This window comes from Sciurus vulgaris, assembly GCF_902686455.1.
Source record: "Sciurus vulgaris genome assembly, chromosome: 2".
In the NCBI taxonomy this organism is placed as follows: Eukaryota; Metazoa; Chordata; class Mammalia; order Rodentia; family Sciuridae; genus Sciurus; species Sciurus vulgaris.
In genome coordinates this window covers 72,807,343-72,879,431 of record NC_136462.1, presented here as the reverse complement: position 1 = coordinate 72,879,431, position 72,089 = coordinate 72,807,343, and positions in this window count along the sequence as shown.

Below are 72,089 nucleotides of genomic sequence, written 5' to 3'. Positions count from 1 at the left end.
TTCCTCTGAAATTTAATGACCTGATCATTGTTGTTTGAAGTTAAATTATCTGTTAAATTAGACCTAAACAATAACTGATGATATTTTCCTTTTGGGTCTGCTTGCCCCTGAATTCTTGGCCCTAGATGGGAAAGAGTCGTCAAGTAGAATGCTTGGTCATGCACTATGACAAAGATAATCAAATCAATATTTATGTGTGGTGATATTTCTTGGAAAATCACTCTCAAAGTAGAGGAATTTCATAAGTAGGAAATTATTTTAAAGGCTTATTTTCCAGGAGCCTAAACTCAGGCATGAATGTAAATAAGCATCTCTGTTGAAGAAAAAATTTCGAACACTATTTTCATTCTCCAGAACCTAACTAAATACTTAAATTCATCACACACCCATGCTTGCTAATTTAAATCATTTCTGTCCTCCAGGGATAATATTCTCAAAAAGAAAACTTAATTCTTAGCAAATCTGAAACATTGTTTTAGATGTGAATTTCTAGAAATCCAAAGTAGATTTATTTCTTTGAGTCAGCCACTGTTTGGTTTGCAGTCATTATATGAAACAATTTTGAAATAATGCAGATTCCCCCCTTTTATTTTATGTTTGCATGTGGGGAAATAGGTGAGAAAGTTTTTGTGGCATATGAGGAAATGACATCTTTCTCATTCATTTTGACAAAAGGCCCAAAGAATCTCTAAACCTAAAGGTACTACGGTAGCTGAAAACAACCTTTTTTTGAAAATAATGAGCACTATTGTGTATTTTTTCCTATTAAACTGTGCTGAATGAATAATTAGAGGCTGGAATGAAGGTTGAGAATTTTAGAGCAAGAATAAGGTGATAATTTCATTATTTGATACTTTAATAATTTCTATAATTAATGATGTAGTTTTAAAGGCTGGCAAATCTTTCTTAGAAAAAAATAGAGAACTCCTCCCACCCCCATCAAATACTCTAGAAAGATAAAGTAGAATCAGGTAGAACTGGCAGCAAGTATTGTTTATTTATTTATTTATTTTTCCAGTAGTAGTAGTATTAGTGGAGTTGAAAAAATATACTTTTAATTATACATTGCAAGCTCTGATTGCAGGTTGGAAGACTAAAATCGATCATTCCTACATCAATAGTGTTGTCTATTACTACATTGATTTGTGTTTATTTATGCAGAGGCTTTCAGTTATTTACTTACATATTTCTGCATCTGCCTCTTGATTATTATCGCAGGTTGCTTTTAATGAAGGCGCTTATGTGGGAAGCGAAACAACTTGACAGATCCATTTTAAGTAAACCTGATAGTGAATTATAGCAACCCAATGAGTTTACAAAATTACTTATTCATACTTGCTTTTTAGCAATTAGGAATCTGTTTCTGATTAAAACCTCTGCAGCTTGAAAACTTCCACTCTGTTCTCACCCATTGTATGATGTTGTGTCTTGATAAAATAGAAAAAAACATGATTTTATGATATTAGCTATAAAAGAATGAAACTGATGAGTGAGAATTGTCTTTCTCAGTTGGCACTACTAGCTTACCCTCATAACAGTGCGCTGGCCATTGGGTTTACTAATGCTATAAATGAAAAAACAAGGAGCAATCATTTGAACATAGATAGAAGATATTCAATTTAAAATAACTGTTAACTCGAAATCATGCTAGGGGTACTTAACGCCAAACAAGACCATTCTGGAGTTTTTGAGTCTATTGAACGTGTGTATACATTTATATATTCTGTTACTTGGTGCATACATATGGTCATATCTTATGAAAATAGGTATTTCTCTCATATAAATGTTGTTTATCAGACTTATTTGAAGAAAAAGAAAGGAAAAAAAAAAAAAAAGACCATATAGTGTGTGCTTTAGAAGTACAAGGCAATTGTGGGAGATTGAGACACTTTCATGTTTGTGCTTTTCTTATCTTATTGACATTACAAAATATTGAAAGGTTACTTGAAAATTGAAAAATAAAAAACTATCCTAATTTATCTAGGGCTTCGCCTTCTTTAGGACTTTCTCTCAAGGATGAATCCTTCCATGTTAATAGTTTGGAATACATCTACCAAACACTTTAAAAGATTCTATTCTTTTTTTTTTTTTTTTCCCGAAGCCCCTCCTCCTCCCAGTCACTGCAGGAATATAGAAAGAGGGCAATTAACCAAATTCTTTTAAGAACGAGAAGACCTTGGGAGATGGAAAAGGAATTAAACTCCTCACCCTGGCGAGTTTTCCTGAAAGTACTTATCCTCAGCGTCTGCACTGTGAGAGGTGGGGTTGTGTCTGAAGGCTACTGGCAGGTGGGCTAGTCCTGGGACCTAAAGTTTTGCCAAAGGTTGAAAGGAGGAGCAAGAGGCAAGTTTGAGTTTGTTTATTGCTGTATTTTATTTTTTCTGTCCTGTGCCAAGCCCTTGAAGCTCAAATAGCCAAATGGGCCCTGTAGGACCAAGCACTCTTGGCATTCTGTAGAGATTGAGATTCCAGAGCATCAGATGACAGGTCTTATAGCTAAGGCTGCTCACCCGCCCCTCCCTCATCTTTTTTTTTTTTTTTTTTAAACCGCACGCACCAGCTCGTCCTCACGTGCATCGGGGTAGTGGACAGTGTGACTTGAATTGCTCTCCCTCGCTCCAAGGCCTTTCCTGTGAATGAACCCGAAAACACTCGACAGGTCGTGAATAATCGTTTTAATGAGTGTGCAAAGCGTGCGACGGGGTGCACTGAGCTGTCGGGTAAACAAACAACTTGTACCCTGACCAAATCCGATTGTTAAAGTGCAAAGTGATGTCAGTACCATTTCCATTGCCTTTCGAAATCCACAGATCTGACACGCAGGAGTCCAATTTTCCCCATTAAGGAAAAATAACAATATTTTTCAGCCTGTGTGTGTGATCTTCTTTAATATTAATCTGAGCCAAACAAAACCTCATTTGAGAATTAGTCGTGTCTGTCCCAACAAATAGAAAGGAAACACGAGAAAGAAATCAAAACAAATATGAAAAGTCTGAGGAAGAATTTCTTTTTAAGGGCTCACATATCCTTGGTGATCAATATTGTAAAAAATCTTACCTTTATCTATTTGTTTATAGCTTACTAGAGGCAAATCTCTAGTTAATCTATTCTAAACAACTGAGTTGATAATTTATTCCTGTATTGAGGTTGAATCTTCAAACCTGTATATATTAAATTGGACATTAATATTTATATATTAGCCTGTGAAAAAAGTAAGTAATAAATTGGCCCCAAAATTTATGCTTTCAAGGAAACCAGTTTGGAGGAAAGTAATGAGAAAGAACCCTGATGGGCCACCATCTAAACAATAACAAAAATAATGAGTGAGCTCTTAAGGATCACATCCTCCCCCGTTTTTTGCACCACTCCACTGGGGAAATATTTTGTTTCCCACTCAGTAAAAGATCTATTTGAAATCAGTCACATATGCTCCCTTCCTTGTCCATTCTTTTATGTTCTTTCATAATTCCAGACATTAAATATGAAGAGTTAAGAAAGTAAGCTTTCAAAAGAATTGTAAAAAATTTCTTGAAGACATTTCCTCTACAAAAAATTGTGAAATGTGTAAAATGTTTCCCTTGTCATCACCATATATATATATATATATTTTTTTTCACATGTCAAACAAAATGGCTATGATGTTTGGAAATCAATGTATTGGATCCACATATCTAGCTTCTCAGTTCAATAACAACATAGATTAAAGGGTTCTTTATTGGGTTAAATGTTACTTATTTTCTTTATCAAAGACAAAATGTATGTAGTGCATACAATCTGCAAGGCTATTCTCTTAAAATTATAATCAGTTGGGAGAGATGGCATAATAGGTTCATAATACACTTAAATATGGAAGCTCAGAATTTGCTCATTTAACTCCTATTGGACATAGTGTTATCTATATATCTATGTGCCTTTCTGACCATCTATATCACTTATGAATCTGTCTATATATAACTGGTAGCAATTAAGTAATTAATTCACCTAAAACAGAGCTGAGGCAGAGTAAGCAATTTCTATGGAAGTCACTATAGTTTTGCTATCATTGCTGCATCAATTTAGCCTCAATTGGATAAAACAGAAGATGTTGAAATTCTACTTCCATTACAAAAACCTAGAAAAGACCATGAGGGGTTTAGAAGACTGATTTTGACTGTTATCTATTAAATGTCTGTATCAGGCTATCAATTCAGAACATTCCTTATTTTCTAGGAATTTTGATAAAAATGATTATTAAAACTAGAAGTATACATTCTTTAATTTAAAAAAATATTTTCAGACACCCAAAACTGTGCAGTTATTTCCTAAACAGATTTCTCCTGTGGGCTGACTGAGTTGAAGAAATTTTAGGAGTCACTGAAGAGCTGCATCCATTTCTGTTTTAGAAGCACAAATAGCAAAGCTAGAGGGTGCGTCTGTTTTTGTGTGTATATATGTAGTTAAAGAACTACTCTATCAAAACATTAATTATATTTGAAAGAGCAGAGAGCTTGTTGTGGAGAGAATTGCATATTGAATTTATATTCTGTGGAATCTGTCTGAGAGGGATGAAATTGTATACCCTGTCTTATATGATGCACCTTTTCAGAGAGCTGTGCAAAGAGCAAAGAGATGAAGAAGGCCCACTTCGAGGGGAGTGATCTTAGATGCCAGGATGGTCCTGAGCACAGGGAATCCATGTGAAAGTGCAAATACCAGGAAGAACATGTGGGATCTTTGTTCTCTATTAACAAAAAGACATGGAAAAATATTTCCCCCTCTAACAAGCAATCATAGAACGTTCATAGCTGAATTTGGGGGAGGGGAAGCAATTGAGTGACTAAAAAAATTCAGTTACTGTATTTTTGACTTCCCAAGTCATATTTATTTCAACAGCTGCCAAATTTATATCCAAAATTCAGATTTTCTTCTTCCCAATCCTACATTGGTATGAATCATCCCTGATCATTATACTTTTTGGCTTAATTACGAGTTTTCAGCTAAAATTACTAATAAACTAATTAATCTGACTAATCTTTCTAAATTCTGTTGAAAAGTATAATAGCTGCAACAAAAACAAAAATAAAATAACAAAACTGCAGTAATAATGACAAAAAACTTAATAATGCAAATAATAATAGCAGAAACATACGTAAATAATGTCTCTGGCCAGTAGAATGCAGATGGAATCCGTTTCAGTGTGAAATTTCTGTTTCATGGCTGCAGGCAGGCACCCCTCTGATTTCTTGTTGTGATGGTTAAAGACCCCTTCCCATCCCAACTAGTTTCTAATAGAAACTACCTTGGTTAATATGGTAGGTCTTTTTATGGCACTATTTTTGTACCCACCTCGTTCACTGCTATGGACATGGCTCCCTGAAGATGTCATTCCAAAATAAGTCAAGTGGAGCAGATGCAGTGTGTGGAGGGATAGGGGCTTTCTGTCTGGAGCTCTTCTCCTGAATAGCCAAGTGGTCATAGTTGGGAAGCAATGTTTACAAAACTAAGGAGGTTGAGAAAGGCAGAGTAACTGAGGTTCTTGTGAGTACTTAGAGATCACTGATTCCAAAGAACCTAGCCCACAGTGTAAGACACAAAAATGAGAGATCAGGCCCTCTAGGATGAACTCTGAATTCCTTTAGGGATAGAGGGATGTAAAGAAGTCAAGGAAGGAATGGAGTAGGGATGGAGGGGTGACAGTAGGTTAAGATGTTAGTAAACTGGTAGTGCTCTCACAAGTAAGCAAAGCTCCATTTTCCTCAGGAGGATGAGGCATGCTTTTGTGAACTGTAAATCTGCCAAAGTTTATTGTTCTAGGTAAGAGAACACCTCCAGTTTCAAGGACTAGGCTGGAAGAAACTGCTTATAGCCTGTAACCTGCTGTAATCCAACTCTCTTCTCAGTTAAGTGTTCTCCCCATCTCCTGAACCCCCAGGTCTTCTTCTCCACCCCTGAAAAATGGATATGAAAGAAAAGAATGGGTGGGGGACGTTAGATTCATATTTAGCAGACGATGTTAAGGTTAAGCTGGTTGTTTGATAATTGCCTTCATCGTGAGAAGGAAAAAGAAAACTGGTGAGGAGAGGAAGGGACAGTATGGGAGAGGAGAGCAGAGGCTGGGAGAGAAATTCCTTGGCAGCACAGGGACAAGGCCAAGTGGAGGAGGACCTTAGCAATAGAAGGGTAGTTCTGGAAAAGGGAAGGGTAACCATCAATGCTTTGCTTTGCTCATGTTTTCTGCAATGAATGTAGCCCTGAAAATGTACCAGACAGCAAAATTTGTAAACCTTAAACATTACAACATGAAAGGCATCCTCCAGAGAACTTTTTAAAAACTCGATGTTTTCTTCAAACTCACACACACCACACACACACACACCCACACACACACACACAATCTATAATACAAAATCAAACTGTAGTTAAGGAAGAGAGGGGTGGAGGATGCAACTTCCCTGCTTTAGTACCATACTTCCCTCTTCAACTTTCCACTGCAGGGAGGCTGAGCAATCTTTTTTTTTTTTTTTTTTTTTTTTTTTTTTTTTTTTAATTTCTTTCTAGTCTTTTCATTTTAAAAAGTATGAAAAAAAATGCCAGTTCATGAGAACATTATTGCACTAAAGATCAGGACAAACGAGATATCATTTCTGAGGATAAGTTCACTGAAGTGATGTTCAGCCTTATCTTGCCTTTCTAAGTCTGCAGTGGAAGAAAGGCAGCTCTGGCTGCAACTGTGTATCGATCTCCTCTTCAATGGTACCCCAGGCTTTCTCCATGCCTGGGGTTTAATAATGCCTAGCAAATTCACTTCAACTCTCCTGGAAATATAGTTCGGTAACTTGAAATTGAACTGGAGCTTTCCATATACAATTTAATTAAAATTAAAATAACATTTAAAGGGAGAACACTCTCAACATAGTTGTTTCTTATTTGTTTGAATAGTTCCTTTGAGTAAGAAACAAACTTATTTTTCAACAAGAAAATTCAAAGGACTCAACATTGCCAATAGAAGTGACCCTCAATCCTAATTATTACTGCACTCCAAAAGTATGGCTTTGAGAATTTATATTTTAACAATTTGGTTTTAATTATTTATCATGGGGAAACTTCTGAGTCAATACAGAAGATGCAAAACTAAAAGAAACTAAGTTTAGTGCTTCCCTAATGGGAATATTTGACAAAGTAAAGAAACAATGAAAACAGTTATTTCACAAATAGTGAGTCATGCAGACACTCACATGCATGTAGAGTTTATACACCCATTTAACAAAATTAATAGGCTTCTATAGCCCAGTATCTTAATAAATCTTTAGTCAATGTAAAACAGATATTTAAATGCTTATGCATACATAGTATACACACCATGCTGCATATGGTTCAAATATTATGCTTACTTTTAATAGAAATGAAAAACTAAACAGATACTAGCATTTCTAACTTTTTAACAGTAAATTGGGATTCACTTGTAATCTGCTATCATTGGAGGAAAGCCAGAACCACTGCATTCTGCTTAGATTGAATTATGAAGTAAATAGAGGTTTTCTTTCTATATCAGGATGTGTAAGAGCAGGGAATTCAGGGTTGAAGGAATTTAAGATCTGAATGCCTTTTTCAGTAAGCCAAGATGTAGAAATTTTATTTCAAATGTTCACATTCTACTGTTAAATAAGAGTAGACAGCAGAGGTAAGCTCAAATCAAGATACACTATTTCAGAAAAGAAATGTTTTAAAATGATGCTCCCTAACGTTTTCTTCGACGAATAATTTTTCAAAGACAGATACAACCAGCTCCGTTTCACAAGTGGCAAAGCAAAATTTTTTAGTAAGGGGCTGTAACGGGATTTAATGGACTGGCACTCTTTGAATATATGTGAAGAGCAATATTCCTTTGAATAAGGTTATATGATTATAAAGCTCCTTTAAAAAGGGTTTGTTGGGGTGGGGGGACTGGAGTGTGGATATGTGCAAGCATCTTAACTGTTGCTAACGGTGAAAAGATATAACCTGGGTAGCATAGGTTTTTATGACATGCTTGGATCTGCAGAAGTCTATTTGTCTTATCAAATTTATTTTCTTTTATGTACACATTTCCCAAACATACTTTCCACTAGGCTCTCACTTGCAGTCTGTGACGCTTCACAGACAGCAGCTAGCTTGCATTAAAGGGTGGCTCAATGTAGCAGTCCATTATAAAAAGGGAAACAATGGACAGGAAAAAGTTAGTCTTATCAATGAAATTTTCATTGGCAGACTGAGAATAAGGAAAGGGAAGCTCCAAATTAGGGTAGTGGGAGGAGAGTAATACTCTTTAGGTGAGTTTTGGGAAGATGCTAAGTAAAATGCTGTTCAGAGATTGGGATTAATCGAGCAGTTTAAATACAAATCTGCCGGAAATCATGCTCTGTGCGAATGAAAATGAAGGAATTTATGCATATTCTAATTTTCTCTCTTTGGCTGCTATTTTGGAGGAAGAGACTTCTTTTGCTGATGGTGGGACTTTTTTGTTCTGCACAGGAAATGTGTAAATGAACACAAATGTTTTTTTCTTTTCCTTTCCATTTCTCTCCTCAATTCCCTCCTCCCCCTGTCAACAATCCTAAGTTGTTAGGAAACTCAGTTCTGCAGTTACCGATCCAGGGTTTCTTCTCATTCCCAGTGTGGTCGGGGACAGGCATGTAGGACCAGAGTTAGGGATCCTCTGGGACGTCAGACCTTTGGGAATTAAAATGAAGTTTCTATTCCATCTTCGGATCCGCACGGGGATAAAGGATGAGAAAGAGCCATAAAATTTAACAACATGAAAATCATCAGGAAAGCCTTTCCCTCTCACAACCGGATTCTCAGTACGACTAGGCTGCACTTAAGTGATCTTATAAACCATGTTGTGCTAAAGCAGCACCCTCCCACCACCACACACGCCTTGGGAACAAACAGGGACACGCAGGACGGTGAATTTTAATTATGTGAAGACCAGCAAGAAACTGTCTAATTCCATTCTGATGTCAGTCACCTAATGCTGACAAGTGCGGTGGCTCCGTGTGGTCGTTTTGTTTTGTGGACTACGTAAGGGACTCCTGAAATGTGCTAGTGAAGTGTGTGGGATGTAGGTGGGAGCAGGGACGACTCCGTGGGGGACTGGGGTTGGGGGTAGAAAAGGGAAGAGAGAGAAAAAAAAAAAAAAAAGAAAAGGGAAGAGAGAGATTGAAACTGGAAAGCGAGGAGCTCCCTTCTCCGGTTCCCGAATTGCAGGCCAGGCTGAAGAGTTTTAGAATTGGTTGGGGCGGGGCGAGGGAAGACAAGACAGACTCCGAGTTTCTGTCTTCTTTTCTACACCCTGGATAAAAACAAAAACAAACAAGAAAACTTGGAGAAGACCTTATTCTTAATAATTTAATTCGGAACGAGCTCAGGGCTCAGCCTCGGCCCGCAGCAGTCGCTCAAGAAGCGCCGCCCAGCTCCGCGTGCGCGCAGCCGGAGCGGGTCCCGGGCCGGGTTCGCCCGCCCGCCGCGCGACGGGGGGAAGGGGGTCGGTGGGAATAAAGCGCCCCTGCTCACTAACGCCACCGATGCCCGGGTCAGACACATTTTTCATTTTCGGCGCCCCTGCGGGTCGGCCCCATGAGGTCTCGACGGTCCGGCCGGTCCCGCTCTCGCCCCGGCCGCCGCTCACGGTCCGGCCCGCGGGGCGCCCTTCAGGCCTGGGCTCCGCTAGCCTCCCGGTCCGCGCGGCTCGGAGACGCAGATTCGCTGAGAAACGCGGGAGAGCAGTGCGGACCCGACCCTGCAAATCTCAGGTCAAGGTTACCACCACGCTCGGGAGTCTCCGCAAAAGCTCAAAAATCCCTTTTTGCAAGACGCTTGCTGTGAGGTGCTGCGGCGTGGTGGTGGGAGGAACCCCTGCAAGGCCGCGTGGGGCCCGGAGCGCAGAGGCGCGCGCAGCTCAGGGACGTTCCTCCCGCGCACGGGTGGCCCTGCACTTCCGGTCCTCCCCGCAGGCCGCGACCTTCCCTCTCAGCAACCCCACATCCCCCCTGGCCCTGCATTTCCTACCCGGTGCTCACCTGCACTTGCGCCCGGTCACGTGGATCGGGGATGGAGAGCCGCTTCCTGCATCTTCGGGGTGACTGACGGGGTCTTGCTCTCTTCATTTTCAAATTTATTCCATTTATTCAATTCCCTAGATTTGGGAGTTGAGGAGATTAAAGGTGTAGAGAAAAGGCCCATCATAAACGTTTTTTTGTCTTTTTTTAGATCACCTGCTTCTTTCTGAATTCCCCGCACAAATTCACACTAGCAAATGAGGCATGGGTCTCTTTCCTCCCAGGGCCAAGGCCAGCGTCTACCCTTAGTAGGCGTGCAGTAAATATTGAAAGGATTACAGGATAGAAAAGATCTCTTCCTTAGGCTCATGGTGCTTAGGGTTAGTGGGTATCTAATCAGCTGGCTGACTTGTGGTGTTTTGTTGAATTCATTTGAGACATTGATAAATGCTTTTTACAACAAATGATATCAAAGTAATAAATGATAAATAATATCGAAGTAATATTATTTGTTTAGAGACTCTCCCAAACTAGTGTCAGGAATTGTTGAAAATATTTTCTGGAACTTATTACTACTTATGAGATAAAATGCTGTGATTTTTTTGAATTTGGGAGTTAACCTTTCTGTAAGACTTTTCCTTCCCATTTTGTTTTCTTTTAAAACAGTTTTACTTTCCCTGGTAAGAGGTTAAGGCCTTATGAAATGAAGTTAATCTTTATAGCCAATTTAAAGTAGAAGCCAAGAGATTTCTCATTTACTTTCCTGCTGCTATATTACAATTTAACCTTGGTCAACCTTAATTCGTTTCCATATTGTGTCTTCTGCATCATTCAATAGTTCTTGTTTTTAAACACCATAAGAATTTTTTTGTAACCAGGGTTGTGAAATTGTCAGACAGAATTCAGTCAGCCAGCTTATAGTAAATGTATTTTTTACTTAGACTACTTGTGTAGCCCATAGGTATACCCTAGATCATTTTATGTCCCACTTTCATTGATTGTAAAATAGTGAAATTATATAATCAATGAGCCAATAACCATGAAAGTAATTTGAAAGGTTATAATTGCTAATCAAATGTAAAGCATATTTATTAGCATCATTATTAAAAGGTGCCAGAGGGATACAAATAAAACCTGTTCCTATCCTCTGGGAACTTACAATCTAGTTGGGCATAAATAATGAAATGTAAATTGAAAGAAACAGCCACTAAGCAATGTTCAGTGTCTGGCATATTGAAGACATTCAGTAAGTGATTGCCTCACATTAATTTGCAGTCATGTCATTCTTTTAACAGAACTATAATACTGATAAGTAAAGGAAGGATTAATTAAGGAAACTTTCGTGGAGAAAACAAATTTGTCCTTTTTATATCTTTTGTGGAGATTGGAATTTGTAATCGATTTGTGTGTGAAGGATAAAAGTGGTCAAAGTAGAAAATGATAAAGATGTTTGATTAGAAGGAGTTCAATGGTAAATTGTAGGAAACCTTAAAAATCCTGCAGTGGAGTTTGTTTAATAGAAAAAAAATTAAACTATGGCGGCCCTTAGAGCAGAGGATGGTATGATTAAAGTTGAAATTTATTTTTAAAATGATTCTAGTTAGCTACTGGATATAAGGAAAATTGAGGGAAAAGGAGTAGGAAGAAATATTTCAGTGCACTTCTGGAACATGATATTGCTAGAGCAGGGTTATAGTTAGAGCCATCATCGGGCTTCTTCCCTCAATTTGTAGACAATGGAAATGACATTGAAACGATGAACTCAGGAATGAGTGTTGAATGCAACAAGAGCCACAATACCACCAAAATGTTCTTCATTATTGATAGTGATAGGGGATGGTAGATAAAGAGTTTTTTTTTTTTGTATTGAGCTTATCTACCCATATTCAGTTGTAGGAGTTTTCAGCTGGGGGTGATATTGCCCTCCTAATCCACTCTCTATGGACAACTTGGCAACATCTGCAGAAATTTATAGTTACAACAATTCTTGGCCCACTATTGGTATCTAGTAGGTATAAGGCTGGGGATATTGCTAAACACCCTACATTTCACAGACTAGTTCCCTGAAACTTCATATTTTCCTGTCCAACATGTCAATAGGGCTGAGGTTGAAACCCTCTGTTATGAGAATGAAACATAATCTCTAACTCTGGAGAGCTACACACTATGAGTCCCAGGAACTAACTTTTATTATAGGTAACAATTTCAACTGAAAAAAATGTTTTGCTAGTGAGACAAATGTACCTCCAGAGATGGCTAAATCCATGCCTAGCCCTGAGGCCTGAGAAAAGGAAAATCAGAAGGGTACCTGTTTATATTTTCTACTTGTTTTACAGTGGAGTTAGAAATCATTCTTAAGGATTTGTCATCTAAACGTTATTTATTAAATTACTAAAATGTGCCTTTGGAGTTGCTTAGCAACTTATGGAAAGCTTTCTAAAGTTCATTTGTTGTTTAAAATCAGGGTAGGTTGCATATTATTAGCTACATTACATAAATCAACAAAGAAATGTACACTGAAATGGAATAAGATGTTTCAACACATTTTCTGCTCTCCGTGTCTGGCAATTAAAACACTCTAATTGTCTGGTAGAATTGCATCAAGTATTCGACAACATTATTATGTATGAAACTTCAACATAATATTGAGTATGTAAGAGAACCAAAGGGGAAAAATAAGCAGGTTTGTCATAAAGTATATGTTTATCTTAACCTTTCTTCTTCAAAAATCTTATCTACTAAGTACTTTTATCAGACACTAATTATACTCTTTCTGAAAAGAATTTCTCCAACACCCTTCAGTGCCTGCACTCTTTAATCATATCTCATTACATCTACCTAATCCATATCTTTTTCACATTGCCAGGGCTCATTAACAGTTTTAAAAGCCAATCTTGGACATTATCTTTCCTTGTAATCAAAATGAAAATAATGCCAATAATATTTTATTTCTAAAATGTAATGGATTATTTAAATTTTGTTCTGAAGCCATTTCTTCTTTAAGTATTAATGGAAAATCAACTTTCAGACATACATTATGCTAGCAGGACTGGTGAGATGTATCTGAAACCCTTGAAGCACCTTTTGAAGAAGTTATTTTTGTGAGCTGTTTTAACAGTGGATCATCAGTCACTTTGAAGGGAAGTGATCCTTGATTAACAGTTGGCTGATATAGTGCTTCCACAGATGTGTGGCAGCAAGTACAGGTGCTACCTATGAAACAGGACAGGTAATTTTCAAGATCTAAGCATGTTTTTCACATTAAGAATGTAAAAGATTAAATGGACCATCATCTTTGTATTACTGCTACTAAATTGTAGACAAACATTCCACTCAAATAATAAACCACAGGGACTTATCTCCCCTAACCTTAAAAAAAAGATGGTAGATTTATTACTTTCTTCTTTTTGATTTCTGTTGTAGGAAAATGAAACCCTCATCAAATTTTCAGTTACATAACCAAAATTGGGGCTCATGGTAATAACTTGAAAGTCAAATGCTTGTCTCTCAGAATATAACTACATGGGACTAAGAAGGTGTTCTCTAAAACAAAGCTTCTTCTACTATTACAAACAAGTTTTGAGGTGATTTCTTGAAATAATAATTTTAAACTCTAGGAATGTTTAATGATCTACTATTTTATTTATTATGCATGTACCATTGTAGTATTTGAAAAAAAAAAACAAACATGAACCAAAAGTGACTGTCCAAAAGTACAGCTTTTAGACCAGTATCCAGAGCTGTTACTCAGTAGTAGTAGAGACATAAGGACGTTTTTGTTCCTCTTCAATTTTTTCTCCATTCATTCATTCCACTACTTAGTAATTATCTCTTAATTTGGGGATTTTATTAGATATTCTTCCAGTTTTTCCCTTTGGAATATCTAGTTTTTTTTTTTTTCCTTTTAAGATTTTTCTTCATTAATGTGGTTTGGCTTGTTGCTGGTTAGCAGCAACTGTTATTAAGTTAAAATCAAGTGAAACCATACAATAGTTGGTGAGTCTGCTGTGCTATGTCTTATCTTTTGCATTTGCACAACTGCTAAGATTTGAATGGTGTTAAATAATTAAAATTTTAATATCTGTAACATATTTCCACCCAATCACTCTTTTAGCCATTTTTCTTTTTAAATTTCTTTAATTTCTTTAATCATCAGATTTGTGTGTGTGTGTGTGGGGGGGTAAACTTTGCATATGCCCAATTTTGTATATAACAAGTCATTCACGTGTTCTTTTTTGCTTTATTTAATGTAGCTTGAGTATTCAGGTCTTATGAAATTTTTACAGGGACACCATAGCCATTACCTATTTTAGTGGAATTTCCTCATTTGTTATCAATTAAATGAATTCTACTACTAAAAAATAATTTTAAAAATTAGCAATATTATATAGTATTAACTGTGCTTAAAAATTATTTTTGATTTTTGTAATCCCATTGATGTTTTTATCTCTATTTTTATTAAGAAATTTTGCCTCTACTGATTGTCTTTTTTCTTGTTCTTTTCATGTTGTTACTTTCAGACTCTTTTTATTGGTTAGCACAATGAAGGTTGCCATGATCATCTACTTCGCATCCATGGATATCTACTGAAGGGTACGCTGATAGCAAACAGAAGTTTCCAAGCAGAAAATTCATGTTGGAGGAAGAACATTTACCTAGTTCTCATGACATTTTTCAAGAGAAAGTTGCTTCAGCATTTCTTTTTTTTTTTTTTTGGTGGTGGTAGTGGGGATCAAACCTATGGCCTCTTGCATGCCAGGCAAACAATCTAACACTGATCCATATCCCCAGAACTTCCAGCCTTCTTTTAAAAATACTTCCTCCTGTAGTATCCTCCAGACTCTAACTAACAGTTGCTTTCAGTAGCAGGTTGGTGCGGGTCATGGTGGGGACGAGGGACAAGGGGAATAAAACCAGGAGCATTCTACCTCTGAGCTGCATCCCTTTATTTTGAGGCAGTGTCTTGCTCTTTTGCCCAGGCTGGCCTCAAACTTCCAATCCTCTTGCCTCAACCTCCCCAGTAACTGGAATTACAGGTGTTCACTACTGTGTCTGGCCATGCCTATATCCCTGGTCATTTTGCCACCTTCTGGCTCCAAAGATGAAGAAGGAAGAAATAATAAATGAATAAAAATTGTCTGTTCCTGTCTCAGTGAGTCATTCCAGTCTTGAAGCATTAATTAACTTTATTATTACATTTATTATCCCACAGACACTTATTTATGGGAAAGTGCTCCCTTGGACATTTTCCTAGCTGGTGAAAAGAACACTAGGGGTGTAGCACTGGACTTTGCTCTTTCAGTACCTGGTTCTATGGCAGCACAAAGCTTTAACATAACTTAGTTTTTTCACTGATGGGTTGGAAGTGCCACAACACCACCTTTTCCTGATGTTGTATTCTGAATTTTATTTACTCTGCATCACACCTCTTTCCTGAGCAACAGTTCTTGCTTAGTATGGAATTTGGTATTGATATCATTATAAGAGACCTGGTACCTCTTGTAATGGGAAGTTTGAAGAGCTTATCCTAACAATCAACATGGTGTTAGGATGATTAGTTGAATCCTGTGGATATACTGCTTCCATCCCAAGTGAAGAAAATTAAAACATTTCTTTCTATTATTATATATCTTCACTTAATTCTCATAAAGCCAGGACTCTCCAGTGTACATTATCTATCCTGGAATGGATTCTTTCAGTTCTTGTGGACTCTTACAGATTATAAATGAGTATAATGCCAAGGAGAAATTTGAAAGAATGAGCACAAAATGAGAGTGTATTTTGTTAAACTTCAAGATTAACACAAAATAAATCAATAAAAGCATGTGCAAGTTTATCTTTTTTAGAATATTTAGTGCATTTTATAACAATATTTTTATTTTCATTTTCAATTTCTCATATTTCCCCTTCATTTTAATTTAAAAAATTAGTTATATACAATATTAGAATACACCCTGATATAATCACAAAAGCATGCAACACAACCCATTCCAATTCAGTCCCCAGTCCTCTCCACCTGGACGTCCTCCTTCACACTCGTATGTGCATGCTTGGATGTGGCATGGTGGGTTCTGGTATCAGGTGTATCTATAGGACACTAAGTTAAAAAAAAAGCAAAATTATCTTAAGAGAACAGATTAGTTACTCTGTAGTGGAGCTTCATTTAACTATTTGAAGGTATTAACACATAACAGAAAAAATATTAGCCATGAAAACAGATAAAGGAAAGTCAGAAGCAAGTAGAAAAAAAACCTACTCAAATATGGTTCAGAGACGAGGCAGGGAATTCCATTTCACTGGACTTCAGTCCCATTGACAAGGCCAATTGTGCTGTGAATGAATATCAGGCAATTTAAACTGGATGCTACTAATTATTCTAGCCATAAAATATGTTCATTGTGAATTCATCATTTTTTTTCAGGAAATATTCTGATATTATTGAATTTTTTAGAAAACAAACTAATTACAAAAATTTCAAATATGCTATTATATTTGTAGTACCTTTAAGTGAGCAATGTTCCAGGCCTTCCATGAAGTTTTTCATTCACTTAAGTTGTTTGTTAGAAAAAAAATAATTTTATTTTTGGGTCAAAATATTAATGATTTCTTTATTATGTATATTTTTGATGGATAAATTTTTTGGCAAGTCCATAAAAATCAGGATGTAAAGTTTTAGTATGAGCAGATCCAAAATAATGTTGGCCACATTCAGCCCTTCCTGTCAGCTTTTCCTATTACATAAAAATTCACACGCAACTATATGATAGCATTTGCGACAAGAGAGTAGTTGAGGTAAGTTACCATTGCTCAGGCAACAATTTTTTGGGACCAAAGAGTACCCACAATTAAATTGTACATTTAAAGATGAGTATGGAATAAAAAGACCATTTGGAGGCCAAGATTCACTTCTTATTTATTATCTCTGAGATCATTTTAACTTTTATAGGTATTGATTTCTCTGTATATTGAATATATTATTAAAACACCCTTGTAGGAAAATTAAATGAGATATTCACATAAAGTACTTAGCACTATGCCCACAGTATGTGAAGACAGACAAATCAATACCACAATGAGATATCATCTCATCCCAGTTAGAATGGTGATTATCAAAAGACAAATGAAAAAATGCTAGAAAACTAAAAAAAATAACAAATACTAGTAAGGATGCTGAAAAAGGTGAACACTCAAACACTGTTGGTGGAATGTAGACTATTACAACCATTATGGAAAACAGTATGGATAGTCCTCAGAAAAACTGTACCTAGAACTGCCAGCAATCCAGCACCCCACTGCTGGGTATATAGTCAAAATAGTGGAAATCCGTATGTAGAAGAATGGCTCTACTCACATTTCATTGCAGCATTTTTCATGATAGCCAATATATGGAATCAACATAGGCATCCATTGATGGATGAAGAGAGAAAAGAAATGTGATACATATCTATACATAAAACACACACACACACATACGGGAATATTATCCAGTCATGAAAAGAATAAATTCTGCCATTCCAGCAACACAGATAGAAATGGTGGATATTATGTTAAGTAAATAGCACAGGAAGATAATTGCTGCATGTTATAATTTATTTGTGGAATCCAAAAAAGTTGATCTCATAGACATAGAGAGTAGAATATAAGTTATCAGAGCTTGGGAAGGTGTGTGGAAGGGGGAATGGAGAAAGAATAGAAAACAGGTTCAAAGGTGCAATTGGATAAGAGGAGCAACTAGTATTTCCTAGCACCATGAGATAACTATGATTGACAACAATTAATTATATGTTTCAAAATAGCTACTAGAGATGGTTTTGAATGTTTCCAACATAAAGAAATGATAAATTCTGAGGTGATATACCAATTACCCTGATTTGATCATTACATATTGTATACATGTATTGAAATGTCACAGTATACATATCTGTACACTACTATGTGTCAATTAAAAATAAAAAAATATAAAATAAATCAACAGAAAATAATGCCTTAATCATTTACTACTAAGAGTGTATGTAATATTATCCTAAGATGATATAGATTCAGGGTATGATTTGGGAAGCAAAACTTTGACAGGACCAATTGAATATTTGAGATCATAAAGTTTCTAAAAGCTATACCTACTCATATATTCAGTACAATTGCCACTTTTGTTTTCCTATGAAATTCCATATTTTATTTTTATCCCTTATAAATTTTTATTATTCATATTGGAGGAATCAATCAATGAACGAAGAATCTCCTAGCTCCCCCTCAATCTTAGTAGCTTACCACTACCAGTTTGGATGGAGCATGGGGTTGGTGGGTTTTTGCTCCAGTCAGTCCCATTCACTCATTCAGAAACCTAGGAGTGGCTCTGCCTTCTTTTAGGATGTTGGGCTTTTTCACTGCATATTCTGCTTTGGGTAGGGAGGGAACAAAGTTTATTGTGGATCCTGTAAGTTAAACCCTTAATCCAATCAACCCAAAGTTAGTCGCATTTCCCAACTGAACTGCAGAAAAGTCTTGGAAATATTATACAGATGTGTATTTAGGAGGAAAAAGAAATGAATTTGTTTTGCCAAGCAACCAAACACAGCCACTGAGAAAACTAAGTCTTATGAGTCTTGCCTAAGTTCTCATCAACTACGTAAAGATGGTAAGAAAACTTGCTAGAAATTAATTTGCACATTATTTTATACAGCAGTACTTCTTATATTAGAAGGACATTTTTTCACAAGGATTGAAGTTAGGAAGACTTTGTACTACCTTCTGATAAGTTTTGTTCCATAGGAATTCTCTTAGTAACTTTGTGTGAAGCATTTATCCTGCTTCATTTCTACTTACAGCTCATATATGTGAAAGAGATTATATCCTCAAATGAGCATTTTCCTTGCTTTTATCATCATGTGTCATTATCCCAACATTCTTTTATTATAGTTGTTATTGAGAGCATACTTTCAGATTTAGCATGGAGATTAGCTGTAAAATAAGTAAATAGCAAATTGTTTTGTTGGAATGAAGTATAAAAGTCAATGCTTTTAAGGGACTCTTTTCATTGTTAACTGCTATTTCTAAGTGACTACAATCTCAGAAAGAAACAGATTGACAACCTTAGATTGAAGAATTTTTTTTGAAGAATTACTGTGATAGTAAACTTCACGTACAGTGTAAGCTTTGCTATGATACTCCAAAATATGACTTTTCATATAAAAAAAGTCCCACTTCACCAAAGAGATAATTCCCTATACTAGAACACATCCAGTACATGGCTTCTCAGGGTCTCTCCAAATGAAAAATTTTTAATGTTTTCATGATAGTGTTTACTCATTAAGTTTAAGGAACAAAGATTTGAATTTCCTGTTTGGTTTACACTTTACCCAAAAAATTGCAATTAATAACAAATAACATCCCAGACAATACATTTTAGCATACCAATAATCTTAGAGACTGACTGTATAATATAATGGCTTCCTTTCTACTGAATATTTTTATTATATTGATACTATTACATAATGAATCAATATTTCAAATATTTTCTAATGATTAACATGTATATGTGAAAATGGTATTATATTTTGAAATTTTTATTAGAGATCAAACTATCTTTTACCCATTTTTCATTAAAGGAAAGATTTGTGATACTCATTAAGATGCATTTTAAATGACCATTTTAATTATTAAGTTAAAAGTTGATATTCTTTATTAAATAGATGTCAAAAATTAATGTCTATAAGTCCATCAGTTCTATAATTAGAAATACATATTATTTTATTGAGCAATTTTGTGGGAAATGTGTACAGACATACACATTTAAAATAGCAGAAATTAGTGTTTTTAGAGATTATATTTCAAGTATAAGAACGATGGTGAAATTTTTTTGCATTGTACATTATAAGCTCATTCATTTTGCATCTATCATTACATATACTTTTTTATGGGCTATTTTATTTCTATTATGTAAAGGATTCTCTTGATATTTAGAAATAATATTGATGAAGATGCGAATTTTTTCTTATATGTGGAAGCTAGAGAGAGACAAGGAATTCTTTAAAAAGGGGATCTCATAACATATCAGGGCAAAGGGGAGTAGAAGGGAGCGAGAAGGAGAGAAACTGGAATCAAACTGACCAAACTATGCTATGTGCCTTTATGAATATATCATAATGAATTTTGCTTTTATGTATAGCTATCACTAATTAATTAATTAAAAATAAATTAATAGAAGGAAGACCAATACAGTATCAAATGAATCAGGAGGACGGAGGAGAGAAGGGAAGTGGGTAGTACTGGGGATTAAATGGAGTAAATTATGTTATATGCATTTATGAATATGTCAAAAAACCTCGCAATTATGTAAAATTTAATGAACTATTAATAAATAATTTTAAAAACCTAAAAAGCCAATTTGAGTTATTTTACCCCCCCCATTTTTATTTTCTTCTATTGTAGTGAATGAGAACCTGTAAAAGAATTTTAAAGTTTGTAGTCTACTTGGACATACAAGTTACTGAATATTCACATGAGAAATTATTAACTTGAGTGCTGTATATTTTGTATGAGATTTTCACATAATATGTTAAGCATTAAAAGGTTTTAAGTGCTCTAGACAAACTGTTTTATTCCTTTTCTTTCATATCTTAATTGGTATTACAATTTCTACATTTTTACCACTAAGCTTCTATATTCTAGAACATAGACATTTTAGCTTAAGGTTTTATGCGTATTTGGCAAAAATAATTTCAGTCCTATAATTGTTAAGCAGAAATAATTTAGCATTTGAAGTTGAGTGCAATGTAAATGCTAATTAAAATTCATTGGCAAATCATTTAAGATTTTATGTAAGTTGACTTCAAGACATTTTCTTCTAAAACAGTTGTTACATTTCTCCATGTTTCCTGCATGGTGGATTTTGAATTTAGCATCTGACATGTTTTCTCAACTACTGGTTTATAATGAAAACATGTAGGTACTCCAGGGAATGTGTTAAAAGCAAAAATTCTATGATCCTTGAAAGGTAAATGACAGCACTGAGATCGTCACATCTGGATCAGAAGTGTTTCATCTGTTTATCTAACTAAACAAATACAAATAGAGATAATTAGGATGTTAACAATGCACGCTCTAACAAACAACTTATGGCTTTGATTAGGTCAGACCTAATTTTAATTTTTCATTGTTCCTACAAATTAGTAAAATGGGTTGGTCTTCAGCATCAGGCCTTTGAGTGATTACAGAAAATACATTATTTTGCATTTTGAAGTACAAAGATAAAATTAATCCTTGGCTTTCAAACTATCATTCATCCTACATATTTAAATATATATTTTATGCATATACAATCATGGACATTATAGTATGCCTGATTATTTAGTTTGAATTCACCTCACCATTTTTTAAGTGTTATTATAATTGAGCAAACACATTCAGAAGTACTAACCTGTAACTGAAAACTCAGTTCCATAAGCAAAAGTGAAATAAATCCCTGGGTAAAATCACAATTATTATTTATTATTTATATATTATTATTATTTATTATTTAAAATAAGTTTTTAGCATCATTATAAACTAGTTGATTTTTAAATTTAGCTTAGTGAGTAAATCAGTAGGTTGAAGGGGAAATTTTAATGTAAACTATATTTCTATATCACATTAGTTTTAATTCTATTTAAAAATTAAATGTATGAAGATTTGTCATTTTTCAAAATCATGCAAACCAACTATTATGCAGTGAGTGGGCATTGTGAACAATAGATTATAAGGTCATTGGATAATACAAAGCCTCATCAGACATGAACAGCTTTAATTCTTAAAACTATTTTGATATTGTAAAGACAGCTTGAAATATGTTATTTACATTCTAGTCACATGTCTTGATTTTAAATTGGTGTAATTATACTTTCTTGCTGAGTCAAAAGTATTTCCTTTAAATCCTAGTCACATGAATTGCTCTTAATACAGTCACACTCCTGTTCATTTAGAAGTAAAGTAGTTGTTTAATTAAACATGCTATTTGTTACAAGGTATGTTTCAGAAATACTAGTTCAAAAGACAGGAGAATTTATATCAAGCATTTCACCCTGAGAAGTAAATTTCTTCCACCATAAAGAGGGAAGCAGAAAACTGTAGCCGTAATGAAAAGACATTTTTGTATTTTCCAGGGATATGGTATGCACCAGCCTACAAAATATGACCTTTCCCACTTGTAAGATTAAGGCAAAAATTACTACACTAAGCAAAATAAAGAGATCAATCTCAGCTTTTGATATTTGAAATATTTTGTTAAAATTGCCTTTGCATTTGTTGGTCAACTCAGAGAAAGAAAACAATAGCAAGATATCTTTGATATGAAAATCTGAATAAATTGACATTTGTAAACTGTACACATATGAAACATTGCCTCAGTAAATGCTATAATCAAGAATAAAACCAGAACCAACCCTAATATGAAAAAACAAAATTAGGTGGACCATGTACATTTTTTAAATCATTTTTTTAAATTTCATTAAGGAACTTCATTTTAGTTTCTTCTTTACATGGAGTTTTGTAATTGTAGGAAAACATCATAATATTTATATTACAAAAAGGTATTCTCTCAACTTTTAGTTATACTTAGGAAGTGAAGAAAATAGAAATATTAATTATATATGTAAAGTTAAAAATTATATAACATTCAGTTTGCATGGAAGTCTAGGTAATCTAAATTTGATGGAAACTAGAAGACAGGCTTTATATTAAAGTATAATACTTTTTATAGAGAAAATATTTCTGACTTTGATTTTCCCATTGTAATTAAAATATTGTGATGCATTGGAAATATAAAAGATTACGTGAGAACTTATAGATTATCAGAATGAGACAAATTAATGTAACTATGTCCTAAAATACAACCAGACTTTCTGTTGTCAAAGTTCAGCTATTACAGACTTGGTAAACATGTTTCCAATATTGTTGAGATATTGGCCTCTGTGTTCTATGAATTCCAAGGTGGATATAAAACACCTGTTCCTTCAATCTCCAAATAGTTTTGAAAAACTATGATAGGAATATTGATATCAACTGATATTTATTGAGTGATTATTATGTGACAGGCACATTACATTTATTTACTATTTGGATAATTTGGTCAGTTCTCCACAACACCCACCACCCATGCATGAACACACACATGCATACATGCACATTGTCATATTCACAATATACTTGCATTTATTGAGTAAATGAAAATCATATATGAAAAAGAAGGGAGTCTTTTAAAATTGTTTGAGAAAAGGGGTGTGGAAGTATAGTAAAACCAATCTGGTATTATTTTATTTTGGCAGTTATATTTTTTTTCTCCCCTCAGTGAATCACAAGAGAAGAAGATGGGTATGATTTTTACAGGGGCGAAATAGGTTGTCTGTCAGTTGGGGTTAGGCGGACAGTCTGTCTGCAAGCCGTAAGATGATCTGCAGGGCACCAAGGAAAGCAGGCAGGATTCCTGGCTTGCAAGAATAGATATTGATCTACCTTAGCCACCTAAACAATGCCTCACCTGTTGCCTTGTCCATACCTTATTTTACGCAGTCTAATGCTTGTTTTGTTTGACTTTTCTTTTATTTCTCTGGATCTGAGCTTTGATACACTTTGGGGAGTACATAAACACAGTGCTGTACTTGAACACCACCACACTTCTGAGTCCTCTGGTGGTTTAAGGCCACCCCTCCCTCCTGAACAGCTCTGTTATTGAAAATTATGAACCAGAGCTAAATTACTAGGCCACATACAGAAGTGGTTGATCCAGCAGCCTAGTGTCCAATAACACTGAATGTGAGATGCTGCTAATTACTACCCTATGGACCTTGTTTAAAATTTCTTAATTTCAACTAGTAAAAGGCTTTATTATTATTAATTCTTTTCTCCCCAGCAGATAGCTGAAAGATAAGTTACTATAGTATTTAGAATTCTATCCACTTATTTAGAGCACAAATATGTTACTATGTACTGCCTCAAGCACTAATGAAATACAAAACTACATTCAGCTTCCCAGTAAACTATAATATAAATATTTTACCAGCACTTATTATTAGTTTGCCATTTCCTGCTGACAGCTATTCCAACTTTGCCAGCAGGCACTGGGTCTCACAATTGTATTATGTTTTGAACAAATAGCGACAAACAAAAATTCTCACAAAATAAATGAACAGATTTCCTGGGGGAAAAAAAACCCTCTTTCCAATGTTAAATGAATATTTCTTTCAAACTCTGACACATAATATTATTTAATTTGCATATTGCACATTTCACTTTTAGTGGAAAACAATTAAGTTAATGAGGAACTAAATAATGTGCACTCAGGGATAATTTAAACATTAGTTTGTTTGATTTTAAGTTTTTTTTTTCTTTTTAAAAACTTTCTGCTATTCTGAAACAGTGCATATCACAATGTTATTGATAATGGAAGACCCTGATTTCAAATGATATAGTTTGAAGACTGGCAGAGAATGAAAGCATCTTTACTAGAACCGCAAAATGAAAAGGTTCACCTAATTTTTTTTTGTTCTTTCCTGTGTTGTCAAGGTATACCATAAAACTTAGCAGTTGATGAAACTGTCTTGGTTTTAAAATGACACAAGTTTCTAAAGGCCTTCTATCAATCATAAACACTTTCTTGCAAATACCTTCTTCCCACCATCCTCTCCTTTGCGTGACTGTTGCTTCATTAGGCTCAGCTAATAAAGCATAATTAAAGCCTTAACTTAGTCTGCATTTGTCCTCTTGCTTTTGAATGAAGTTGAAGAAAAAATAAATACCAAATAATGCTGACCTCACCTTAAATTTACGTTCCTTTATATTGACTTGCAATCATACTGTATTTTCTAGTTTGTTTGTAAGACTTTGATGATATTTTACAAATTCTCTTGAGGAATCCCCAATACTGCTTTCTCCATGCTTATTCCAAGTTTTTGACTATGATTTCTACTTCAGTAAGAAAACTGGAACAAACAGAAGACATTTACCTTGAACTCCTGCTTTGATATGGATTGGCCGTCCTATATTTATACTTATTAACCTGACTTTTTTTAGTATATTCTAGTTTTGTACTAGATTGCATTCCTCTCCTACCTACTCTAAGATGTGGCCTTAGCAATTCTCTTTTCTTTCTTTCACTATGTATATCCTCTTTCTACTGGGTAGTTCACTTGGCACATAAACATGCTGCTATTGTTTCTAATTCTATAAAATCTTGATTCTGACTCAACTTGCTCTCTGGTCATTCCCTTTTCTCAGCTTTCCTTTCTTTTACAATAAATTTGCTATTTATTTATGCAGTACTGGAGTTTGAATTGGTAGAGGGGTCCTCTACCACAGAACTATATTCCCAATTATTTTTATTTTATTTTGAGACAAGGTCTCCTGAGTTGCCCAGGTTATCCTTGAATGTACCTTAGCCTCCTGAGTTGCTGGAACAACAGGCATTTACCATCATGCCGGGTATAATAAAGTTACTTTAAAAATGATTTTTTTCATTCCTCTTTGTCTCATCCACTGAACTTCTATTTCTCACCTACCCATCTCCTATTGTGTGTTAGCATTCACATATGAGGGAAAACATTTGATCTTAGGTTTTTGGGATTGGTTTATTTCACTTAGCATGATAGTATCCAGATCTGTCCATTTTCTGGCAAATGTTATAAAGTTATTCTTTTTCATGACTGAGTAATATTCTATGGTGTATATATACCACATTTTATCTATTATCTGTCAAAGGGAACAGAGGGGTGGACAGGAATAGGAAAGACAGTGGAATGAATCTGATGTAACTTCCCTATGTACATACATGAATATACCACAGTGAATCTCTACACTACGTACAACCACAAGACTGGGATCCTAATTAGAATAAGATACACTCCATGTTTGTATAAGTATGTCAAAATATACTCTACTGTCATGTATAACTAAAAGAACAAAGAAAAAATAATTTTTCTATGTAATGTTTCCAATTTCTCTCCTCTTTTTCTTTCTTGAATTCATTCCAAACACATTTTCAACACCAGAATGAGACTGAAACTGCTTTTATTTAGGTCATCCATGAACTCTATGTTGCTGAATCCTATTAGACAATGCTCAGTCTTCATTTTACTTGAACTCTCACTAACATTTGATAAAACTGATCAGTATCCCCTTCCTAAAGCATTTTCTTAACTTGGCTTCCAGGACATCAGGCTTACAGTGTTAGTATATTTGTTTGTTTGCTCCATCTCTATTTATTTTTGTTTTTTTTCTTCCAATCTCCTTGGCTTTCCAATATTGCAGTGTCTCTAGGCTCAGCACTGACATCAGTTCTTTCTTCTATCCTTCATACCTATTTTATCATTTGTATGTTCATATAAAATCTAAGTATATACGTGATACAATATGCATACATATAACAATGCAATATAAAAAGTATACTTGTAATAGGATATATAAAATTGATAAACATGTTATTATATGTAAATATATATATAAATATGTCATCAGTTCAGATTTCTTTTCTGAACTTCATCGTATACAACTTTTCTAAGAAAACTTGATATTTTAGTCAACAATTTCTCTGCTGTGACTAAAAGAACTGACAAGAACAATTTTGAGCAGGAACAGTTTATTTGGGGGCTCACAGTGTCAGAGGTCTCAGTCCATAGACAGCTGGCTTCCTTCCTTGGGACTCAAGGTGAGGCAGAACATCAAGGTTGAAGACTAGGAAGGAGTAGCTCACATGATCATGATGATAAGGAAACAGAGAGAGATTTCACTTACCAGATTCAAAATACACACCCCAAACGCATGCCCCCAATGTCCACCTCCTCCAGCCATACCCGACCTGCCTTCAGTTACCCCTTAGTTAATCCATATCAAAGGACTTATTAATTCACTGACAGGGGTAAGGCTGTCATAGCCCAATCATCTCACCCCTAAACCTTCTTGCATTGCCCCACCATTGAGCTTTTGGGGGACACCACACATCCAAACATAACAGAGAGCAAATCTACATCTTAAACTCAACATGTCTAGAATTAATCTTCTGGTATTCTCGACTTTTTCACCAAGTCTTTTCCTTTATGGGGAAAGGCAACTCCATTCTTCCAATTGGACAAACGAAAAATTCTTTAGAATTGTCTTTGGTTGTTATTTGTCTTTCATGTACATTACCCAATTTGTCAATGATTTTGCTGGCAAAATTTTCAAAATATATCAAAAATCAATCCATTTCTTACCACCATTATTGCCATAACCCAGGTCCAAGCCATTCATCACTTACACAAATTATTACAGCAGCCTTTGCTTTTTCCCTTGTCTTTCTTTAGTTTTTCCTCAACCAATTGCAAAGAAATGTTTATGTCTAACTCAGGAGGTCAATTTTTCTGGTACTAATTTTTTATCTTGCTCAGTCTGAAAGTGAAAATCTTTTCAAACATATACAACACCCCCTGTAAGCTGCCCTCTTCCTTACTTTCCTGGTTTTTGTCTTTCTCCAAAAGAAGCAAGCTACTTTTGCTTTCTGTTTTCCTCTTATTTTCTCAGTGATAAATCTCCAGTGCTTCTCCCTTGGCCTAAGATAAGTTAAACAGACTTAGATGAAAGAAATGTGATTTTTCCACGTTGAAAGAAATCATGGTACATCTTTAAGGGGGATAGACAGGGCAAAAGGGAATGGAGAAAAAAAACAAGACAAATCTATATGGGAAAGGTAGTGGGAGAGTGAAATAGATTCGAAAGTGTAATGTAATTCATTTTGTGGAAATTTCTGAGTCTAACGGGGGTCGCGAGAAATGCCGGACTTTCATAACGTTCAAATTGGGGATTATTTGCTCTCCCTGTTTGAGCTAAATCTCTTTGCTCCAAAGTCAAGAACTTACCTCTTTGAAGTTCTTTCATTCTTTCTTCATCTTCATCATCATCATCTTCTTCTTCTTCTTCTTCTTTTTTTTTTTTTTTTTTTTTTGTTTGTTTGTTTAAATAAACGTTTCCTTGCCCCTATTTCATATTAACATTTCCAGTATCCCCCAGAGCTGGCCTTACGTCCCAGCTCTCTGATCTAGGTCAGGCGAGAGTCCCTACGAGATTTAGCCGACCTGCTCCAGGTCGAATACGGCGCCTGATGGGTGTGGGAGATTTCTCTGTCTCTTGGAAAGACTAGGGAAATGAGCACCGTTCTGGGCTTGTCTTCGTCCCTGCTGGGAATATCTCAGTTCCCGGCTTTGGAAATCTCAGGCAAATAATTGATTCTTAATGCGCACTTAGGAGAATGCGAGTATGCTCGAGAGTCTGGCTGTCCCAGAGTGGCTGCGAGCGCGCGCCAGACGCAGGTTGGCTCCGCCCGAAGAGAATTTGGGGACCTTGCTGTGGTGTCCTATTGGCTTTTCCCACGCCTCAGGGATTCCTGGGTGAAGTTGCAGAGGTGACACCATAGAGGGGTTCGAAGTCGTGCGGCAGGAGCTTAGCAGCTTGTTTTCTCGGGTTTTGCACAAATGCAGAGAAGTAACTTAGGCTGCTGAGTTGGGGCCGCGACGCCGGCGCGGCAGCTGGGGAGGACAGGCGATCCCGGGACCCTGCCGCACAGATTCCCGCGGAGGGTGAAGCAGGGCGCTGCGCAGGGAGCAGCAACGCGAGGGCGCTCTTGCCCTGGATAAGTAGAGTTTGAGTTTAGTAGCTCACTTTGCCTGCTGCCAGGAAAATTGACTCCTCCAGAACCTTGCTGGCTCGCGTCCCTACCTTTTTCCTTTCTTCTTAGTCTTCTCTTTTATCTTCCCTTTCTCCCGCTGAAAGTTGTTTCTTTTTGTGCAGTTTCAGATCTCAGCACTTATCTGGTAGTTGATAAAACTGTTTTCTTTACAATAGACGTCTTTTCTCCGTTCCCTCCCTATCACTTTTCTGTCCGTTTTGCTTCTCTGCCCAAGTCTGTGATCCAAGGTGAGGACTCTTACAGAAAAAGGGGGGGTGGGGGTGGGGAGAAGGAGCCAGGGAGGTAGGAATTCCCTTAGCACCAAGAGGACCCGGGTTGGGGAGACATAGGCAGGGGTTCGGGTGGGCAAGATTACCCCTCGTAGGCGGGAGATTCTCAGTGGTCATCTTCAGCCTAGGAAAGGCGATTGGAAGGAAAGGGAGATGCAGAATAGAGCTGGGACACCTCTGTCTTCCCTTTGACTCCCCTCCCTTCGCTGTTTTCTGAGCTTTGACGCCATACACACCCGGACCTCTATCAAAATTTAAGATAATCTGAAATTCTGAAATTAAGCTTACAAAAGTCATTGAAAATTATAACAAGTAACTATCAAAATTATGTTTGCGAAGGTCTTTTTCTCTGTGTTGGCTAATACATATGATCTTTTTCCCTTGGGAAAAGTCATATAGGAGGAAAGCGCACGCAAGGTTTGAGATCCCTGTCAGAATAAAGGGCGTCCTCAAAATACTAGACATGTTCGGATTTTTATAATGTTTTAGTTGGTTTTTTTCTACACTGCTAGCACTTACCGATTTGAAGTCGTCAGTTTTATTCCTTCTCTTCATCTCCTATTGTCCAACTCTTTGAATCAATGCGTTTCAGGAGCGTTTAAGGAGTATCTTCCGGCATAGGTGTTTTTGATTCCGTTGATTGAGCAGGAAGATTAAAAACTGTAATGGGGTTAAGGAGAGTTGTCTCTCAGTTCTTTCATTTTCTCATTCCTCTGAAATTTAATGACCTGATCATTGTTGTTTGAAGTTAAATTATCTGTTAAATTAGACCTAAACAATAACTGATGATATTTTCCTTTTGGGTCTGCTTGCCCCTGAATTCTTGGCCCTAGATGGGAAAGAGTCGTCAAGTAGAATGCTTGGTCATGCACTATGACAAAGATAATCAAAATCAATATTTATGTGTGGTGATATTTCTTGGAAAATCACTCTCAAAGTAGAGGAATTTCATAAGTAGGAAATTATTTTAAAGGCTTATTTTCCAGGAGCCTAAACTCAGGCATGAATGTAAATAAGCATCTCTGTTGAAGAAAAAAATTTCGAACACTATTTTCATTCTCCAGAACCTAACTAAATACTTAAATTCATCACACACCCATGCTTGCTAATTTAAATCATTTCTGTCCTCCAGGGATAAATATTCTCAAAAAGAAAACTTAATTCTTAGCAAATCTGAAACATTGTTTTAGATGTGAATTTCTAGAAATCCAAAGTAGATTTATTTCTTTGAGTCAGCCACTGTTTGTTTTGCAGTCATTATATGAAACAATTTTGAAATAATGCAGATTCCCCCCTTTTATTTTATGTTTGCATGTGGGGAAATAGGTGAGAAAGTTTTTGTGGCATATTGAGGAAATGACATCTTTCTCATTCATTTTGACAAAAGGCCCAAAGAATCTCTAAACCTAAAGGTACTACGGTAGCTGAAAACAACCTTTTTTTGAAAATAATGAGCACTATTGTGTATTTTTTCCTATTAAACTGTGCTGAATGAATAATTAGAGGCTGGAATGAAGGTTGAGAATTTTAGAGCAAGAATAAGGTGATAATTTCATTATTTGATACTTTAATAATTTCTATAATTAATGATGTAGTTTTAAAGGCTGGCAAATCTTTCTTAGAAAAAAATAGAGAACTCCTCCCACCCCATCAAAAATACTCTAGAAAAGATAAAGTAGAATCAGGTAGAACTGGCAGCAAGTATTGTTTATTTATTTATTTATTTTTCCAGTAGTAGTAGTATTAGTGGAGTTGAAAAATATACTTTTAATTATACATTGCAAGCTCTGATTGCAGGTTGGAAGACTAAAATCGATCATTCCTACATCAATAGTGTTGTCTATTACTACATTGATTTGTGTTTATTTATGCAGAGGCTTTCAGTTATTTACTTACATATTTCTGCATCTGCCTCTTGATTATTATCGCAGGTTGCTTTTAATGAAGGCGCTTATGTGGGAAGCGAAACAACTTGACAGATCCATTTTAAGTAAACCTGATAGTGAATTATAGCAACCCAATGAGTTTACAAAATTACTTATTCATACTTGCTTTTTAGCAATTAGGAATCTGTTTCTGATTAAAACCTCTTGCAGCTTGAAAACTTCCACTCTGTTCTTCACCCATTGTATTGATGTTGTGTCTTGATAAAATAGAAAAACATGATTTTATGATATTAGCTATAAAAGAATGAAACTGATGAGTGAGAATTGTCTTTCTCAGTTGGCACTACTAGCTTACCCTCATAACAGTGCGCTGGCCATTGGGTTTACTAATGCTATAAATGAAAAAACAAGGAGCAATCATTTGAACATAGATAGAAGATATTCAATTTAAAATAACTGTTAACTCGAAATCATGCTAGGGGTACTTAACGCCAAACAAGACATTCTGGAGTTTTTGAGTCTATTGAACGTGTGTATACATTTATATATTCTGTTACTTGGTGCATACATATGGTCATATCTTATGAAAATAGGTATTTCTCTCATATAAATGTTGTTTATCAGACTTATTTGAAGAAAAAGAAAGGAAAAAAAAAAAAAAAAAGACCATATAGTGTGTGCTTTAGAAGTACAAGGCAATTGTGGGAGATTGAGACACTTTCATGTTTGTGCTTTTCTTATCTTATTGACATTACAAAATATTGAAAGGTTACTTGAAAATTGAAAAATAAAAAACTATCCTAATTTATCTAGGGCTTCGCCTTCTTTAGGACTTTCTCTCAAGGATGAATCCTTCCATGTTAATAGTTTGGAATACATCTACCAAACACTTTAAAAGATTCTATTCTTTTTTTTTTTTTTTTCCCGAAGCCCCTCCTCCTCCCAGTCACTGCAAGGAATATAGAAAGAGGCAATTAACCAAATTCTTTTTAAGAACGAGAAGACCTTGGGAGATGGAAAAGGAATTAAACTCCTCACCCTGGCGAGTTTTCCTGAAAGTACTTATCCTCAGCGTCTGCACTGTGAGAGGTGGGGTTGTGTCTGAAGGCTACTGGCAGGTGGGCTAGTCCTGGGACCTAAAGTTTTGCCAAAGGTTGAAAGGAGGAGCAGAGGCAAGTTTGAGTTTGTTTATTGCTGTATTTTATTTTTCTGTCCTGTGCCAAGCCCTTGAAGCTCAAATAGCCAAATGGGCCCTGTAGGACCAAGCACTCTTGGCATTCTGTAGAGATTGAGATTCCAGAGCATCAGATGAACAGGTCTTATAGCTAAGGCTGCTCACCCGCCCCTCCCTCATCTTTTTTTTTTTTTTTTTTTAAACCGCACGCACCAGCTCGTCCTCACGTGCATCGGGGTAGTGGACAGTGTTGACTTGAATTGCTCTCCCTCGCTCCAAGCCTTTCCTGTGAATGAACCCGAAAACACTCGACAGGTCGTGAATAATCGTTTTAATGAGTGTGCAAAGCGTGCGACGGGGTGCACTGAGCTGTCGGGTTAAACAAACAACTTGTACCCTGACCAAATCCGATTGTTAAAGTGCAAAGTGATGTCAGTACCATTTCCATTGCCTTTCGGAAATCCACAGATCTGACACGCAGGAGTCCAATTTTCCCCATTAAGGAAAAATAACAATATTTTTCAGCCGTGTGTGTGATCTTCTTTAATATTAATCTGAGCCAAACAAAACCTCATTTGAGAATTAGTCGTGTCTGTCCCAAACAAATAGAAAGGAAACACGAGAAAGAAATCAAAACAAATATGAAAAGTCTGAGGAAGAATTTCTTTTTAAGGGCTCACATATCCTTGGTGATCAATATTGTAAAAAATCTTACCTTTATCTATTTGTTTATAGCTTACTAGAGGCAAATCTCTAGTTATCTATTCTAAACAACTGAGTTGATAATTTATTCCTGTATTGAGGTTGAATCTTCAAACCTGTATATATTAAATTGGACATTTAATATTTATATATTAGCCTGTGAAAAAAGTAAAGTAATAAATTGGCCCCAAATTTATGCTTTCAAGGAAACCAGTTTGGAGGAAAGTAATGAGAAAGGAACCCTGATGGGCCACCATCTAAAACAATAACAAAAATAATGAGTGAGCTCTTAAAGGATCACATCCTCCCCCGTTTTTTGCACCACTCCACTGGGGAAATATTTTGTTTCCCACTCAGTAAAAAGATCTATTTGAAATCAGTCACATATGCTCCCTTCCTTGTCCATTCTTTTATGTTCTTTCATAATTCCAGACATTAAATATGAAGAGTTAAGAAAGTAAGCTTTCAAAAGAATTGTAAAAAAATTTCTTGAAGACATTTCCTCTACAAAAAATTGTGAAATGTGTAAAATGTTTCCCTTGTCATCACCATATATATATATATATATTTTTTTTTTTTTTCACATGTCAAACAAAATGGCTATGATGTTTGGAAATCAATGTATTGGATCCACATATCTAGCTTCTCAGTTCAATAACAACATAGATTAAAGGGTTCTTTATTGGGTTAAATGTTACTTATTTTCTTTATCAAAGACAAAATGTATGTAGTGCATACAATCTGCAAGGCTATTCTCTTAAAATTATAATCAGTTGGGAGAGATGGCATAATAGGTTCATAATACACTTAAATATGGAAGCTCAGAATTTGCTCATTTAACTCCTATTGGACATAGTGTTATCTATATCTATGTGCCTTTCTGACCATCTATATCACTTATGAATCTGTCTATATATAACTGGTAGCAATAAGTAATTATCACCTAAAACAGAGAGGAGGCAGAGTAAGCAATTTCTATGGAAGTCACTATATTGTTTTGCTATCATTGCTGCATCAATTAGCCTCAATTGGATAAAACAGAAGATGTTGAAATTCTACTTCCATTACAAAAACCTAGAAAAGACCATGAGGGGTTTAGAAGACTGATTTTGACTGTTATCTATTAAATGTCTGTATCAGGCTATCAATTCAGAACATTCCTTATTTTCTAGGAATTTTGATAAAAATGATTATTAAAACTAGAAGTATACATTCTTTAATTTAAAAAAATATTTTCAGACACCCAAAAACTGTGCAGTTATTTCCTAAACAGATTTCTCCTGTGGGCTGACTGAGTTGAAGAATTTTAGGAGTCACTGAAGAGCTGCATCCATTTCTGTTTTAGAAGCACAAATAGCAAAGCTAGAGGGTGCGTCTGTTTTTGTGTGTATATATGTAGTTAAAGAACTACTCTATCAAAACATTAATTATATTTGAAAGAGCAGAGAGCTTGTTGTGGAGAGAATTGCATTATTGAATTTATATTCTGTGGAATCTGTCTGAGAGGGATGAAATTGTATACCTGTCTTATATGATGCACCCTTTTCAGAGAGCTGTGCAAAGAGCAAAGAGATGAAGAAGGCCCACTTCGAGGGGAGTGATCTTAGATGCCAGGATGGTCCTGAGCACAGGGAATCCATGTGAAAGTGCAAATACCAGGAAGAACATGTGGGATCTTTGTTCTCTATTAACAAAAAGACATGGAAAAATATTTCCCCCTCTAACAAGCAAATCATAGAACGTTCATAGCTGAATTTGGGGGAGGGGAAGCAATTGAGTGACTAAAAAAAATTCAGTTACTGTATTTTTGACTCCCAAGTCATATTTATTTCACAGCTGCCAAATTTTATATCCAAAATTCAGATTTTCTTCTTCCCAAATCCTACATTGGTATGAATCATCCCTGATCATTTATACTTTTTGGCTTAATTACGAGTTTTCAGCTAAAATTACTAATAAACTAATTAATCTGACTAATCTTTCTAAATTTCTGTTGAAAAGTATAATAGCTGCAACAAAAACAAAAATAAAATAACAAAACCAGTCAGTAATAATGACAAAAACTTAATAATGCAAATAATAATAGCAGAAACATACTTAAAATAATGTCTCTGGCCAGTAGAATGCAGATGGAATCCGTTTCAGTGTGAAATTTCTGTTTCATGGCTGCAGGCAGGCACCCCTCTGATTTCTTGTTGTGATGGTTAAAGACCCCTTCCCATCCCAACTAGTTTCTAATAGAAACTACCTTGGTTAATATGGTAGGTCTTTTTAATGGCACTATTTTTGTACCCACCTCGTTCACTGCTATGGACATGGCTCCCTGAAGATGTCATTCCAAAATAAGTCAAGTGGAGCAGAGGCAGGTGTGTGGAGGGATAGGGTGCTTTCTGTCTGGAGCTCTTCTCCTGAATAGCCAAGTGGTCATATTTGGGAAGCAATGTTTACAAAACTAAGGAGGTTGAGAAAGGCAGAGTAACTGAGGTTCTTGTGAGTACTTAGAGATCACTGATTCCAAAGAACCTAGCCCACAGTGTAAGACACAAAAATGAGAGATCAGGCCCTCTAGGATGAACTCTGAATTCCTTTAGGGATAGAGGGATGTAAAGAAGTCAAGGAAGGAATGGAGTAGGATTGGAGGGGTGACAGTAGGTTGAAGATGTTAGTAACTGGTAGTGCTCTCACAAGTAAGCAAAGCTCATTTCCTCAGGAGGAATGAGGCATGCTTTTGTGAACTGTAAATCTGCCAAAGTTTATTGTTCTAGGTAAGAGAACAACCTCCAGTTTCAAGGACTAGGCTGGAAAGAAACTGCTTATGAGCCTGTACCTGCTGTAATCCAACTCTCTTCTCAGTTAAGTGTTCTCCCCATCTCCTGAACCCCAGGTCTTCTTCTCCACCCCCTGAAAATGGATATGAAAGAAAAGAATGGGTGGGGGACGTTAGATTCAATATTTAGCAGACAGATGTTAAGGTTAAAGCTGGTTGTTTGATAATTGCCTTCATCTGTGAGAAGGAAAAGAAAACTGGTGAGGAGAGGAAGGGACAGTATGGGAGAGGAGAGCAGAGGCTGGGAGAGAAATTCCTTGGCAGCACAGGGACTAAGGCCAAGTGGAGGAGGACCTTAGCAATAGAAAGGGTAGTTCTGGAAAAGGGAAGGGTAACCATTCAATGCATTTGCTTTGCTCAGTTTTTCTGCAAATTAATGTAGCCCTGAAAATGTACCAGACAGCAAAATTTGTAAACCTTAAACATTACAACATGAAAGGCATCCTCCAGAGAACTTTTTAAAAACTCGATGTTTTCTTCAAACTCACACACACACACACACACACACACACACACACACACACACACAATCTATAATACAAAATCAAACTGTAGTTAAAGGAAGAAGAGGGGTGGAGGATGCAACTTCCCTGCTTTAGTACCATACTTCCATCTTCAACTTTCCCTGCAGGGAGGCTGAGCAATCTTTTTTTTTTTTTTTTTTTTTTTTTTTTTTTTTTAATTTCTTTCTAGTCTTTTCATTTTAAAAAGTATGAAAAAAATGCCAGTTCATGAGAACATTATTGCACTAAAGATCAGACAAACGAGATATCATTTCTGAGGATAAGTTCACTGAAGTTGATGTTCAGCCTTATCTTGCCTTTCTAAGTCTGCAGTGGAAGAAAGGCAGCTCTGGCTGCAACTGTGTATCGATCTCCTCTTCAATGGTACCCCAGGCTTTCTCCATGCCTGGGGGTTTAATAATGCCTAGCAAATCACTTCAACTCTCCTGGAAATATAGTTCGGTAACTTGAAATTGAACTGGAGCTTTCCATATACAATTTAATTAAAATTAAAATAACATTTAAAGGGAGAACACTCTCAACATAGTTGTTTCTTATTTGTTTGAATAGTTCCTTGAGTAAGAAACAACTTATTTTTCAACAAGAAAATTCAAAGGAACTCAACATTGCCAATAGAAGTGACCCTCAATCCTAATTATTACTGCACTCCAAAAGTATGGCTTTTGAGAATTTATATTTTAACAATTTGGTTTTTAATTATTTATCATGGGGAAACTTCTGAAGTCAATACAGAGATGCAAAACTAAAAGAAACTAAGTTTAGTGCTTCCCTAATGGGAATATTTGACAAAGTAAAGAACAATGAAAACAGTTATTTCACAAATAGTGAGTCATGCAGACACTCACATGCATGTAGGTTTATACACCCATTAACAAAATTAATAGGCTTCTATAGCCCAGTATCTTAATAAATCTTTAGTCAATGTAAAAAGATATTTTAAATGCTTATGCATACATAGTATACACACCATGCTGCATATGGTTCAAATATTATGCTTACTTTTTAATAGAAATGAAAAACTAAACAGATACTAGCATTTCTAACTTTTTAACAGTAAATTGGGGATTCACTTGTAATCTGCTATCATTGGAGGGAAAGCCATGAACCACTGCATTCTGCTTAGATTGAATTATGAAGTAAATAGAGGTTTTCTTTCTATATCAGGATGTGTAAGAGCAGGGAATTCAGGGTTGAAGGAATTTAAGATCTGAATGCCTTTTTCAGTAAGCCAAGATGTAGAAATTTTATTTCAAATGTTTCACATTCTACTGTTAAATAAGAGTAGACAGCAGAGGTAAGCTCAAATCAAGATACACTATTTCAGAAAAGAAATGTTTTAAAATGATGCTCCCTAACGTTTTCTTCGACGAATAATTTTTCAAAGACAGATACAACCAGCTCCGTTTCACAAGTGGCAAAGCAAAATTTTTTAGTAAGGGGCTGTAACGGGATTTAATGGACTGGCACTCTTTGAATATATGTGAAGAGCAATATTCCTTTGAATAAGGTATAGTTATATGATTATAAAGCTCCTTTAAAAAGGGTTTGTTGGGGTGGGGGGACTGGAGTGTGGATATGTGCAAGCATCTTAACTGTTGCTAACGGTGTGAAAAGATATAACCTGGGTAGCATAGGTTTTTATGACATGCTTGGATCTGCAGAAGTCTATTTGTCTTATCAAATTTATTTTCTTTTATGTACACATTTCCCAAACATACTTTCCACTAGGCTCTCACTTGCAGTCTGTGACGCTTCACAGACAGCAGCTAGCTTGCATTAAAGGGTGGCTCAATGTAGCAGTCCATTATAAAAAGGGAAACAATGGACAGGAAAAAGTTAGTCTTATCAATGAAATTTTCATTGGCAGACTGAGAATAAGGAAAAGGGAAGCTCCAAATTAGGGTAGTGGGAGGAGAGTAATACTCTTTAGGTGAGTTTTGGGAAGATGCTAAGTAAAATGCTGTTCAGAGATTGGGATTAATCGAGCAGTTTAAATACAAATCTGCCGGAAATCATGCTCTGTGCGAATGAAAAATGAAGGAATTTATGCATATTCTAATTTTCTCTCTTTGGCTGCTATTTTGGAGGAAGAGACTTCTTTTGCTGATGGTGGGACTTTTTTGTTCTGCACAGGAAATGTGTAAATGAACACAAATGTTTTTTTCTTTTCCTTTCCATTTCTCTCCTCAATTCCCTCCTCCCCCTGTCAACAATCCTAAGTTGTTAGGAAACTCAGTTCTGCAGTTACCGATCCAGGGTTTCGTCTCATTCCCAGGTGTGGTCGGGGACAGGCATGTAGGACCAGAGTTAGGGATCCTCTGGGACGTCAGACCTTTGGGAATTAAAATGAAGTTTCTATTCCATCTTCGGATCCCGCACGGGGATAAAGGATGAGAAAGAGCCATAAAATTTAACAACATGAAAAATCATCAGGAAAGCCTTTCCCTTCTCACAACCGGATTCTCAGTACGACTAGGCTGCACTTAAGTGATCTTATAAACCATGTTGTGCTAAAGCAGCACCCCTCCCACCACCACACACGCCTTTGGGAACAAACAGGGACACGCAGGGACGGTGAATTTTAATTATGTGAAGACCAGCAAGAAACTGTCTAATTCCATTCTGATGTCAGTCACCTAATGCTGACAAGTGCGGTGGCTCCGTGTGGTCGTTTTGTTTTGTGGACTACGTAAGGGACTCCTGAAATGTGCTAGTGAAGTGTGTGGGATGTAGGTGGGAGCAGGGACGACTCCGTGGGGGACTGGGGTTGGGGGTAGAAAAGGGAAGAGAGAGAAAAAAAAAAAAAAAAGAAAAGGGAAGAGAGAGATTGAAACTGGAAAGCGAGGAGCTCCCTTCTCCGGTTCCCGAATTGCAGGCCAGGCTGAAGAGTTTTAGAATTGGTTGGGGCGGGGCGAGGGAAGACAAGACAGACTCCGAGTTTCTGTCTTCTTTTCTACACCCTGGATAAAAACAAAAACAAACAAGAAAACTTGGAGAAGACCTTATTCTTAATAATTTAATTCGGAACGAGCTCAGGGCTCAGCCTCGGCCGCAGCAGTCGCTCAAGAAGCGCCGCCCAGCTCCGCGTGCGCGCAGCCGGAGCGGGTCCCGGGCCGGGTTCGCCGCCCGCCGCGCGACGGGGGGAAGGGGGTCGGTGGGAATAAAGCGCCCCTGCTCACTAACGCCACCGATGCCCGGGTCAGACACATTTTCATTTTCGGCGCCCCTGCGGGTCGGCCCCATGAGGTCTCGACGGTCCGGCCGGTCCCGCTCTCGCCCCGGCCGCCGCTCACGGTCCGGCCCGCGGGGCGCCCTTCAGGCCTGGGCTCCGCTAGCCTCCCGGTCCGCGCGGCTCGGAGACGCAGATTCGCTGAGAAAACGCGGGAGAGCAGTGCGGACCCGACCCTGCAAATCTCAGGTCAAGGTTACCACCACGCTCGGGAGTCTCCGCAAAAGCTCAAAAATCCCTTTTTTGCAAGACGCTTGCTGTGAGGTGCTGCGGCGTGGTGGTGGGAGGACCCCTGCAGGCCGCGTGGGGCCCGGAGCGCAGAGGCGCGCGCAGCTCAGGGACGTTCCTCCCGCGCACGGGTGGCCCTGCACTTCCGGTCCTCCCGCAGGCCGCGACCTTCCCTCTCAGCAACCCCACATCCCCCCTGGCCCTGCATTTCCTACCCGGTGCTCACCTGCACTTGCGCCGGTCACGTGGATCGGGGATGGAGAGCCGCTTCCTGCATCTTCGGGGTGACTGACGGGGTCTTGCTCTCTTCATTTTCAAATTTTATTTCCCATTTATTCAATTCCTAGATTTGGGAGTTGAGGAGATTAAAGGTGTAGAGAAAAGGCCCATCATAAACGTTTTTTTGTCTTTTTTAGATCACCTGCTTCTTTCTGAATTCCCCGCACAAATTCACACTAGCAAATGAGGCATGGGTCTCTTTCCTCCCAGGGCCAAGGCCAGCGTCTACCCTTAGTAGGCGTGCAGTAAATATTGAAAGGATTACAGGATAGAAAAGATCTCTTCCTTAGGCTCATGGTGCTTAGGGTTAGTGGGTATCTAATCAGCTGGCTGACTTGTGGTGTTTTGTTGAATTCATTTGAGACATTGATAAATGCTTTTTACAACAAATGATATCAAAGTAATAAATGATAAATAATATCGAAGTAATATTATTTGTTTAGAGACTCTCCCAAACTAGTGTCAGGAATTGTTGAAAATATTTTCTGGAACTTATTACTACTTATGAGATAAAATGCTGTGATTTTTTTGAATTTGGGAGTTAACCTTTCTGTAAGACTTTTCCTTCCCATTTGTTTTCTTTAAAACAGTTTTACTTTCCCTGGTAAGAGGTTAAGGCCTTATGAAATGAAGTAATCTTTATAGCCAATTTAAAGTAGAAGCCAAGAGATTTCTCATTTACTTTCCTGCTGCTATATTACAATTTAACCTTGGTCAACCTTAATTCGTTTCCATATTGTGTCTTCTGCATCATTCAATAGTTCTTGTTTTTAAACACCATAAGAATTTTTTTTGTAACCAGGGTTGTGAAATTGTCAGACAGAATTCAGTCAGCCAGCTTATAGTAAATGTATTTTTTACTTTAGACTACTTGTGTAGCCCATAGGTATACCCTAGATCATTTTATGTCCCACTTTCATTGATTGTAAAATAGTGAAATTATATAATCAATGAGCCAATAACCATGAAAGTAATTTGAAAGGTTATAATTGCTAATCAAATGTAAAGCAATATTTATTAGCATCATTATTAAAAGGTGCCAGAGGGATACAAATAAAACCTGTTCCTATCCTCTGGGAACTTACAATCTAGTTGGGCATAAATAATGAAATGTAAATTGAAAGAAACAGCCACTAAGCAATGTTCAGTGTCTGGCATATTGAAGACATTCAGTAAGTGATTGCCTCACATTAATTTGCAGTCATGTCATTCTTTTAACAGAACTATAATACTGATAAGTAAAGGAAGGATTAATTAAGGAAACTTTCGTGGAGAAAACAAATTTGTCCTTTTTATATCTTTTGTGGAGATTGGAATTTGTAATCGATTTGTGTGTGAAGGATAAAAGTGGTCAAGTAGGAAAATGATAAAGATGTTTGATTAGAAGGAGTTCAATGGTAAATTGTAGGAACCTTAAAAATCCTGCAGTGGAGTTTGTTTAATAGAAAAAAATTAAACTATGGCGGGCCACTTAGAGCAGAGGATGTATGATTAAAGTTGAAATTTATTTTTAAAATGATTCTAGTTAGCTACTGGATATAAGGAAAATTGAGGGAAAAGGAGTAGGAAGAAATATTTCAGTGCACTTCTGGAACATGATATTGCTTTAGAGCAGGGTTATAGTTAGAGCCATCATCGGGCTTCTTCCCTCAATTTGTAGACAATGGAAATGACATTTGAAACGATGAACTCAGGAATGAGGTTGAATGCAACAAGAGCCACAATACCACCAAAATGTCTTCATTATTGATAGTGATAGGGGATGGTAGATAAAGAGTTTTTTTTTTTTTTTGTATTGAGCTTAATCTACCCATATTCAGTTGTAGGAGTTTTCAGCTGGGGGTGATATTGCCCTCCTAATCCACTCTCTATGGACAACTTGCAACATCTGCAGAAATTTTATAGTTACAACAATTCTTGGCCCACTATGGTATCTAGTAGGTATAAGGCGGGGATATTGCTAAACACCCTACATTTCACAGACTAGTTCCCTGAAACTTCATATTTTCCTGTCCAACATGTCAATAGGGCTGAGGTTGAAACCCTCTGTTATGAGAATGAAACATAATCTCTAACTCTGGAGAGCTACACACTATGAGTCCCAGGAACTAACTTTTATTATAGTAACAATTTCAACTGAAAAAAATGTTTTGCTTAGTGAGACAAATGTACCTCCAGAGATGGCTAAATCCATGCCTAGCCCTGAGGCCTGAGAAAAAGGAAAATCAGAAGGGTACCTGTTTATATTTTCTACTTGTTTTACAGTGGAGTTAGAAATCATTCTTAAGGATTTGTCATCTAAACGTTATTTATTAAATTACTAAAATGTGCCTTTGGAGTTGCTTAGCAACTTATGGAAAGCTTTCTAAAAGTTCATTTGTTTGTTTAAAATCAGGGTAGGTTGCATATTATTAGCTACATTACATAAATCAACAAAGAAATGTACACTGAAAATGGAATAAGATGTTTCAACACATTTTCTGCTCTCCGTGTCTGGCAATTAAAACACTCTAATTGTCTGGTAGAATTGCATCAAGTATTCGACAAACATTATTTATGTATGAAACTTCAACATAATATTGAGTATGTAAGAGAACCAAAGGGGAAAAATTAAGCAGGTTTGTCATAAAGTATATGTTTATCTTAACCTTTCTTCTTCAAAAATCTTATCTACTAAGTACTTTTATCAGACACTAATTATACTCTTTCTGAAAAGAATTTCTCCAACACCCTTCAGTGCCTGCACTCTTTAATCATATCTCATTACATCTACCTAATCCATATCTTTTTCACATTGCCAGGGCTCATTAACAGTTTAAAAGCCAATCTTGGACATTATCTTTCCTTGTAATCAAAATGAAAATAATGCCAATAATATTTTATTTCTAAAATGTAATGGATTATTTAAATTTTGTTCTGAAGCCATTTCTTCTTTAAGTATTAATGGAAAATCAACTTTCAGACATACATTATGCTAGCAGGACTGGTGAGATGTATCTGAAACCCTTGAAGCACCTTTGAAGAAGTTATTTTTGTGAGCTGTTTTAACAGTGGATCATCAGTCACTTTGAAGGGAAGTGATCCTTGATTAACAGTTGGCTGATATAGTGCTTCCACAGATGTGTGGCAGCAAGTACAGGTGCTACCTATGAAACAGGACAGGTAATTTTCAAGATCTAAGCATGTTTTTCACATTAAGAATGTAAAAGATTAAATGGACCATCATCTTTGTATTACTGCTACTAAATTGTAGACAAACATTCCACTCAAATAATAAACCACAGGGACTTATCTCCCCTAACCTTAAAAAAAAGATGGTAGATTTATTACTTTCTTCTTTTTGATTTTCTGTTGTAGGAAAATGAAACCCTCATCAAATTTTCAGTTACATAACCAAAATTGGGGCTCATGGTAATAACTTGAAAGTCAAATGCTGTCTCTCAGAATATAACTACATGGGACTAAGAAGGTGTTCTCTAAAACAAAGCTTCTTCTACTATTACAAACAAGTTTGAGGTGATTTCTTGAAATAATAATTTTAAACTCTTAGGAATGTTTAATGATCTACTATTTTATTTATTATGCATGTACCATTGTAGTATTTGAAAAAAAAAAACAAACATGAACCAAAAGTGACTGTCCAAAAGTACAGCTTTTAGACCAGTATCCAGAGCTGTTACTCAGTAGTAGTAGAGACATAAGGACGTTTTTGTTCCTCTTCAATTTTTTCTCCATTCATTCATTCCACTACTTAGTAATTATCTCTTAATTTGGGGATTTTATTAGATATTTCTTCCAGTTTTTCCCTTTGGAATATCTAGTTTTTTTTTTTTCCTTTTAAGATTTTTCTTCATTAATGTGGTTTGGCTTGTTGCTGGTTAGCAGCAACTGTTATTAAGTAAAATCAAGTGAAACCATACAATAGTTGGTGAGTCTGCTTTGCTATGTCTTATCTTTTGCATTTGCACAACTGCTAAGATTTGAATGGTGTTAAATAATTAAAATTTTAATATCTGTAACATATTTCCACCCAATCACTCTTTTAGCCATTTTTCTTTTAAATTTCTTTAATTTCTTTAATCATCAGATTTGTGTGTGTGTGTGTGGGGGGGTAAACTTTGCATATGCCCAATTTTGTATATAACAAGTCATTCACGTGTTCTTTTTTGCTTTATTTAATGTAGCTTGAGTATTCAGGTCTTATGAAATTTTTACAGGGACACCATAGCCATTACCTATTTTAGTGGAATTTCCTCATTTGTTATCAATTAAATGAATTCTACTACTAAAAAATAATTTTAAAAAATTAGCAATATTATATAGTATTAACTGTGCTTAAAAATTATTTTTGATTTTTGTAATCCCATTGATGTTTTTATCTCTATTTTTATTAAGAAATTTTGCCTCTACTGATTGTCTTTTTTCTTGTTCTTTTCATGTTGTTACTTTCAGACTCTTTTATTGGTTAGCACAATGAAGGTTGCCATGATCATCTACTTCGCATCCATGGATATCTACTGAAGGGTACGCTGATAGCAAACAGAAGTTTCCAAGCAGAAAATTCATGTTGGAGGAAGAACATTTACCTAGTTCTCATGACATTTTTCAAGAGAAAGTTGCTTCAGCATTTCTTTTTTTTTTTTTTTGGTGGTGGTAGTGGGGATCAAACCTATGGCCTCTTGCATGCCAGGCAAACAATCTAACACTGATCCATATCCCCAGAACTTCCAGCCTTCTTTTAAAAAATACTTCCTCCTGTAGTATCCTCCAGACTCTAAACTAACAGTTGCTTTCAGTAGCAGGTTGGTGCGGGTCATGGTGGGGACGAGGGACAAGGGGAATAAAACCAGGAGCATTCTACCTCTGAGCTGCATCCCTTTATTTTGAGGCAGTGTCTTGCTCTTTTGCCCAGGCTGGCCTCAAACTTCCAATCCTCTTGCCTCAACCTCCCCAGTAACTGGAATTACAGGTGTTCACTACTGTGTCTGGCCATGCCTATATCCCTGGTCATTTTGCCACCTTCTGGCTCCAAGATGAAGAAGGAAGAAATAATAAATGAATAAAAATTGTCTGTTCCTGTCTCAGTGAGTCATTCCAGTCTTGAAGCATTAATTAACTTTATTATTACATTTATTATCCCACAGACACTTATTTATGGGAAAGTGCTCCCTTGGACATTTTCCTAGCTGGTGAAAAGAACACTAGGGGTGTAGCACTGGACTTTGCTCTTTCAGTACCTGGTTCTATGGCAGCACAAAGCTTTAACATAACTTAGTTTTTTCACTGATGGGTTGGAAGTGCCACAACACCACCTTTTCCTGATGTTGTATTCTGAATTTTATTTACTCTGCATCACACCTCTTTCCTGAGCAACAGTTCTTGCTTAGTATGGAATTTGGTATTGATATCATTATAAAGAGACCTGGTACCTCTTGTAATGGGAAGTTTGAAGAGCTTATCCTAACAATCAACATGGTGTTAGGATGATTAGTTGAATCCTGTGGATATACTGCTTCCATCCCAAGTGAAGAAAATTAAAACATTTCTTTCTATTATTATATATCTTCACTTAATTCTCATAAAGCCAGGACTCTCCAGTGTACATTATCTTATCCTGGAATGGATTCTTTCAGTTCTTGTGGACTCTTACAGATTATAAATGAGTATAATGCCAAGGAGAAATTTGAAAGAATGAGCACAAAATGAGAGTGTATTTTGTTAAACTTCAAGATTAACACAAAATAAATCAATAAAAGCATGTGCAAGTTTATCTTTTTTAGAATATTTAGTGCATTTTATAACAATATTTTTATTTTCATTTTTCAATTTCTCATATTTCCCCTTCATTTTAATTTAAAAAATTAGTTATATACAATATTAGAATACACCCTGATATAATCACAAAAGCATGCAACACAACCCATTCCAATTCAGTCCCCAGTCCTCTCCACCTGGACGTCCTCCTTCACACTCGTATGTGCATGCTTGGATGTGGCATGGTGGGTTCTGGTATCAGGTGTATCTATAGGACACTAAGTTAAAAAAAAAAGCAAAATTATCTTAAGAGAACAGATTAGTTACTCTGTAGTGGAGCTTCATTTAACTATTTGAAGGTATTAACACATAAACAGAAAAAATATTAGCCATGAAAACAGATAAAGGAAAGTCAGAAGCAAGTAGAAAAAAAACCTACTCAAATATGGTTCAGAGACGAGGCAGGGAATTCCATTTCACTGGACTTCAGTCCCATTGACAAGGCCAATTGTGCTGTGAATGAATATCAGGCAATTTAAACTGGATGCTACTAATTATTCTAGCCATAAAATATGTTCATTGTGAATTCATCATTTTTTTCAGGAAATATTCTGATTATTATTGAATTTTTTAGAAAACAAACTAATTACAAAAATTTCAAATATGCTATTATATTTGTAGTACCTTTAAGTGAGCAATGTTCCAGGCCTTCCATGAAGTTTTTCATTCACTTAAGTTGTTTGTTAGAAAAAAAATAATTTTATTTTTGGGTCAAAATATTAATGATTTCTTTATTATGTATATTTTTGATGGATAAATTTTTTGGCAAGTCCATAAAAATCAGGATGTAAAGTTTTAGTATGAGGCAGATCCAAAATAATGTTGGCCACATTCAGCCCTTCCTGTCAGCTTTTCCTATTACATAAAAAATTCACACGCAACTATATGATAGCATTTGCGACAAGAGAGTAGTTGAGGTAAGTTACCATTGCTCAGGCAACAATTTTTTGGGACCAAAGAGTACCCACAATTAAATTGTACATTTAAAGATGAGTATGGAATAAAAAGACCATTTGGAGGCCAAGATTCACTTCTTATTTATTATCTCTGAGATCATTTTAACTTTTATAGGTATTGATTTTCTCTGTATATTGAATATATTATTAAAACACCCTTGTAGGAAATTAAATGAGATTATTCACATAAAGTACTTAGCACTATGCCCACAGTATGTGAAGACAGACAAATCAATACCACAATGAGATATCATCTCATCCCAGTTAGAATGGTGATTATCAAAAAGACAAATGAAAAAATGCTAGAAAACTAAAAAAAATAACAAATACTAGTAAGGATGCTGAAAAAGGTGAACACTCAAACACTGTTGGTGGAATGTAGACTATTACAACCATTATGGAAAACAGTATGGATAGTCCTCAGAAAAACTGTACCTAGAACTGCCAGCAATCCAGCAACCCCACTGCTGGGTATATAGTCAAAATAGTGGAAATCCGTATGTAGAAGAATGGCTCTACTCACATTTCATTGCAGCATTTTTCATGATAGCCAATATATGGAATCAACATAGGCATCCATTGATGGATGAAGAGAGAAAAGAAATGTGATACATATCTATACATAAAACACACACACACACATACGGGAATATTATCCAGTCATGAAAAAGAATAAAATTCTGCCATTTCCAGCAACACAGATAGAAATGGTGGATATTATGTTAAGTAAATAGACACAGGAAGATAATTGCTGCATGTTATAATTTATTTGTGGAATCCAAAAAAAGTTGATCTCATAGACATAGAGAGTAGAATATAAGTTATCAGAGCTTGGGAAGGTGTGTGGAAGGGGGAATGGAGAAAGAATAGAAAACAGGTTCAAAGGTGCAATTGGATAAGAGGAGCAACTAGTATTTCCTAGCACCATGAGATAACTATGATTGACAACAATTAATTATATGTTTCAAAATAGCTACTAGAGATGGTTTTGAATGTTTCCAACATAAAGAAATGATAAATTCTGAGGTGATATACCAATTACCCTGATTTGATCATTACATATTGTATACATGTATTGAAATGTCACAGTATACATATCTGTACAACTACTATGTGTCAATTAAAAATAAAAAAATATAAAATAAATCAACAGAAAATAATGCCTTAATCATTTACTACTAAGAGTGTATGTAATATTATCCTAAGATGATATAGATTCAGGGTATGATTTGGGAAGCAAAACTTTGACAGGTACCAATTGAATATTTGAGATCATAAAGTTTCTAAAAGCTATACCTACTCATATATTCAGTACAATTGCCACTTTTGTTTTCCTATGAAATTCCATATTTTATTTTTATCCCTTATAAATTTTTATTATTCATATTGGAGGAATCAATCAATGAACGAAGAATCTCCTAGCTCCCCCTCAATCTTAGTAGCTTACCACTACCAGTTTGGATGGAGCATGGGGTTGGTGGGTTTTTGCTCCAGTCAGTCCCATTCACTCATTCAGAAACCTAGGAGTGGCTCTGCCTTCTTTTAGGATGTTGGGCTTTTTCACTGCATATTCTGCTTTGGGTAGGGAGGGAACAAAGTTTATTGTGGATCCTGTAAGTTAAACCCTTAATCCAATCAACCCAAAGTTAGTCGCATTTCCCAACTGAACTGCAGAAAAGTCTTGGAAATATTATACAGATGTGTATTTAGGAGGAAAAAGAAATGAATTTGTTTTGCCAAGCAACCAAACACAGCCACTGAGAAAACTAAGTCTTATGAGTCTTGCCTAAGTTCTCATCAACTACGTAAAGATGGTAAGAAAACTTGCTAGAAATTAATTTGCACATTATTTTATACAGCAGTACTTCTTATATTAGAAGGACATTTTTTCACAAGGATTGAAGTTAGGAAGACTTTGTACTACCTTCTGATAAGTTTTGTTCCATAGGAATTCTCTTAGTAACTTTGTGTGAAGCATTTATCCTGCTTCATTTCTACTTACAGCTCATATATGTGAAAGAGATTATATCCTCAAATGAGCATTTTCCTTGCTTTTATCATCATGTGTCATTATCCCAACATTCTTTTATTATAGTTGTTATTGAGAGCATACTTTCAGATTTAGCATGGAGATTAGCTGTAAAATAAGTAAATAGCAAATTGTTTTGTTGGAATGAAGTATAAAAGTCAATGCTTTTAAGGGACTCTTTTCATTGTTAACTGCTATTTCTAAGTGACTACAATCTCAGAAAGAAACAGATTGACAACCTTAGATTGAAGAATTTTTTTTGAAGAATTACTGTGATAGTAAACTTCACGTACAGTGTAAGCTTTGCTATGATACTCCAAAATATGACTTTTCATATAAAAAAAGTCCCACTTCACCAAAGAGATAATTCCCTATACTAGAACACATCCAGTACATGGCTTCTCAGGGTCTCTCCAAATGAAAAATTTTTAATGTTTTCATGATAGTGTTTACTCATTAAGTTTAAGGAACAAAGATTTGAATTTCCTGTTTGGTTTACACTTTACCCAAAAAATTGCAATTAATAACAAATAACATCCCAGACAATACATTTTAGCATACCAATAATCTTAGAGACTGACTGTATAATATAATGGCTTCCTTTCTACTGAATATTTTTATTATATTGATACTATTACATAATGAATCAATATTTCAAATATTTTCTAATGATTAACATGTATATGTGAAAATGGTATTATATTTTGAAATTTTTATTAGAGATCAAACTATCTTTTACCCATTTTTCATTAAAGGAAAGATTTGTGATACTCATTAAGATGCATTTTAAATGACCATTTTAATTATTAAGTTAAAAGTTGATATTCTTTATTAAATAGATGTCAAAAATTAATGTCTATAAGTCCATCAGTTCTATAATTAGAAATACATATTATTTTATTGAGCAATTTTGTGGGAAATGTGTACAGACATACACATTTAAAATAGCAGAAATTAGTGTTTTTAGAGATATATTTCAAGTATAAGAACGATGGTGAAATTTTTTTGCATTGTACATTATAAGCTCATTCATTTTGCATCTATCATTACATATACTTTTTTATGGGCTATTTTATTTCTATTATGTAAAGGATTCTCTTGATATTTAGAAATAATATTGATGAAGATGCGAATTTTTTCTTATATGTGGAAGCTAGAGAGAGACAAGGAATTCTTTAAAAAGGGGATCTCATAAACATATCAGGGCAAAGGGGAGTAGAAGGGGAGCGAGAAGGAGAGAAACTGGAATCAAACTGACCAAACTATGCTATGTGCCTTTATGAATATATCATAATGAATTTTGCTTTTATGTATAGCTATCACTAATTAATTAATTAAAAATAAATTAATAGAAGGAAGACCAATACAGTATCAAATGAATCAGGAGGACGGAGGAGAGAAGGGAAGTGGGTAGTACTGGGGATTAAAATGGAGTAAATTATGTTATATGCATTTATGAATATGTCAAAAAACCTCGCAATTATGTAAAATTTAATGAACTATTAATAAATAATTTTAAAAACCTAAAAAAGCCAATTTGAGTTATTTTACCCCCCCCATTTTTATTTTCTTCTATTGTAGTGAATGAGAACCTGTAAAAGAATTTTAAAGTTTGTAGTCTACTTGGACATACAAGTTACTGAATATTCACATGAGAAATTATTAACTTGAGTGCTGTATATTTTGTATGAGATTTTCACATAATATGTTAAGCATTAAAAGGTTTTAAGTGCTCTAGACAAACTGTTTTATTCCTTTTCTTTCATATCTTAATTGGTATTACAATTTCTACATTTTTACCACTAAGCTTCTATATTCTAGAACATAGACATTTTAGCTTAAGGTTTTATGCGTATTTGGCAAAAATAATTTCAGTCCTATAATTGTTAAGCAGAAATAATTTAGCATTTGAAGTTGAGTGCAATGTAAATGCTAATTAAAATTCATTGGCAAATCATTTAAGATTTTATGTAAGTTGACTTCAAGACATTTTCTTCTAAAACAGTTGTTACATTTCTCCATGTTTCCTGCATGGTGGATTTTGAATTTAGCATCTGACATGTTTTCTCAACTACTGGTTTATAATGAAAACATGTAGGTACTCCAGGGAATGTGTTAAAAGCAAAAATTCTATGATCCTTGAAAGGTAAATGACAGCACTGAGATCGTCACATCTGGATCAGAAGTGTTTCATCTGTTTATCTAACTAAACAAATACAAATAGAGATAATTAGGATGTTAACAATGCACGCTCTAACAAACAACTTATGGCTTTGATTAGGTCAGACCTAATTTTTAATTTTTCATTGTTCCTACAAATTAGTAAAATGGGTTGGTCTTCAGCATCAGGCCTTTGAGTGATTACAGAAAATACATTATTTTGCATTTTGAAGTACAAAGATAAAATTAATCCTTGGCTTTCAAACTATCATTCATCCTACATATTTAAATATATATTTTATGCATATACAATCATGGACATTATAGTATGCCTGATTATTTAGTTGAATTCACCTCACCATTTTTTAAGTGTTATTATAATTGAGCAAACACATTCAGAAGTACTAACCTGTAACTGAAAACTCAGTTCCATAAGCAAAAGTGAAATAAATCCCTGGGTAAAATCACAATTATTATTTATTATTTATATATTATTATTATTTATTATTTAAAATAAGTTTTTAGCATCATTATAAACTAGTTGATTTTTAAATTTAGCTTAGTGAGTAAATCAGTAGGTTGAAGGGGAAATTTTAATGTAAACTAATATTTCTATATCACATTAGTTTTAATTCTATTTAAAAATTAAATGTATGAAGATTTGTCATTTTTCAAAATCATGCAAACCAACTATTATGCAGTGAGTGGGCATTGTGAACAATAGATTATAAGGTCATTGGATAATACAAAGCCTCATCAGACATGAACAGCTTTAATTCTTAAAACTATTTTGATATTGTAAAGACAGCTTGAAATATGTTATTTACATTCTAGTCACATGTCTTGATTTTAAATTGGTGTAATTATACTTTCTTGCTGAGTCAAAAGTATTTCCTTTAAATCCTAGTCACATGAATTGCTCTTAATACAGTCACACTCCTGTTCATTTAGAAGTAAAGTAGTTGTTTAATTAAACATGCTATTTGTTTACAAGGTAATGTTTCAGAAATACTAGTTCAAAAGACAGGAGAATTTATATCAAGCATTTCACCCTGAGAAGTAAATTTCTTCCACCATAAAGAGGGAAGCAGAAAACTGTAGCCGTAATGAAAAGACATTTTTGTATTTTCCAGGGATATGGTATGCACCAGCCTACAAAATATGACCTTTCCCACTTTTAAGATTAAGGCAAAAATTACTACACTAAGCAAAATAAAGAGATCAATCTCAGCTTTTGATATTTGAAATATTTTGTTAAAATTGCCTTTGCATTTGTTGGTCAACTCAGAGAAAGAAAACAATAGCAAGATATCTTTGATATGAAAATCTGAATAAATTGACATTTGTAAACTGTACACATATGAAACATTGCCTCAGTAAATGCTATAATCAAGAATAAAACCAGAACCAACCCTAATATGAAAAAACAAAATTAGGTGGACCATGTACATTTTTTAAATCATTTTTTTAAATTTCATTAAGGAACTTCATTTTAGTTTCTTCTTTACATGGAGTTTTGTAATTGTAGGAAACATCATAATATTTATATTACAAAAAGGTATTCTCTCAACTTTTTAGTTATACTTAGGAAGTGAAGAAAATAGAAATATTAATTATATATGTAAAGTTAAAAATTATATAACATTCAGTTTGCATGGAAGTCTAGGTAATCTAAATTTGATGGAAACTAGAAGACAGGCTTTATATTAAAGTATAATACTTTTTATAGAGAAAATATTTCTGACTTTGATTTTCCCATTGTAATTAAAATATTGTGATGCATTGGAAATATAAAAGATTACGTGAGAACTTATAGATTATCAGAATGAGACAAATTAATGTAACTATGTCCTAAAATACAACCAGACTTTCTGTTGTCAAAGTTCAGCTATTACAGACTTGGTAAACATGTTTCCAATATTGTTGAGATATTGCCTCTGTGTTCTATGAATTCCAAGGTGGATATAAAACACCTGTTCCTTCAATCTCCAAATAGTTTTGAAAAACTATGATAGGAATATTGATATCAACTGATATTTATTGAGTGATTATTATGTGACAGGCACATTACATTTATTTACTATTTGGATAAATTTGGTCAGTTCTCCACAAACACCCACCACCCATGCATGAACACACACATGCATACATGCACATTGTCATATTCACAATATACTTGCATTTTATTGAGTAAATGAAAATCATATATGAAAAAGAAGGGAGTCTTTTAAAATTGTTTGAGAAAAGGGGTGTGGAAGTATAGTAAAACCAATCTGGTATTATTTTATTTTGGCAGTTATATTTTTTTTCTCCCCTCAGTGAATCACAAAGAGAAGAAGATGGGTATGATTTTTACAGGGGCGAAATAGGTTGTCTGTCAGTTGGGGTTAGGCGACAGTCTGTCTGCAAGCCGTAAGATGATCTGCAGGGCACCAAGGAAAGCAGGCAGGATTCCTGGCTTGCAAGAATAGATATTGATCTACCTTAGCCACCTAAACAATGCCTCACCTGTTTGCCTTGTCCATACCTTATTTTACGCAGTCTAATGCTTGTTTTGTTTGACTTTTCTTTTATTTCTCTGGATCTGAGCTTTGATACACTTTGGGGAGTACATAAACACAGTGCTGTACTTGAACACCACCACACTTCTGAGTCCTCTGGTGGTTTAAGGCCACCCCTCCCTCCTGAACAGCTCTGTTATTGAAAATTATGAACCAGAGCTAAATTACTAGGCCACATACAGAAGTGGTTGATCCAGCAGCCTAGTGTCCAATAACACTGAATGTGAGATGCTGCTAATTACTACCCTATGGACCTTGTTTAAAATTTCTTAAATTTCAACTAGTAAAAGGCTTTATTATTATTAATTCTTTTCTCCCCAGCAGATAGCTGAAAGATAAGTTACTATAGTATTTAGAATTCTATCCACTTATTTTAGAGCACAAATATGTTACTATGTACTGCCTCAAGCACTAATGAAATACAAAACTACATTCAGCTTCCCAGTAAACTATAATATAAATATTTTACCAGCACTTATTATTAGTTTGCCATTTCCTGCTGACAGCTATTCCAACTTTGCCAGCAGGCACTGGGTCTCACAATTGTATTATGTTTTGAACAAATAGCGACAAACAAAAATTCTCACAAAATAAATGAACAAGATTTCCTGGGGGAAAAAAAAACCCTCTTTCCAATGTTAAATGAATATTTCTTTCAAACTCTGACACATAATATTATTTAATTTGCATATTGCACATTTCACTTTTAGTGGAAAACAATTAAGTTAATGAGGAACTAAATAATGTGCACTCAGGGATAATTTAACATTAGTTTGTTTGATTTTAAGTTTTTTTTTTCTTTTTAAAAAACTTTCTGCTATTCTGAAACAGTGCATATCACAATGTTATTGATAATGGAAGACCCTGATTTCAAATGATATAGTTTGAAGACTGGCAGAGAATGAAAGCATCTTTACTAGAACCGCAAAATGAAAAGGTTCACCTAATTTTTTTTTGTTCTTTCCTGTGTTGTCAAGGTATACCATAAAACTTAGCAGTTGATGAAACTGTCTTGGTTTTAAAATGACACAAGTTTCTAAAGGCCTTCTATCAATCATAAACACTTTCTTGCAAATACCTTCTTCCCACCATCCTCTCCTTTGCGTGACTGTTGCTTCATTAGGCTCAGCTAATAAAGCATAATTAAAGCCTTAACTTAGTCTGCATTTGTCCTCTTGCTTTTGAATGAAGTTGAAGAAAAAATAAATACCAAATAATGCTGACCTCACCTTAAATTTACGTTCCTTTATATTGACTTGCAATCATACTGTATTTTCTAGTTTGTTTGTAAGACTTTGATGATTATTTTACAAATTCTCTTGAGGAATCCCCAATACTGCTTTCTCCATGCTTATTCCAAGTTTTTGACTATGATTTCTACTTCAGTAAGAAAACTGGAACAAACAGAAGACATTTACCTTGAACTCCTGCTTTGATATGGATTGGCCGTCCTATATTTATACTTATTAACCTGACTTTTTTTAGTATATTCTAGTTTTGTACTAGATTGCATTCCTCTCCTACCTACTCTAAGATGTGGCCTTAGCAATTCTCTTTTCTTTCTTTCACTATGTATATCCTCTTTCTACTGGGTAGTTCACTTGGCACATAAACATGCTGCTATTGTTTCTAATTCTATAAAATCTTGATTCTGACTCAACTTGCTCTCTGGTCATTCCCTTTTCTCAGCTTTCCTTTCTTTTACAATAAATTTGCTATTTATTTATGCAGTACTGGAGTTTGAATTGGTAGAGGGGTCCTCTACCACAGAACTATATTCCCAATTATTTTTATTTTTATTTTGAGACAAGGTCTCCTGAGTTGCCCAGGTTATCCTTGAATGTACCTTAGCCTCCTGAGTTGCTGGAACAACAGGCATTTACCATCATGCCTGGGTATAATAAAGTTACTTTAAAAATGATTTTTCTTCATTCCTCTTTGTCTCATCCACTGAACTTCTATTTCTCACCTACCCATCTCCTATTGTGTGTTAGCATTCACATATGAGGGAAAACATTTGATCTTAGGTTTTTGGGATTGGTTTATTTCACTTAGCATGATAGTATCCAGATCTGTCCATTTTCTGGCAAATGTTATAAAGTTATTCTTTTTCATGACTGAGTAATATTCTATGGTGTATATATACCACATTTTATCTATTATCTGTCAAAGGGAACAGAGGGGTGGACAGGAATAGGAAAGACAGTGGAATGAATCTGATGTAACTTCCCTATGTACATACATGAATATACCACAGTGAATCTCTACACTACGTACAACCACAAGACTGGGATCCTAATTAGAATAAGATACACTCCATGTTTGTATAAGTATGTCAAAATATACTCTACTGTCATGTATAACTAAAAGAACAAAGAAAAAATAATTTTTCTATGTAATGTTTCCAATTTCTCTCCTCTTTTTCTTTCTTGAATTCATTCCAAACACATTTTCAACACCAGAATGAGACTGAAACTGCTTTTATTTAGGTCATCCATGAACTCTATGTTGCTGAATCCTATTAGACAATGCTCAGTCTTCATTTTACTTGAACTCTCACTAACATTTGATAAAACTGATCAGTATCCCCTTCCTAAAGCATTTTCTTAACTTGGCTTCCAGGACATCAGGCTTACAGTGTTAGTATATTTGTTTGTTTGCTCCATCTCTATTTATTTTTGTTTTTTTTCTTCCAATCTCCTTGGCTTTCCAATATTGCAGTGTCTCTAGGCTCAGCACTGACATCAGTTCTTTCTTCTATCCTTCATACCTATTTTATCATTTGTATGTTCATATAAAATCTAAGTATATACGTGATACAATATGCATACATATAACAATGCAATATAAAAAGTATACTTGTAATAGGATATATAAAATTGATAAACATGTTATTATATGTAAATATATATATATAAATATGTCATCAGTTCAGATTTCTTTTCTGAACTTCATCGTATACAACTTTTCTAAGAAAACTTGATATTTTAGTCAACAATTTCTCTGCTGTGACTAAAAGAACTGACAAGAACAATTTTGAGCAGGAACAGTTTATTTGGGGGCTCACAGTGTCAGAGGTCTCAGTCCATAGACAGCTGGCTTCCTTCCTTGGGACTCAAGGTGAGGCAGAACATCAAGGTTGAAGACTAGTGGAAGGAGTAGCTCACATGATCATGATGATAAGGAAACAGAGAGAGATTTCACTTACCAGATTCAAAATACACACCCCAAACGCATGCCCCCAATGTCCACCTCCTCCAGCCATACCCGACCTGCCTTCAGTTACCCCTTAGTTAATCCATATCAAAGGACTTATTAATTCACTGACAGGGGTAAGGCTGTCATAGCCCAATCATCTCACCCCTAAACCTTCTTGCATTGCCCCACCATTGAGCTTTTGGGGGACACCACACATCCAAACATAACAGAGAGCAAATCTACATCTTAAACTCAACATGTCTAGAATTAATCTTCTGGTATTCTCGACTTTTTCACCAAGTCTTTTCCTTTATGGGGAAAGGCAACTCCATTCTTCCAATTGGACAAACGAAAAAATTCTTTAGAATTGTCTTTGGTTGTTATTTGTCTTTCATGTACATTACCCAATTTGTCAATGATTTTGCTGGCAAAATTTTCAAAATATATCAAAAATCAATCCATTTCTTACCACCATTATTGCCATAACCCAGGTCCAAGCCATTCATCACTTACACAAATTATTACAGCAGCCTTTGCTTTTTCCCTTGTCTTTCTTTAGTTTTTCCTCAACCAATTGCAAAGAAATGTTTATGTCTAACTCAGGAGGTCAATTTTTCTGGTACTAATTTTTTATCTTGCTCAGTCTGAAAGTGAAAATCTTTTCAAACATATACAACACCCCCTGTAAGCTGCCCTCTTCCTTACTTTCCTGGTTTTTGTCTTTCTCCAAAAGAAGCAAGCTACTTTTGCTTTCTGTTTTCCTCTTATTTTCTCAGTGATAAATCTCCAGTGCTTCTCCCTTGGCCTAAGATAAGTTAAATTTATCTGTTTAATGAAAAGATGGATGAATGATTGAATTAAAAACTTGTAGAGAGCTGTGAAAAAGAAAACATTAAATTTTAATTTTTTTGTAATTTTCTTTAAAGAGTACAGTATTTTTCATACCCCCTCCCTCTCATTTACCTCTACATAATCAAAAGTTCCTCCATTCTTCTCTCACTCCCCACCGCACCACCCCCATTATGTATCATTCCCCACTTATCAGGGAAAACATTTGGCCTTTGGTTTTTGGGGATTGGCTTATTTCACTTAGCATGATATTCTCCATTTCCATTCATTTATTTGTAAATGCCATAATATTATTCTTCTTTATGGCTGAATACCCTATGTACATGTATGATTACACAACTGGTATGAATCTACATGGTGTACAATCATAGAAACGAAATGATGTACCCCATTTGTGTACAATGAATCAAAATGCAGTGTGAAAAAAAATTAAAAATAGAGTACAGTATTAGACAAACTGAGGAAATAATATAGTATTTTATTCTCTGTCCTTCTGTCTTGTCAACTCTGACATATACTAGTTAGTTTCAAAGTCTCTGATATTAGTCTTGTAGTTATCTTCTTCAATACCTGAGACTTCCTAACTGGGAATGTATGCTAGTTTAGGACTATTTATGAAATTCATTATGGATGATAAGAGTAATTTAGAATTATCTAGTTTGTAATGTTTGAAATTATAATTGGGAAGAATATGGGAATGAATGAAGATTTCTTCCCCTCTAGACCTCTGCACCCAATTTTCCCTTGGTCCAGTGTACTTTCACTCTTTTTTCAACTTTTCAACTTCTGTCCTTGAAGCCTCATGTAGTTTTCACTTTCTTGACAAGCCTTCTCTTAACTACTTTCATCTCTACATTCTGGGCTAAGTGCCATACTTACCCCTCTTGGGGCACTTACCACACTAGTGGAAACATCTGTTTATTTTTCAGTCTCATAATAATTGACTTGAAAACAGTGGGGGCAGGGATTCTGCCTAGTATTTTTAGTATACCCATCATACAATTCAGTTCCTAAGATGTGAACAAACATTAATAAGGGTCTGCAAACTAGGCACATCTCCAGGGATGGGACTGGATCAGTTCAATGGAGACTCTTAAGAGAATGGGACAGGGACTGAGTGCTTTGTTCATTGCTGCATTTTGGGTCTGTATGTACTTACTACATGGATGTAAATGAATGTGATTCAATGTGGTGAAATAAACATTGAATGTAGACACACTTGTGCTTGCCATTTCTTCCTACTGTCTATAAAGATAAGAACCATCACCTGATAAATGTATTGTGTTAACTCAGACAAGTCAATCACACAGACCTAGATGTTTGGTAAAAATCTTTAATTTTTCCTAGATTCTGTACCAGGGATTGAATCCAGGGTCACTTAACCACTGAGCCATATCCCCAGCCAATTTGTTATTTTATTTAGAGGCAGGGTCTCACTGAGTTGCTCAGGGCCTCACTAGGTTGCAGAGGCTGGATTTGAACTCGAGATCTTCCTGCCTCAGCCTCCCAAGTCACTGGTATTACAAGCATGCATCACCACACACAGTAAGATTCTTGTTTTCTTTTAAAGTCTTGAGAATAGAGAATATTTTAAATGACAAAGTTTTATGCCTCCAGGATATTTTCAGGAAGATTCTTTTCCCAAAAGCCAATTTACAAAAGGCTGATTAGTCCTATTTACTTCTTTCTTTTAACTGTCTGGTTTTTGTAGGTAAGTTTTTATTTTGGCATTATAGTGGCAGTTTAAGTAGTGTCCAATTTTTCTCTATCTCCACTCCCTACTATACACTGGTAGACTAAGGGACAAAGACTGGAGGAAGCAGAGTAGAGAATGTGCAGAAACAGAGGAGCATTCAAAACTTCTTTTCAACTCATTATTTGCACAAGAGAAAAGCAATCATATCACTCAATTTCTGGAGTTGGATCTACTGTTTGTTGTTCTATTCTCAAGTCCAAGTAATTAGTGGGTAAATTAACATCCTCTTCAAGCTCATAAACCACACACACACACACACACACACACACACACACACACACACACACCAGATTACTGTCCATAGCTCTATTGTATTGAGAAGGACATGGAGAAATTGAAACTCTCATAGTGGGATGGTAAAATTCTGCAGCCACCTTGTAAAACAGTTTGGCAATTCTACAATATGTTAAACAGTAACCATATGATCTAGCAATTCCATTCTTAGATATCTACCCCAAAGAAATAAAAATATGTTCACTCAAAAATTTGCATAGAAGTGTTCGTAGAATCATTATTTATAAACGGTCAATGATGGAAGCAGCGTGCATATCTATCAATAGTTGTGTGAATAAACAAATGTGGTATATCTACACAAAAGAATACCATCTGACCATAAAAATAAATGAAGTACTGCCAGCCACAATGGTGCATACAAATATCCCAGCATGACTTGGAAGGCTGAGGCAGGAGCATCTCGAATTCAAAGTCAGCCTCAATAAAAGCAAGGTGCTAAGCAATTCATTGAGACCCTATCTCTAAACAAAACAAAAAAGGGCTGGGGATGTGACTCAGTGGTTGAGTGCCCCTGAATTCAATCCCTGATAGCTTTCTCTCAAAACAATAAATAAATGACATACTGATACATCCTATTTATCAAGTTTCAATAGTCAACATGTATGAATATCAAAAGCATTGTGCTACATTAAAGAAGACAGTCACAAAAGACCATAATTATATGATTCCATTTAAAAGAAATATCTATAATAGGTGAAACTATAGAGATAGTAAGTAGAGGGCTGGGGCTGTAGCTCAGTGATAGAGTGCTTGCCTAGTGTGCACTGTGTTCAATTACCAGCACCAAAAAAAGAACAAAACAAACAGAAACGCATAACGCACCCACGTACTACTGCTATACCCACCATTTCCTTCTTAGTAATGGGCAATGCCATCAGAAAGCAAGTAGTTTATTGACTGACGGTGGTTGGGAGAGAAGGGAGGAGTAGTATTTTTTATTAATATGTCACGGAGTACATATATGCTTATTGTTTTGTATTTGTTGTTTTTAGATATATATGAAGGTAGAGTGTATTTTGACCTATTATACATACATGGAGTAAGTGTGTAAGACTGCACTTTGGTATTACCTTTCTCTTTGGAGTAATGAAAATATTTTAAATTTAGCTTTTGGTAATTGTTGCACAACTCTGACTACATCAAAAACAATGAGTTGTACACTTTGGAAAGGTGAGTTTTATGGTACAGATTCAACCAAACAAATAGGGAGATTTTCACCCGGAAGCTGTCAGTTATTTAAAAAAATGAAACAGTTTTTAACATCATCATCATCATCATTATCATTCAGGAGTATGTTTTAAAATGTTTCTGTGTGTAATGTCCTATACTAGGCAATGTAGTGGTATCAAGGAACAATTCTTGTCTTATGGGTTAAAGTGACCATAAGATCCTAAGTAAATGTAAAAGATCAATAAATCATTACAAGCAGTGGGACTAGGGTCAGACCATTTGGACTTAATCTGTTCTTGATAAATTACTTAAGCTTTCTACATCCCAATTTCCTCATTTGTATCAAGAATGTAATAATGCTACCTGTTGCCGAAGACACTAATAATTAACTACAAAATATCAATTAGTCTCTGATTCCTGACTAATAAAAATCCTGACTTTATTATGGATGAGTATTCAATTTTAAAAATCTCTATGATCTCAGGGCCTTAGCTATGAGACATAGTTGTGGTTAACTAAATTTTAGGTACAATTAGCTAGGTGGGCTTCAGGAATTTGTTAAAGCAGGAGTGCTCAGCTGTCAGGTCAACTTTCTTTTCTTTCCTCCCCATCTTCTTGATTGGAATGTGGACATGATTTTCCACTTTATAACCAGGATCCTTTGGGTTTTTCTCTTTGGTTATCCTCACCATGAAGACCTTATGCCTGTTGCATTTAATTGATAGACTTGAAATGCTTTCCAGAGAAGATAACAAACTGGGTCTTAATGCCTGAGTACAAGTTAGTGAGGTAGACAAGATGGGTAAGAAAACTCCAGGTTTGGGACCTGTACATGCAATATCACAGAAGTATAGGAGAGTTTTGCATAAGATAAATCCAGAGAAGTAGTCAAAAAAATTATCACGAAGGGCCTCATAGGTCATTCTAAAAGGCATGAATTTCTCCTAGAGGGGCTGATGACCTACAAAAGTATCTTGACCTCACATGACAAGATCATAGTTGGATGGTAGAAAAAGGTAATTCTGGCAATTGTGACGATGGTTTCTTGGAGGTAGTGAAAAGTAGAAAAACAAGACAGATAGTTATTGAGGTTGTTTAGGGTAAACATTTTTTTTAATGAGGACCTAAATTAAGATGCTGGGCAATGGGGATTTTAAAATCACTTTAAAAGAAATTAAGATGTTGATCTGATAACATTCATGATGGTACACATAGTGGGTAGGTAAAGGAAGAGGTCTGGAATGACTTTTAGAGATAGGGAAAAGATGATGAAGTCAATTTTGTGATGTTGATTGTGAGATGTTGATTGATGATATTTAGATGTCAAATTCTAATAGGCAATTGGACTTGAAACAGAGATCAGGAATGAAAATGAGTCTTCACTAATGTTCAGAAAACAGGTATTTTGTGAAGCTGTGAGTGTGTACAAAGTCATTCCATGTTACAGAGCTGTGGTCCCCACCTCACAGTCTCAGGTCCGATCTCTGAGTTCACTTGCAGGCTCATTTTCATTTCTTTTTCAATAATGTTATTGAACCCAGGGGTGCTTTACCACTGAACTGGAGTCCTAGCCCTTTTTTTTTTTTTTTTCTTTTCAGACAGGGACTTGCCAAGTTGCTTAGGGCCTCACTGAATTGCTGAGGCTGACCTCAGACTTTTGATCCTCCTGCCTCACCCTCCCAAATCACTGGGACAACCTCAGTTTCTATCTTAAGCTCCTGAGTCTTTCGGTTGGTCCTCTGCTTGAGAGCTTCCTTCAATGCCCTAAAAGCTTGATCAGTCACCATTCACAGTAGCAGGGATTTGTCCTCAGAGGGCAAACTTAAGCACTGGGGGGGGGGGGGGGAGTTGGGGAACAAATACCTAACTTCCTTATCTTTCAGTTGAATGACTTTGAGACACATTCTGCTTGATGCCTTAAGGGATTTCTAAAGGATTCAGCTTTATTTTACCACAGTGGTAATCCACTCATTACCAAATAATTTTAAAAATAGTTGGTTTGTCTTTATGTAGTTGACTTGGCATCTACTGTGTCAGCTGCTATGGTGGAACCAAATGAAGAACCAAAGAAGAGTTAATGGAGTTATAATAAGGAAAATCTGATAGAGAAGCCTGGGGAAGTCAATAGTTGTAGAATGGGCAATGGAAGAAGAGCCTAAGAAGATGAGGAAACAGTAGTCAGAGTTGTGGAAGAAGAGCCAAGCAGAAACATGTCTTGAGGTCAATAAAAATTTTCAAGATAAGAGAAACTGCCAAGAAAGATGAGGTCCAGAACAACTTAACTCTTCGGATGTCATTGGTGAACCGGATGACAGTAACTGATCTGGAATGCTAGGTAGAGGAGAGGGACAGTTCTAGCTATTGAGTTGAGCAAAGCATTTTAAACCACATAGCCCTGTAAATCACAGGTCCTCGGTCCTCTAAGTTTTTCAGAATTCTTCCAAAATGTTTGACAGAGAAGTGAAGATATCTATTCAATCTCCATCAAGCCACTAGCACTCTTCCTGGGTCAGCAAACTTTACCAATATAGAATTTTAACTTGCATCCCGAGTGTTGTTCTTAATTAATTTGGAAAAGAGAACCATTGAAGGTTTCTGAGAAGAGAGGCAAAATGATATAGGCTTCAGGATAAATTAGAATGGTGAGCATGAAATAAGAGGTATTGGTTTTAAGGTTGAGGGGTGATAGTTACCTACATGAAGGAAGTGTGAACTCAGAGTCATAAAGAGTTAAAGTAACAAAGAAACTGAATGACATAATTGGGGCTGGAACCAGTAAGACCAATAAGCAGAAACTTCTTGGTGGTAAATGGTGGTTCTGTAATATAAGAAAATATTTTCTAAAACTAAAAGCTTCACAGAAAAATGCAATATTACCTTATATCATGATAATCTCTTCCCTATCAATAAAAGGAATCAAACAGAAGATGAGGCACACCTCTTGGTGATAGTATATATGAGGAGATTGGAGTAAATAACTTGGCTTCAAATTCCCATATTTTGTTATTTTGACTGTTTTTTGTTTACTTGTTTATGCTATAAATTGTTACTAATGCTTTAATTACTTTGGGCAAATCTACTTATTCAAAGTAAAAGAGTATTTCTGAAATAATTGGGAACATAGGGTAGTTTAGAAGCTGAATTGAATTCCAAGTAATGTATATTTCTGAAGGAATTTATCCAATAAAAATGATTTGCCTTTTTAAAATTTTATTAGGTTTATTGGACTTTATTTTGGTACACATGAGATGAAATATTTACATTTATCATTTTATTTAATATTTTTTAAAATGTGGTGCTAAGGATTGAACTCAGTGCTTCACACATGCTAGGCAAGCGCTCTGCCACTGAGCTACATTTTCTTCTACTTAAAATGGGCTCAGATGATATTTTACACAGTGGGAATCATCAACTAAAATGAAATCCTCTTGTAAAATTTTTTCTTCTTTCAAGTTATGACTATGCCATTTTGTGGAGAAATTAGTTTTCAACTGCCTAAGTAAATAGCCAGGAAATAGGAGACCAGAGTAAGTGTTATAAAGAGAAGATGATATTTGAATTGATAATCCATCTATTTGTATTTATTAGATAATTATTTCACCTCCTGTAACAGAAAAAGAATGGAAAAATTAAATGGATTAATTCAGTAAAGAAGGTTGCTAGTTTTATTTAAATTACCTCCACCTTTTATCGAGTAGGTGATAGGGTGGGTAGGTGAAAAGATGTTTATCCTCTGGCTGGGGGAGTATATTCAAAGCCCTGCTGTGGTGTTGGGGTTAGGTTGTGTGGGAAAGTGAAGAAGGGTGTGCATCTATTTTGCAAAAGGTCTTCAAGGGATGTAGACACTCCTCCATTTGGGCAAGGAGTACAGACTTGTACTTTACAGTAGCCGTTTTTCTCTCTTGATTGCCTGAGATCTATCCAGCACTGCTATTCCTCCCTCCTCTTCACTTTTGGAAGGGCAACTAATTGTGATAAAATGAGACATTTTGTAGTGAAAAGGATACAGTTTTAAATACTTTTAAAACATTTCAAAAAGCAATACAATTAGCTAAGCACTTATATTTTATTAGTAATAGCAAGCAAAATTAATAAGTAAATTCAACTAAAAATGATTATGTGTCAAAGTGTATAGTTTTTACATTGACATTTCACATAATCTGACTTTGCTTAGAAGAGAAATCACTCGGCTGTTAAAATTACTTTTAAAGAGCTGTCAAAATTGGAAAACCTGCTGTCAAAAATATGATGAGAAAAGTTTAAAAATGGTAAAGTATGTTGACTTAGACAAAAAAATATTACCTTCGTGAAGGAAAACTTGAATATTTATCATTATCTTCAAAAAGGATGATTTTCCCCCTTGAAATTGGACATCCTTGCTTTAAAATTTACATACTGACACGTGTTTTCATTTCATAGCAACATGAATGAAACCATTTATCTTCATACCACAATGAAAATTTCTGTAGGTGCTGGAAAATGCTAAAATAGTAATGCCATCTATACTTGCTCTTATCATATTTATTTCATTTCATTTAAAAAAAATTGAACAGGAATAATCCTCTCTTCAGTTTTTTTTTAAATGAGAAAAATGTCAATAATTTAAATCTCAAAATTTCAATTTTTCTTTGCAATAGAGAGCCAATAGGATATGCTCCAGAATATGCTAAGCATTTGATTGTCAATTCTTAATCAAAATACATGAGTTTACATAGAAATGAATAAAAATATGTGAATATAAAATAAAATACATGATTTTTCCCCTAGTAAAGCTGACATTCTGAATAACTATTATATTGCCAATTTATCACTGTTGTGTAACCTTGTATGTTTATTTCTTTCTCCATATTTAAACTACAAGTAATTGCAGTTATCACCTGCCTAGCTTATTTCATAAAAATCTTATAAATATTACCACATAAATGATTGTAGAACATTCTGTAAATATAAGTGTTTTAACAGCCTACTTTATTTTCTCAAGAAGAAATTCAAAGTAAACATACAGCTTAAATAGGGTGGATTATTTGAACCAGAATTATAGAAGAAAAAAAAATTTTCCTACAGAAAAAATACCAACAAAATTGTCCATGTTGAGCAAAAAATATTACTTTATTGTATCTAATATTCACCATTTTATGTGAAATAACTTAGAACTGACTATTAGATTTTATAATCTTTACATAACTTTATATTTTAACCCCACTAGATTTAATGATCAACGTTCTTACAGATGACTTTGACATGCCATGTAATATGTGCGTGCTACACATACAAGCTTATTGTTTAAGCTAAAATAATAAAAATGCTTGCAAACATTGCTACAAATCAGCTAAATGTAATTTCATGACATTAACCTAAAATGCCAGCATAATTTTAGGGGATGTCAACTATATAGAAAATTAAATGTGGAATTTGCAAATTAGAACACATCTGAATCTGAATATATAAATCTTATTGTTCTCAGAACCAGGGTGACATGCCCATTTATTACATGAATGCACAAGAGGCTATAAGCTTAGAACCCTAACCAGTAATTCAAAGTATAGTATGTATACGTTGTTGAAAAGTTTGTGTTGCTATGGGAACTTTGGCTTTTATTTACATTATATTGCAAACTATATTATGTATCTTGGTTCACCTTAATGACTACCTTCATATATTGCTAATTATACTATTTTTCTCTCATTCACTTTGATGATTAACTCCTTAAGGTTAATATTACTCATCTTTATTGAGTTAGTTCACATTTTTCTTGAATACAGAAATATGAACTTGCATTTACCTTCATTTGTGAAAATTGCATTATGCATGCCACCATCACCTGTTCATTACATTAAGTAAAAGGAGTTTTAGCTTTTATGAGATTGGCAAAATTACATTTATGAAAATTATAAGTTTGACCTTGTTTGCCTATAGGAACAACATATTTCAAATTGTAGAAAATAAAATTTGCGAACATTTTTCTTGTTTTGGACATAGAAATGTGTAATTTCCTTATTCAAAATTTCCCAAAGCACTTTAAAACAAGAAATCAAAACTATTAAGAATAAAGTGTCTATCCTTTAAATATATAGATGAAGATGTGACAAATATTGCACGTGCAGATTTCTGATTTAGTAGGACTTTCTAGATCCAGTTAGTAAGAACGAATGTGCTACATTACGGATTTAGGAAATTTTTAGGGATGGTGAACCTATTATGTATGATATTGAAGTAATGGATAAACAGCACTATGAATTTTTCAAAACCCATAGAACTTTATAGCACAGAGTTAATTTTGATGAATACAAATTAAAAAGTTCATTATTAAGACAGGGAGTTTTCAGAAAGGAATGTTTACTGGGACATATGAATCCAGTTTTAACATTTGTACTAAATAACCTCAGTGAAAGGTTAGGGAGATAAAGTTCTGGCCCAAGGAAGTTGAGAAGTGTGGGGTCTGTGAGACCAAAGACAAAGGAACTTCACAGGAACAGTGTATTTTATTCAATTGGTGTTTCCCACAGTGGCACAAGTTAACAGCTCTAAGATCACTACACATATATACTAGAATTGATCATTTAAGGGAGTCCTTGGTGATTGTTGATTCAAGTTTCTCACTGCTGGAACTGAACGATACAGACAAGAAAGAGAAAACAGAATGATCTACCTGTTGAGTTACAGAGTTGGAGACATATGAATAAACTAATTCGTAGCTTAATATAGATTCAATAGGATACACAGAAAAATTTATAGGTTTGTAGCTTAATACAGATTCAAAAGGATACACTTAGAAAAATTCATAGGCATATATATATAAAAAGGAGATCATAGGCATATTTCCTTATTCTAACACCCAGATGTTGGTTTCTAGAGCCCTTTTCCAATTAAAGGAACTAGAGCTCTTTAAAGAAATGCCTTGTTCTGGGCTAGGGCAAGGAACATGCAAGATGCCTGTAGAAACTTACAGTATTGGAAGGTAAGTACACGTTCAACACATACACACCACCACCACCACCACCACAACAACAACAATAAATAGGACTATGTCAAAGGGACACAGGAGCCAAATGAAAGAGCTCTCAATAATCAAAACTTAGGATGATTGGAGCAACAATAAATAAATAAATAAATAAATAAAGGTTGTATTGAATTATAACCCAAAATATAAGATAAATATTCAGGGCTCCATATTGATATAAATAAATAATTGAGTAAATAAAGAAATGGATGAGAATAGACAAATCTCCTGTGCAGAGGAATTTCAGATAACTATGTAGATATTCTACCTTCAAGAAGATGGAGCATAACTTCTTGCTTTTTTAGTGTGTGTGATGCAGAGGAACCTCAAATTCATCAAATCAACTTCTATCTCTCTGTCTTGATACAAAATTTTATGTAATAACTTATTAAGTCCTTGATATGAAGGAAGAAATTTACTATGTTGCAATTATTATTTCACTTCACATTATATTTTTAGTTGTATTGTTATTATTATCACAGTATCATTTGAAACATTAATTATATTATTTGTCACATAATTGTAAATGAGATGATACCTATGCATTTTAATTTTTAGAGTTTGAAAAACTTTAAACTTAGAGACATGCTTCAGGAATAGTATAGAAACTCTTAGACATTTTGCCCCTGATTTACTGATTTTAAAAAAATTAACAATAGTATCAAAAGGTAAAATATTTAGGGATAAGTTGAATCAAAAGACAGAAATTCTATACATAGAAAACTATGCTACTGAAGAAAGAATTTGAAGTGGATCCAAATAAGTGAAACAATATTCCCTGTTCATAAACTGGAAGATTTAATATTGTTAAAATATCTATACTGCCCAAAGCACTCTTCAGATTCAGCAAAATCCTTATCAAATACTGTTTTACAAAGAAATATAAAAACAATCTTAAAATTTGTATGGAGCTACAAATGACCCTGGATAGTCAAAGCTGTCTTGAGAAAGAATAGCAATGCTGGAGGCATTATACTTCCTGATTTCAAAGTATATTACAAACCTACAGCAATCAAAATGATATGGTACTGCATAAAATAGGAATAATAAGACAAATGGAACAGAATAGAGAGCCCAGAAATAACCCCAGGCATTTATGCTCAATTAATTTTTGACAAGGATGTCAAGAATACACAAGGGGAGGAGAATTTCTTTTTCAATAAATGGTGTTGGGAAAATTGAATATACACATGCAAGAGACTGTAATTGGACCCTTATTTACACCATAACACAAAAAGAAACTATGTGGATTAAAAGCTTACTCATAATACCTGAACCCATAAAACTTTCACAAGAAGATGTAGGCAAAATCTCCTTGGTATTGGTCCTGAGAATGATTTTTTAAAAAAATATGACTCCCAAAAACAGTGATGAGAAAAGCAAAATAAATAAATGGGATTAACCTAAAACCAAAAATCTTCTGCACAGCAAAGGGAACAACAGAATGAAAAGGCAACATATGGAATGGAAGAAAATATTGTAATCACAAAACTAATAAAAGCTCAAAGTCCAAAGTATGTGAGGCATGCATAGGATTCAATAGTAAACACACACACAAAACCAAATAAAATGAATAGAACAAGGACCTTAAAAGACAGTTTTCCAAAGAAGACATCCAAATGGTCAACAGGTATATGAACAGGTTCTCATCATTGCTGACTATATAGGAAATGCAAATCAAAATCACCGTGAAGGATCACCTTACACTTGTTAGGATGCCTATTACAAAAAAAGACAAAAGATGAGTGTTGGCATGGATGTAGAGAAACTGGAAAACTTATACACTGTTGGAATGCAAATTGGTACATTAATTATAAAAAAATAGTAAGCATGTTTCTAACACATTAACATAGAACTACCATATAGTTCAGCAATCCCTCTACTGCATATTTATGCAAAGAAAATGATGTCTAAGAGATAACGTGCCCTCCCACGTTCACTAGCAGCACTATTGATGATAACCAAGAAATGGAAACCAACTGTCTGCACATGTACAGCTGGATGATGAAAATGTGGTATATACATGCAAGGACATAGTATTTGACCATAAAAACAAGGAAACCCTGCAACTTGGGACAAAATGGATGAACTTGTAGGGCAGCATGCTATGTGAATAAGTCAGATACAGAAAGACAAATCTGCATGATGTCTTTTGGAATCTAAAAACTCAGGCAGAATCAGAAAGTAGGGGCTTTGCCATGGGGCAAGTGGAGACATATTCACCAAAGAGGGCAAACTTTCAATAACCTAATGAACAGCCTTGTGACTACAGTCATTGTGTACTTAAAATTTGTTGCCAGTAGATCTTGAATGTTTTCAACACACGCGCACACACACACACACACACACACACACACGATAACTATGTAAAGTGATGAATGTGTTTTCTAGATTGATCGTGGTAATTTCACCTGGTCTACCTATAACGAATCATCACATCATATACTTCATATGCATATATATGTATATAATTTTACTTGTCAGTTATAATTCAGAAATAAAAAGAAGTAAAGAATTTTAAACATTTTACCACATTTGTTTCTTTTCCTTCCCCTCATTCATATATATAATATATATACATATGTTATATATATATATACTTGTATTTATGATTTATTTTTCCAACACATTTGAGAATTAGTTGCCAACCTTAGCTCCCTTCTTCCTTTAAAATTTCACTCATGAGCCTTTATATCCTAAGAAAAACACATTATCTTAGGTAATCCACATATAGGTATCAATTTAGGAAGTTTAACCTGATAGAATACTTTTGTGTCTTTTAAATTAATGCTTTTGCATTTTAAATAATGTCTTTTGTAGTATTTAACACCAGTACAGTATCCAGTCCAGGATCATATATTTCATTACAATGTCTTTGTTTACTTTTTAAATGAGAAATTTCCTCAATATTTACAAAAATTGTTCATAACATTAGCTTATTTAAAGGGTTCAGATCTGTTATTTTATGGAATGTTCCTCAATGTACAGTTGACTAATATTTCTTTATGCATGTACAACTGACTGAAATACTACAAAGTCAATATCATCTTAAGGTATCATGCTAATGGGCTCATATCATTGATTATAATTTTATTCCCTTAGTCAAAATGTTCAGTTCTGTGGTTTATGGTCTCTATTTTCCCTTCCATAGCTAAATAAGCAGTCTGTAAGGAGACATTTAAAAATCATTTAATTTTCATGAATTCCATCATAATTTTACCTCTAGGTTTAGCGATTCATTTTTTGTTGTTGTTGTTGTTGTTGTTTTTGCTGGGCATTAAACACAGAGGTATTTAACAACTGAGCCACATGCCCAGTCCTTTTTCTTTTCTTTTTCAATTTTATTTGTTCTTTTTAGTTATATATGACAATTTATTATGTTTTGACATATTTATACAAATGTGAAATATGTCTTATTCTAATTAGGATCCCAGTCTTGTGGATGTACAAGATGTTGAGATTCACTATAGTGTATTCATATATGGTCATAGGAAATTCACCTCAGATTAATTTTCCACTGTCTTTACTATTCCTATCCCCATTCCTTTCCCTTCATTTCCCTTTGTCTAAACTGCTGAATGTCAATTCTCCACTCCCCCTTACTGTGTGTTAGCATCCACATATCAGAGAGACCATTTGACCTTTATTTTTTTATTTTGAGTGAGATCTCACCAAGTTTCTTAGGGCCTTGCTTAGTTGCTGAGGCTGATTTGAACTTCCTGTCCTTCTGTCTGAGCCTTTCCAGTCACTGAGATTACAGCATGCCCCATTGTGCCTGGCCTTCCGTTGAGTCTTGTCATAACCAATTTTAACTAACAGTGATTTTTGAATACAATCACCCTATCTACAGTCGTCAGTCTCATCTTACTGTAGTGAAATTTCTTCCCTTCTTCCCTCCCTCTTTTTGATCCTTCATTTCCTTCCTTCTTCCCTTTTTCTCCCTTTATTTCTTCCTTCCCCTATTTATCACTATGGACCTATGGATATCCATTTTAATCATTGTGTTATACTCTGTTATCACCTGCTCAAATTGTCCTGGATTTGGCCAAATAGAGGCCCTATAGACTGGTCTCTGTGTGTTCTTGACATTTTTTCCATTGTTTCATAGAGCACTATCGCCTGTTTCAGACTTATTTTGTACTTTCCCTGACCTATTCTGGGTTTCTGTAGTGGCAAACAAGCATTTAGAAACCAAGATCTGGGCTGCAGTTATACTCATTATTGATGAGTTATTATTTCTAGACCCTGTCTACAAACAGAACTAAGATATGCTTGTGTATATGTAGGTATGTGTGTATGTATATATGCAAGTATTTTTTGTGTATGCAATAAATTGAAAGTTCAATCTGATACTTTCAATTGGAAATCAATCCTGAAGTATTTTTCTATATTTGGATCTCCTTGCCTCCACAGTGAAAACCCTCACTCACAACTCAATTCACTTTTCAATAGCTTATACCACATGAATAACAAACCTACTAAG